At 41.8% G+C, this 63,975-nt stretch overlaps 2 protein-coding genes across 4 annotated transcripts; both read right to left on the minus strand.

The window, feature by feature from the left end:
* Positions 1-720: 720 nt before the first annotated feature.
* Positions 721-5,410, minus strand: ING2 (inhibitor of growth family member 2). Its single transcript, XM_054294843.1, has 2 exons — positions 5,221-5,410; positions 721-1,985 (listed from the first exon to the last, which is right to left on the minus strand). Exons 1-2 carry the CDS (start codon positions 5,408-5,410, stop codon positions 1,315-1,317), a joined length of 861 nt encoding a protein of 286 aa, XP_054150818.1. The 3' UTR covers positions 721-1,314.
* A 10,048-nt stretch (positions 5,411-15,458) lies between these two features.
* Positions 15,459-20,288, minus strand: CDKN2AIP (CDKN2A interacting protein). Of its 3 annotated transcripts, XM_054293046.1 has the most exons (4): positions 20,059-20,288; positions 19,833-19,963; positions 18,222-19,108; positions 15,459-18,038 (listed from the first exon to the last, which is right to left on the minus strand). In XM_054293046.1, the coding sequence occupies exons 1-4, from the start codon at positions 20,280-20,282 to the stop codon at positions 17,541-17,543; spliced, it is 1,740 nt and encodes a 579-aa protein (XP_054149021.1). In that variant the 5' UTR covers positions 20,283-20,288; the 3' UTR covers positions 15,459-17,540. The 3 variants fall into 3 exon arrangements, with proteins under 3 accessions (XP_054149021.1, XP_054149016.1, XP_054149029.1); XM_054293041.1 differs by having other exon boundaries at positions 15,459-19,108; XM_054293054.1 differs by having other exon boundaries at positions 15,459-19,108; positions 19,864-19,963; positions 20,059-20,142.
* Positions 20,289-63,975: the final 43,687 nt, after the last annotated feature.

Consider the following 63,975-nt stretch of genomic DNA (forward strand, 5'->3'; position numbering starts at 1 on the left):
GGCAGCCCTGCAGAGCTGCTGCCTGCCTTGCCAAGCCCACCCCAATTCCAGTCTCAAGAGCACTGCTGAGTAGGAACCCTAGGACTGAGCTTTGGTACCCACTCACCTCTCCATTAGCATCTCCCATTACAAAGGAGCAGCAACAGCTGTTCTCATCTTTTTTTCCACCTCCTTTAAGGCATGGGGGTGAGGAAGTTCACTTTTAACTACCACCCAAGTAGTGTTTAGATACTACCAGCATACTCCAGGACAAAGCTCTTACATCACCTGTCAGAAACCTGCTGGGATTTGTCTATTGGCTCTGTGCCATGCATGCTTATGTTTTGTTAGTTTGTATCTATCAACTTTTTATTGAAAGCTTCTGCCTTCAGGCTTTTAAGGTAGTTGCCCAAGTGCAAGAATTTTGGTGCTGTGCCTAAACCCAGGTCTGGCCACATGCACACACAAATCCTACTTGAGGAAGAGCAAAGTTTACACCCCAGAGAATACCAGTCATGATTCAGCTCTCAACAGATGGATTATAATGAAGATTCCATCACATTTCCAGTTGCTGTTCCCTGAAATGTTAATATGCCCTCCTCTCAAGGGATCCTGCCACTTCAAGGCTTATAGAGAGATCATGTTTAATGATAAAGACCACATCGGGATGCTTGACAAAACCTATTATGAAAAATTGAGTATACACCATAATTATATCATACCCAAAAACTGACTCCCAAGTATAGTCACAAAGACAAGAGTTTAATGTTGGCAAAAAAGAAAAGTTTAAGTTAGTGGTATTTTCTTCCTTGCAATAACATACTGTTCATATGAAAGTCACTGGAGAGGTCTGCTTATAGCTCGGAAGACTTTTACAGTTACAGCTGAATTTAAAACCCCTAACTCCAAACATGTGATGTTAACACAAAAACTGAAAATGTAAAACTTGGGATAAAGAACAAACTCAGTTGTTAAGATGCTAGCAGAGATATGAGGCCTTTCAACCCCTTTACCATAACATGAGAAGTTCTTCAGTATCTTTCCCACCACCATTATTTCAGGATTCACAAGGTTCTTTAAAATAGTAAAGCAAATTGGAACCAAGCGTCATCTGCTTGTAATGTCTTCTGTGAAAGGTCTGAAGCCACCCTGTTTCAATTATTTGGTTATTCAGTGCAGAAAGTTAAAGATCACAGAAGGTATAACAGTTTTTAATATTAATATTATAGATTAAAAATTATTGCATAGTCTTATGCATTTCCTAAAACAATGTTCTGTGGAAATGAAACATTTTAATATAAAAGGAGCAACTCTTTAAAACATAAATTGCTTTCACTACCTCGACCTCCTATCTTTTTTTGATTTGTCAGTACATTTGTCCATCGTTTTCTCATTGTCTCCTCTGCACTTGGGGCAATACCACTTCCCCTTCGGTTTGTACGTCAGTCCAACACAGGAAAAGTGGAACCACTCAATAGGGCACTGTTCATTGTCACACCCTATCATTTCGCCGTAAGACACTTGGCTGCATAAGCAGTAAGTTGGTTCATTGGGATCAATTACAAATTCTACAGGTGAAACCTCTCTCTCCTGTTTGGCTTTGGAGCGTTTTTTCTTCTTGGAAGATTTTGATCTTTTCTCTTTCGGCGGCTGGTCGTCGCAGTCGTCGATGCCGTTGGCTATGTGGCACAGGTCGCGGCTCTCGCTGGTGCGCTGCCGACGAGGCCTGCGCGAGGATCTCTCTGGCTGGCACGCCTCCATCTTGGCCTTTTCTAGAGGCTTTTCATTCTCAGCCAGCTCTTGGAAACACTGAGAGTGCGTCTCCATTTGACGGGCTCTGTTCTCTACCAGTTCTAGCATCTGAGTAACTATTTGAATTTTTTCATCTCCAAGTTCTTGACTGTTGATTAATGCACGCTGAAGATGCTGCTGCAAGCGTTTCTTCTGAACAGGATCGTTTTCTGACTTGTATTTTTCATAGACATCATCGATTTCTTTTAGCGCTTCTATAAAATAAAAATAATGATAGGAATAATTACACAAGATGGAACATGCTCAAGAAAACAAAAACATTCTCTAACTGATGAGAAATACTACAAATCTTAATTACAGTACACCCTAGATATCATTTAAGTGCATGTGGTCATCAAATCAGTGTTTAAAGTTACAATATGTTGCAAGAAAATATTCTCATGTTCTAAGAAAGAGCAAGCTTATTTTAGCCATTGGAAAAAGAAAGGATAATACAAGAGAGGGGACACAGTAGTTGTTGAGGCATGGATAATCCAGATCCTCCTTCCATTTGAAACAGGAGGAGTTTCTCCTAAGAGTCCTTACCACAATAATTCCAAACTCGTCCAGCAAACCAAAGCAATTGCTTATTTTATCACACGAAGAATCCTGAAATTCATAGAATTGTCATATATCATGATATATAACACTCCAGAATTAGTTCATCCAGGTCCTCTGCCCTCCCCTCTTACTCATCTCAAGGTTTGGCATTACATTTTCAAGTAGACACAGTTATAAAAGGAATATGACAACTGAAGTTACATAATAGCAAATTTACAATCAGAATGAAAATCAACTTACACCCCTCAAAATACTTTCCCTATTGCCAAAATGAATTATTTTAAATCGGGGTTGAACTTTTCAGAATAGGCGACCTTCTCTTTAGTGCACCATAGGGTATTTTTAAGCAACTAGTAAATGAGTGGCTCACAGTTTGATTTCCAAGCTTCCCCTCTTCCAAGTCACGCAAAATAACTGCATGAGTTGCTGTGAATCTTTCACTAAATTTAGTTATAAGAAGCAAGTTGAATGAACCCGAATATGAGATCAACGTTTTATAAATCAGTCTTCGTCTGTACTCTGCTGTTCTGTATTGCTGGATTTTAAAATTACTTTTTCCAAGGCAAATGTTACACTAGATCGACACATAAAGGACAGGGAAACTCCAAACGGGGAAGGAAATAATTAGAAGAGCTGGCAGTGAAACTTGATGTACAGTGTTAGGTACAGTACTGGTTCAGTCATCACACCACAACACGTCAGTAAGAACCCAGGATTTTATTTGAACAGGTAAGGGAGTTTATAAATGGTATTAAACTATTTACTTCTAAAGCAGAAGTTATGCAGTACAATCTACCTCTTCCTAAAGACCTGCATTTAAATAATTTGCTTTCATTTTAAAAGAATTTGTCTGCACTGTTGTGAATTGATTCAAGCTTGTTATCTCAACATCATTCCTAGTGATATTTCTTTCCCTGCTAATATCTTGGAACAGTAGCTTAAGCATGAAGAACTGCTTTTTGCTACAAATTCTGAAATGTGTATGACAACAGGAGCCAACTGCATTTTGTTCTGTTCCAGATTTTCACTATGGTAATATAAAAATCACTTCTCTGGCCTGTCCAGTAACTCAACTTGTATTTTCTGTATTTTAATATAAGCATTCCAGCTACCATTTAAACCATAAGCTTTATTTCACTACACCTTCAGCTGCATCACTTGCCTCTGGCAGTGACAAGAGAAATAAAATTTTTAAAAACCTTACTCTCAGCTCCTGAGAAGCATGGAGTAGGGTACTTTGTATGTTGAACAAGAACGGCATAAAACCAGAGTACAATATTGTACAACGACACAATCTCCCACCCAGACTTCTTTTTTTGGAGGCAGGAGTGTAGGTACAGATAGATGAGCTAGATTTCCCATATTGAGAATGCCCTATGGAGAGCCATTCACAAACAATAGCTGTTCACTCGTTCATACTGTGACACAGAACAACATTCATCCTACATCGGTTATTGCCTGGATGCAGCCTGTGAGGATATGCTGAACTTTACAGGGATCAACATCCACTACAGAACGCAAAGAAGTTTTGGACTGACAGAGATGGAAGTTTACCAAACTACTTGTAAATCCCCAAAGATTAGACAAAGCATTCATATACCCTAATAAACAGCTCTGAAACCTCTGTGAAAAAAAACAAAACAAAAACCCCAAGCCTAACCAGGGCCAAGTGTTCATTACAGATAATCTGATTAAGTTTGGTGGAGCTAATAAAAGCTAAAACGATTTGTTTTCTAAGCACAAGAGTGACTTTTTCCCTTCTCCACAGACCACTATTACCTTTTAAATTAGCTGAAATAATATAGCATTGCTGTTACATTTTTAGACTTAGGTATAAAATATTTTTATCCCATTTTTAGGGTTTTGAAGATGTTTTGTTGTTGTTGTTTTAAACCAGTTGAAGGCTTTGATTAAAACTAGCAACAAATTTATTATATGACCCAGTATTGGTGGCTGGATAAACAGTCAGTAATAAACAGTCTAAAGAAAATATTTAATCTATTAAAGTCTGAGGATTGCTGGCTAGTCACCATCGATCAGGAGGTAAAGAGCCAACCTTGACTAGGAATTCAAAATGCTGCAGGCAAGTCTATGCCATTTAAACTTTAAAATCCCAGGCAACTTACAAAAGCCTGTTCTTATGTGTTTGCTCGGGTAATTAGAAAGATAATTGAGAGAATCTCTTCACAACAGCTGCCTCCTGAGGTGGCCCTTCAGCGTTTGAGAGGCCTTGCCGGCCCCCATGGTCCCTCCTGCCCACGCCGAAGGAGGGAGATGCGGCTCCGGTGCCGCTGCCCGGGATCAAATTCCTGCCGCATGGCAGGGCCGGCTGGCAGCTGCCGTGCCCCGCAAACTCCGCGGGGCGCAAGGACTTCCATCGGCACTGAACCTGCCTCCCGCAGGAGCCTTCGGGTGAGGTTCAGGGCAACTTCCCGCTCCGCATCCTCCCTCCACGACCCAAGGGAACGCGGCTGGCGCTCTATGTATCCCCGCCCCCACCGTGCCTGCGGTCTACCGTGGGACGGGCGCTGGGCTCCGCCGGGACGCCGCCCCCCGGCTCCGCACGGCGGGAGGAGCTGCGGGGAGGCCGATTTCCGGACCGCACCTCCAGCGGCAGCGCCGCCGGTTCGGGCAGCAGGGCAGCCCGGCGGGGCGGAAGCGACCCCAAACGGCGGAGCCGGGGCCTAGCGCCGGGCAGCGCGGCCCCGAGGCGGGGCGGCCTTCCCCGGGACCCGCCGGGAGCCCCGCGCCCCCGCAGGCTCAGCCCCGCGGGGCCCCAGCAGGTCTCACCCCGGCCCCGGCTCCTCCGCGCCGGGCGCATGTGCGGCGGGTGGAGGCCGTCCCCTTTCCCCTTTTCCCCGCCGCCCGGTGCCCCGCGGCGGCGCCCACCTTGGCACTGCGTGTCCATCTCCCGCAGCAGCGAGGCGTTGCGCTGGATGTCCAGCGGCAGGGACTCCACGCACTCCAGGTAGTCCTGCACGTAGAGCGAGAGCAGCCGGGCCCGCTCCCCGCCCGGCGCCGCCGGCCCCGCCACCAGCTGTGGCCCCGCCAGCATCATCCCCCCGCGCCAGCAGCACATCCGCCGCCGCCGCCGCGCCGCCCGCACCGGGAGCGGGGTCCTTGCGGCGGCCCCGCTCCCTTCTCCGTCTTCTCCTCCTCCTCCTCCTCCTGCCGCCGCCCCGTTGCCCTGGGGCGGCCGCGCCCGGGGGGCGGTGAGCGCTCGCCGGGCCGGGCCGGGCCGGGCCGGGCGGCTACGGCCGCCCCTCCGCGGGGTCCCGCGGGTCGCGCTCCCCTTCCCGCGGTGCCGCCGCCGGAGCAAAACCCCCGCTCGGCGCCCCCGCCCCTGCCCGGAGCGCGCATGCGCGAGGCCCTGCCCTTATAAGGCGCGGCCGGCGGCGCTGCCAGGGGTTCGCATTCTCCCGCCTTCCCCGGGCGCGCGCTCCCATTGGCCCGGCGTGCGGCGAGGGGCGGGAGCGCGCGCGGGGGGCGGGGCCTACCATAAAGGCGCCCGGAGGCTCCGGCGCTTCCGCGCCCGGCGGGGCCGCCCCGCGCCGCGATCCCGGTCCTGCCGCAGCGAGAGCCGCCTCATCTGTCTTCAACGGAGAGCAAAGAGGATTCGGGATGAGCTAGTATTTAGGGAAGCTGAGTGACAGTTTTATCCTGAGAAATAATTTCAAGAGTATTTTAAATAAGGTATCAACGAACTTTGGCCTTTTCAACGCCGCTCGCCGAACAGCAAATCTCGAAAATTTGACAGAGTATCCTGTCTTTCCCATGCCAGTTGTAGAATTTGTATCAAATCTTGGCCACAACAATTATAGTAGGAAACAAAAGCTAAATTATGCTTTTTGACTATATACTAAAATGTCGAGATTTCATCTCCATTTCTCTTTGAGGCATTTTTCAGGTCTTTACTACATGAATAATAATTGGTAAGCATCAGGAAAAAAAATTCATTTTGCTGAGTCTTCAAACACCCCGAGGAGACCTGTATATTTTGCATTGTTTCATTTATACTTTAGGCATCCAAAAAGATATCAGGGGAAAATGCACATGGTAAATGTAGCAAAAAACAACCAAACAAAAAAACAATCAGAGATGATTGAATTCAGTAATAAAATTGAAAAGAAGCAAATTCAAATCCCCAGACTCTCTTCTGTCTTACATTCCTACCTCTAGTTGAGTAGCCAGCACTAAAAGAGTACCCATAGTAATCTTGTAGATAGCATTTCAGGATGGCAAGATCTGGAGTACTGGTGAAGCTGCAGCACAGGTTGCACAGAGAAGTTTCATAATCTCCATCCTTGGATATTTTTCAAGCCTGGATGAGGCCTTACACAACCTGATCTGGCTGTGAAGCTGGCTCTGCTTTGGTGGCCTCCCAAGGATCCCATCTACCCTCTTTTTTCCTGGGATTCTCTCTTTGTTTGGTTTGTGCCAAATAGCTCCATGGCTACTCCTACAAGAAAATTAATATCTCACATGATGGCAGTCTGCAAGTGTTATTTTCTTAAGACCCTAGTTCACAGAACTATTTAAACATTCCTAACTTCCAAGTCTCACAGCTGTAGGCAGATGTTCTACATGGCAGGGATTTTCATATGTCTATGTCCAAGCTGTTGAGTAATTGTAGCTGCAGTCAGTCAGCTTTGCCCAAGTCAGCAATGTGTTGGCAAGGTCATAAAAATGAATGAAAAAGTTGTAGACAGTACTTTCAAAACATCCTTCACTACACTGATGTCACTCTGGCCAAAAACCAGGAAGTCTGTAATTTTGAGTGTTCATGTTCTTAAGAGGGCGCCTTCAGCTTAAAATGAACAGTTGAACAGTTTTAATTTACAGTGTAACACCTGTAAAACCAACTGTTTGGGGGTTTTTTTGGTTTTTTTTTTTTTTTTTGTGCACTGTTACAGCTCAGGTTAATGAGGCCTCAGATAATTTTTTGCTACTTGTCTCATTTTTGCACAAATAGATTCAGCAAATGGCAATAACGTGGTTACCTTGGCTTCCATCGGCACTAACTCACTGAAACTTTCCTGTGTAGTGGTCATTGCTGTCACTTCTGAGTGACTGAAGACTGAATTTCTTGATATAATATTAACAGATAACACTTATGCCAGTGAAAATTACCTGGATTGATATAATTGATACAATGTTCTTGAGAAAGGTGTTGGCTCTTTTGAGGGGTTGTGTTTCTGCTTATAGTCAGTTTGAATAGGTGTAACATTCTGCCATCTCATGAAGAAATAAAGTTAAGAAACAGGAAATTCCCCTACAGAGCAGAAAAAACAAAGCAAAAATGTTAATTCAAAATTAACAATATTTAAAATTAAATAATAATTATTATTAAATATTAATTTAAACCAAACATTTTGGCATAACTTTTTTTTTTCTCACAAGAAACTGTGCATGCACTGTCCATAAAGAAATAGCCAAGAAAATAATGCATAACATTTGTTACAGGTGGTTTCTGTGCTAAAAGCTTGCTGTTTGTCACTATGGGGGAAACAGTAGCTAAGGTACAGCAGAAAATAGCTAATGAGTTCTGAATTTAAGTGTTATCTGCTGCTTTCAAACACTAAAATAAAAATTTTAATTTTGGGGAACCTCAAGAATGCAGCAGTGGCAGTGAACCAGACTTCCCTAGGAAAAAGAAGCCTTAGCTTGCTGCATGTTTGAAGCCTCAGGGGAAAGGAAAGCAAGAAGAGCTGATTGAATTCCCTGCTTTGCTCATGGCTCAAAATGGCTAGGAGCAAGCACAGGAGAATTTTGATGTATTGGGCTCAAGTTTGCAGGTTGATTGATAGCTCTGAGAACCAATTGTGTCCCTTCTTTCACTGTCTGTATGTGAGAATAATCAGGAGATAGGAACAGGCATGGTAGACCAAAACCTTGCTAATTGTAGAGATGGACAGGCAGAATGATCATATATTTGCACCAACCCTCTCTGCTAAGTGGGAAGCTGTCAGCTTGAGGTTGACATACACAGAGATGTGATATTAGGGTGTATTGCATCACATATATCTCAGTAGTTGTCCACCAATGGTAAGTAATACAGAGAACTATATCCAGTTTATCTAGATTTATTTATATATCTCTAAGCTATTCACAGCTTTCAGGAAGAATAGATCCCAACAGGTTTTGTTTCTTTAAAAATTACCAGTACAGGTTTTTAAAGTCCAAACCAGAGTATTCCCCTTCTTTTTGTGAAAGATTTCATTATATTACAGATTTTACTATGATAAAAATATTTCCAGAAATTTAATCCAACAGTTATTTTCCCCAATTAAACTTTTGCCTCTCATCTTTCATAATCCTGATTTTAAATCCTCAAACCACCGATGACTCCTATCCTGTTTCACATAATAATGCATAAGTTGGTTAGGTTGGTTTGGTTTTTTTTTTTTTTTAGTTTTGGTTTGGGTTTTTGTTTGTTGTTTGTTTGTTTTACTTTGGTAAGGGTTTTTTGATTTTATTGTGTTGGGGGGGGTTGGTTTGTTTGTTGGATTCGGTTTGGATTGGTTTGGTTTTGGTTTTATTTGGTTTATTTGGTTTTGTTTGGGATTGCTTTTTTTTCCCCCTTGCTTTTTATTGATAACCCAGGAAGCTGTGGAAAAAGAAAAGCAGCATTATTGATGAGGACAAGTCCATAGGGGGCTGTAATTGTGGAAGACCTTCTTAGCATTTAGTAGGAATGCTCAAAGGATGACAACAAGGTCCTTCTTTTAAGCAAAAGAACTGATTTTTGATGATAGATATTTCTTGTCAGAAATGCTTCTCTGTCTTCCATGGGATGAAAAGCATGAAGAATTATCTGAGATACCATAAAAATAAATAGATTTTAAACAGAATGAGTACAAGCCAGATGGGCTTCTTAAGAGTCAGCTGAAAGAAGCAATAGGCCATAGCAGAGTGTTGTACAGCTGATATTTGGGGAAGAGCCTATCCTTGCCAGAAGTACTGCTGTGTTTGACCAGGCAAGCTATTCTCAAAAGCTTCTCTGACATCAGGTCATCCAAAAAAGATACATCCCTGTAATGCCAGACATTGCTGTTTGCTTTCTTAAAATATTAGGCTTGATTTTTCTGGTGGAATACAAATCATATGAATTCATCCCCCCACGTCATTATTACTATTTTTCTCTTTCATTTACACAAGTGTAGAATACTTAAAAATAAGACATGGGCTGACAACAGATAATTTCAATCAGATGATAAACTAAACAGTAGATTTCCTGAAAATACTGGGATGTGCTTTTTCCCCTGTTAGCTTTATCCTCAACTGTACCAAAGAGCTTTCTAGTACCAAGTGACAAATATCCTGCATTCATCAGGAGATGTATGTTCTTCCTTATCCACAACATTTACTCTGTTTTCTGCCAATATGCTCTAATAGAAAATCTCTTCCTGAATCTTAGTAACCAGTTGACTTGTATTAACAAGTTGACAGGAAAGAGGGCAACCACAATATCCTGCTCAATTTTTCTTTAAGCAGATAGGTTCTACTAATTTCACCATGAGCAGACTGAAAAGGGGACTAAAAAGTGCAGACTAAGTATACTCCATGCTTTGTTTTGTAATAACTATTTATTTATTTATTATGGTTCTTCACATTTAGTTTCCATACTCTAATGCCACAGCAAAACGTGTTTTGAGAAATTGGTAGGTCCAAGGCAAGACATGTTAAGAAATTCACTTATATATGATTTCATTGCTTTCATGAGGGCACACTCATACACTGTCACTTTGTTTTGAGTAGAACCACACTGCTCCTTTTAGAGGCTATCAGCTCTGTTTGGAATACCCTCCGGAAACCAGCAGGGGCTGGACACCACCAGCTTCTCACAGGTGCTATGGAGCATGCTTGGCTGGCATAGGAAGTGCAGTTCCTCAGAGGAGGGGGACAGTGCTGATCAGCTGAGCACATGTGAAAAACACATTCTTACTTCTTCCTTTTGTGAAGAACATATTTGCACAAGTGCACCTTTGTAATCAAGATTATTAAATGAGGGCAGACAGTACACCTGCAGAAACTTTCAGTAGGTGAAGGTTTAAGACATTCATAATACTCTGCTATTTGCAGATGTTAATTTTTCTTTCCAGCTCAGGAAATAAAGGTGGGAGTCACCCATCTAAATATGTGGAATGAGAGAAAATCTTAGTATAAACAGGTATTGCTCCAAAAATGTCTCTGTTGACTGTAAGGGTAGCCCAGGTCTCTTGTCACAGGAGTCAGTGGAATGAATTCCCCTCTGTGTGCAAAAAAGGGGAAATTACATGCCTATGATTACTATTTATGAATTTCAGAGTTCCCCGAAAACATGGACAGAGTTTTGGCATATGTCATTAAAACTCTGCAACAAACAGGAGGAAGCCTCATTTTATTTCCCTCCTAGTGTGGATTTTTTTTTTCTTCTTTGGAATCTGCTTATCCTCATCTAGTAAAAATTATTAATTTCTAGTGCAACTGAAAAGTCACCACAAACTCCAGAGAGTAATTTCATAGTAATTTCCAAGCTCCAGAGAGTAATTTCATATCTTCAAAATAACCCTATAGCACCAAATCACCCACATTACGGGTTTTCCAGCAGTGCTTCTGCTAAGCAAATTTTTCAGTGCCATCACTTACTCCCAGTTACCAAAAAGTGGTATTATCCTTTACTACTAGGATATGACCAATGAATAGGGTTTTCTTCCCAAGAGCACACAGTTTATATTTTCTGTGTTATTCAGTTGTAATTGTGAGAAAAATTAATGGTTAAACAAGATGAATAGATTCCCGCCCCTCAAACATCCTCTTCCCCAAAATAATGAGAAATGTGGCATTTACTCCAGTGTAAAGGAGGCTTTAGGCTGGAAGACTGCTGTCAAAATATAGGCAGCATCTGACTGAACATAGAACTTAGCTGCAGTTAAAATCACAGAATAACAGAACAGGAGAGGCTGGAAGAGACCACAGTGAGTCATCTGGTCCAATTTCCCTGCTCAGGCTGGGTCCCCTAGAGCACATTGCACAGGTTGTGTCCAGACAGCTTTGAACCTCCCTGGAGATGGAGATTCCACAACTTGTCTGGGCAATCTGTTCCAGTGTTTGGTTGCCTGCACAGCAAAGAAGTTCTTCCTTGTATTCAGGTGGAACTTCCTGTATATCCATTTCTGCATGCTGCCTCTTGTCCTATTTCTTGGAACCACCTAGAAGAGCCTGGCTCCATCCTCTTGACACTCTTCCTTTGGATACTTATAGGCATTGGTAAGATCCTCTCTCAGCTGTCTTTTCTCTGGAAGATTTGAAATGTAAAATGTAAAACATCAGAGGATTTAGTAAATCCATTGGTTAGATCAGTTTTCTAACTAGTGACAAAATATCTTTTGCCCAATGTGATTAATCTCTACATTCATATTGAGAAGAAGTCCTTTTGCAGCCCACTTGGGCTTAACAGTTAATGTTACTTGACCACTAGTGGCCATGAAAACTTTAAAGGGCTTCAGGCTCAGATGCTGGAGCTGAGCAATGTTTTTTTATTTGCAGGAATGTTACTAGAGGAGGAAAATATATAGTTGGTAACCACTGTAACTCAATCTTCCATTACCTTAGGAACAGGCAGTAGTGCTCAGAAATTATCATGCACTATTTTCATGATTAGCCTACAATATATTTGAAACTGTTACCAGGTATCAACATAAAACCTGTTTTCCTAATTCCTCATCTGTGAGTGAGTGTTAATTAATCACAGACTAGAAACTGGTGCATCCTGACAGCAGATTTAATGACAGCATTTTTTAAAAAATTCTTAACCTACCTGACGGCAGTACCTTTGCTGTGGCAGTGGCAAATAACAGAACCATCTAGAAGCCACATACACAAACACAAGTTAATTGTTCTTACCTGAACAAAGAGTGTGGCATATTATAAGTTAGGCAAAAGTGAAAATCTAGCTGAAAGAAAAACTTTAAAAATACAGATATTGCTTTTATTTTCTCTGTATTTTGCAACTTACAAGCTTGGGGACAGATTTGCCTAGTGAGAGACAGCATCAAAATTCTTTCAATGTGTGCTTTTTTGCCTCAATCTCTGGACCACTAGACCATGTCATGTCACTTTAGTTTAACCTATAGGCTAGAGAAGTTTGATGTTTGGCATATTCTCTCCTAGTAACAAATTTGAAGACCAACATTTACCATAACCTACAAGTGAGACCATTTTGTTCACATGCACAGAACCAGTTCAAGTCATTAAGGTGCTATGGTGCAATTTTAGGGCCAAAAAAGAAAAACAAGGACACATCAGTCACTGCACAAGCTTCAGCTTGTCTCCACAAGCTTGACTGTGGTCTTTAGCCTGTACAGCAGGTGCTTCATACAGCTTTAGATATATCCTTTTTGTAGATGAAACTGGGACACTGAGATTTCATCACAGTTTCTCGGCCAAAAAAACAAGACTTCATAGAGCTGTGCCCCAGTTTAGTTGTTTCTTTGGGAATGGGTTCTTTGATAGTGTTTTAATTGAAAATCTCTTTTTTCCCACATAGGTGATCACATGCAGGATCACAGGAGAAAAGAAAGACATTCGAGTATATGACAGTAACCAAAACAACAGCTCAGGCCAGGTGGTTTCTTGTGAACCCTTCCAGGGCTCTCATGTGAGGCAGTCAGAGCTGACACCACCCACTCTGCAGAGGTGCTCCCCACTCTGCACACTGGTCTGACATGGCTGGAAAGAGGTCACCATGAGGATATTGCTGGAAGAGGAAGAGCAGGTGCAGGAAACTAACAGGGTTTACAAACTGTACTGTGCCTGCACCTAGGCCACATGTCTGAGGCTCAGCCAAAGAGAAAGACACTGTTTAGCAGACCTGGCCTCACCACAGGAACTTCAAAAATACCAAGACAGAATGAACCAGAAGGAAGCATTGTCTTTGGACCGCTTGGGAGCTTTTAGGGTAAAGTAATAAAGATAATTTGGGTAAGGTAATAAGCCATTTATTTTGGGTCTGAGATGCCCAAATTTTATGTCATTTTGGGGATCTCTGCCGGTGCTCTTCTGTCATTTTTTATACCCAGACATGACTGTAGTGCAGCAGAGGGCTTTATTCCACAGTGGGACATTATCATGTGCTATTTGCTTGACATACTAGAGGCAAAAGTGGCACTGCCTATGACATTAATTCAGTTTTTCAGCAGGCAGCAGCATCTTGCAGAGTTAGTCCCTGGGAGTTTAAGCATGAGAACCTAATTAAAGCGGGCAAATAACACTGGCGGCATGCGCTCCTTCTCTGAGAAGGTGGAGCAGGGGTTGCCGCGGGTAGGTGTGCCCCGCACAGCACAGCCTGGGTAAGTGGCCGCTGTGCTGGAAGAGCGTGGCCTGTGCTGGGTGCTGTGCCAGCCTTTGTGCTCAGCCAGCCGCCGAGCCCTCCTGTGCTGGGGCACCACGAACTTCTGCGGGGTGCGCGGACCCCGTCAGGGTACTGCCATCGGGCCTCTGGCTGCCTCCCGGAGCGGGGAAGGAGGGAGGGCACTTACAGGTAAGTGCTCTGCCCGAAGTGCTTCTCCAATAGTATGTGCTCAGGTTGGACAATGGGAGAAATTTCTTCACAGAAAGGACAGCCAAGCATTGGAGCAGGCTGCCCAGGGAGGTGGTGGAGTCACCGTCCCTAGAGGCGTTTAAGGAAAGACTGGACATGGCACTTAGTGCCGTGGTCTGCCTGACAAGGTGGTGTTCGGCCAAAGGCTGGACTCGATGATCTCAAAGGTCTTTTCCAACCTAAATAATTCTGCGGGCCAGGAGGCACCTGAAGCCCAGCGGGTGCGAGCAGCAGCGGGGCGCGGGCCGCTTGTCCTGCACGCCACTGTCGGGCAAGCAGCGGGTCCCCCCACACGCTTTGCTGCGCCCCGCAAGGCTGTGGGAGGCACCAGCCCGCTTTGGGGTGTTTCGTGCAGCCCTCGCCCGGCAAAAGAGGATGGCCTGAGAGTGAGCCCCGTTCTGTTAGCGCGCCTGCCGCGCTACCTGCGTCTCTGTGGCCGTGACGAGAGCCCGCCCCGCGCTCATCCGCTCGGCCCGCAGGCGTCTCGGCGGGAGGTGTGAGGCGGCGGCGGCGGGCGGGGGCGCGGCAGCGCCCGGCACTCTCTGCCTGCGGTCCGGGGACTTTCCCCTAGGCGGGCGCGGGGCCCGTGAGGAACGGCTGTCCTCCGTGCGTAGCCTAGCGAGCAGGTCTTCAGAACATCCCGGCATCCTTCGCTTTCTAGTGACGTTATATAAACCACGGCCGACAGGAGAACTTCTAAGGCAGGGTGAGTGTTTGTTTTTTTTGGCTTTTTTTTCTACATTGCGTTTGCCTCCCTGCTGGTCGCCGCAGGCGATGCACAGTGGGCAGGCGGCCTGGCCGCCCCCTGAGGGGCACCACGGCCCCGGACGGCCGCGGGAGGCGACCGTGGAGGAACGAAGGGGCGCCGGGAACACGCTATGCAAATAGAGCGCCTCTGCCCCGCCCCGAGCCGGGCGGGCGCGCCAGCCCCGCCGTGTGGCCGCCGCTGAGGCCGCCGCGCTGAGGCCGCCCCGCTAAAGCCGCCGCTGAGGCCGCCCCAGCGCCCGCAGGCTGCAACCGGGGCCGGCGGCGACAGACCCCGCACGGGTGCGCACCCGGTAGCGGCTAACAGCAGCCAGCGGGCGGCTGGCCGCAGGGACCCTGCCCTGCGTGCTTAGGCTGTGCTAGCAGAGGAAACGGGAGTCACTTTCTGATGGCTCCGATTTCCCGTACTTCCGTAGAAAAAACGGGGTCAGTTTTCCTTTCGGTTGGTTGGTTTGCTTTGTCCCCCCGAGACAACTCTGCACGCCGACAGTGTAAGTGCAGGTGCTCACCCTGGCCCTCGTCAGTGGCGTCCGACAGGTAAAGACCAGCATCTCAGTCACTAGAGACCAGGACAGTAGCTGGAGGAGGGACACAGGATTTTAGAACAAACACGTCTTGCCACAGCCAGTTCCTTCTATTTCTTTCTTCCTTTAGGGCTAACGAAATGTTAGTAGGTTCTCATTTGAAAACTCGACTAGTGCTTATTCACTTGTATGTGAATCGGTGTTTAGTTGCTTTCCATGCAGAATGTGAAATAAAAATAACACACTTCAGCTTTCAGTTTCTTTTAAGAGTAGCTACAGACTTGTTCTTTAATGATTCACAACCAAACATCAAAGAGGAATAACATTCAAAATTTTGAAAAAAGTAATTCTAAATCAGGTCTTTTAAAAAAGGCATCTAGCACCTCAGCCTTTTAACACAGTTGCCCTAACAGCCCCTTGAGGTCAGTGAATACTGAGAGCTTTGCTTTACAGACGAGAAACACAGGTTTTCACATTACAGCATGTGCTGCAATTCTGACCCAGAGATCTGGAGGTGACCGAACCAGCAGCAGAGAAAGCTGTACTACAGAGGGCACGGGATGCAACTCCTGCCTCACAAGCACAGTCCTTACATGTGTCTACTTGAAAACACATCTCACACTTCCCATCATGAATACCACAGCTCCTCAGCACGGCATGAAGCTCGCCCCGCGCTAGAAGCGGACACCAATTCTTGCACTAAGTCACAATTCAGCACACTGCATTCCGAACACCAGGTGGTGCTCCGGGAATGCCGGGGGGAACTCCTGAGAAATCTAACTAGGGCGAAGGGCGACCGAGGGCACAGAAGCACAGGGGTCAGGTGGAGGAGGTTCTCAAGCAGCCACCGGGAAGTGCGAGCGCCCTGCAGGCTTCTGGTGCTATGGACTGGACAGCCACTGCTGCTCAAAAGCACACAGGGTACAGTATAAACACCACTGTGGTTTAGTCCCAAAACATACAAAATAACCAAAAGTGGACGTATGTACTACTGAGATCCCAGAAATTCCTATTCATTCCTCTAGCACTTGATCAATGGATCTGTCAGTCAAGTGTAAGGACACCACTAAATGATGCTAACTACTGTAATAGGACAAGATTAATTCAAAATAGCACTGAAGACATTATGCTTTTACAATTACATGTCATTATCCAATATACCAAAACATGCAGTTTGTGCAGGTATTTCAGGAACATTGAAAATAAAAGGTAATCTCCCACTTTCTTTGCCTCAAACTATTCTGTACAGGGAGTAAAAATGTAGCAAAGAAGGGCTTGATTAGAATGAATGTTTTACAATACACTTGCTGCCTTCAGTAGATAGCAGCATTTTCATTTTGCTTACTTTGGTGTTACAAAAATTGAAATTCATATTCTACAGGTCCCCTCTATCAGTTTTATAGTATTTCAGCTACACACCTAAAGAAACCAACTAATTCTTGTGGGATTACACCTTGAAGCCACTCAACGTAAAGCTTTACTGAAGGTGTTGCAATATTATTGAAATGGCTGGAATATTTAGTAGCCAAAACCAAGATACTATAGATGCTTATCACAGAGGTTTTATTGTTTTAGTAGCAGTCAAAATATACTTAGTATAGAAATCCATGTTCATTTGGAAAAAAAAGTACCAAACAAAACTGTAAATGATACTTCACCATATAAATTAAATCAGCTTACAGTTTTGGTGGCCGAAATAGTTGTGACTTGACTGCTAATTGCTAATTTGCCAATGTGATATTAAAAGGGCTCTAACCTGATAGCATAATGTTAAATGGGATCAGGATGTCACTTATATTGCAAGTGTTATGAAAACATCCCATAAAAATAGTCAACCAACTACTTTCTCTCCTAGTATGTGCAACAGTGAACATTATGAGCAACAAGCCTGAAACATATAATTCAACTTTTTGATTGAAATTTTTAAACAACTTTCAATTATTCAAGTATTATGGTCCCTATGTACACACTTCTACAAGCCTAGAAAAGATATGGTAGACGATTGAGCACACTACCATCAAATTGTAAGAATTACAAAAACGTCAGGTTTTAAACAGCAAATTGTACCTTAATAGTTTAATTAAAAATAGAAGAGTTAGGTAGACTATTTTGCAAATACAACAGCACACTAGTGTGCTGTATATTAAGGCAATACCTTTAAATGCGCACTTGTCATCTCTAACAAGTTTTATACAATTGCTACCAAGTGAAAGAACTATCATTGTCTTGCAAAACTGAGAAAGAAATACAAAATATCTGGAAGCCTACATTTTTAAAGTACAAAATTAACCTGCAGTCCTTGTGTTGAAATACTATACACAGTACAAACAGTGTCTCCCCTACAAGATCTCGCGAGGATTTCTTAAAGCTGGAGGCAAATTTGAAGGTTTTGACTCTTCATCCAGAAGCACCAAATCTTCAATTTCACTACCTTTGTATTTTCTTTTACATATCTTCACAATAACTTTCTTCTTGAGGAATAATTTCAAAGCTTCTCTTGAAGCCACTGCTTTGGCATTTTCCATGCTTTTACCACAGCCAGTACCCAAGTAGACAGACTTGCACCTCAGTTCACAAACTATATTTTCTAGAGAGCTTTTATTTTGAGGCAAGTCTGCAAGCTCCTTCAGGGGAACGAAAGCAACATCTAACGTAGCTTTTACAGACTGAATAGATGAATTTAGAAGTTCTGCATGATTTACATTAGGACTGAAGCCTCCAACGGCAACCAGTTTCCAGGCTACAGCTTTGTAGAGTCTGTTGAAAAAAGGTTGTCTTTCCTTGGCATCTTCGCTGGTTAGCGGTTTGCACAAAGCCTTGGCGGGGCTCTCGCCTGCCTGCGCGCCGCTCTTGGAGGCCGGCAGGGAAGCGCCTGCCTGAGCCGCACCCCGCGAGGGCCCTTGCTGAGCTCCGCTGCGGGCGGCCAGCAGCGAGGCCGCCGCCTGGGCGCCGCTCTTGGCAGCCAGCAGCGAGGATCCCGGCTGCGCACCGCTGCGGGCGGCCAGCAGCGAGGCGGCCACCTCCGCGCTGCTCTTGGAGGCCAGCAGCGGGGAGCCCACCTTAGCCGGCCCTTTGGAAGCCAGCAGCAGCGAGGAGCCCACCTGAGTCCCGCTCTTGGGGGCCAGAAGCAGCGAGCTGCTCACCTGAGCGCCGTTCTTGGGCACTGACGCTGGGGCACCCACCTGGGTTTTGGAAGACAGCAATGCAGCACTTGTTTGAGGGGTGCTCTTGGAGGTGGGTGGCACTGCTGCTGCCACCGCTGCTGCCTGTGGGGTGCTCTTGGACGTTGATGGCACTGCTGCTGCCACCACTGCCGCCTGTGGGGTGCTCTTGGTGGTCACTGGCACTGCTCCTGCCACCGCTGCTGGCTGGGGGGTGCTCTTGGACGTTGGTGGCGCTGCTGCTGCCTGTGGGGTGCTCTTGGAGGTCACTGGCACTGCTGCTGCCACCGCTGCTGCCTGTGGGGTGCTCTTGGAGGTTGGTGGTATTGCTGCCTCCACTGCTGCTGCCTGAGGGGCGCTCTCGGCAGCCAGTGGCGCTACACTTACTGTAGTTTTCTTTTCAGGTGATGGCACATTTTCACACTTGCTTTCCTTAGGTGGGCTTGAGCAAGGCTTCTTTCCTGGCTCTTTTTCAGATGAAGGTGGCTTTTTCTCAGCAGTACTTTCAGCATTAGCAGGTTTTCCTTCTGTTTCTATGTCTGAGACTACAACCATTTCTTGATCTGAACTGCAAGTTGACTGGGAAGTTTCTGGATCTTTGCTAGTACCCTTTTCCTGCTTTTTGGGCAAGATGCTCTCAGTTTCCTTCACTCCTTCTGCCTTGGTTGTTTTCACATCCTTTCCAACATCCTTAGAGTCTCTGCTTTTCTCAACAGCTTGTCTCTTGCATGGCTCCTCTACCCCTTCTGCAAAACAGGTAAAATATGTGATCCTCTTTGATTTCTGCACTATCAAACAGCCACATAGAGAAAAATAATCTAAAACTTTCTAGCAATATTATCTGTGAATTTAAAGGGTATATACCTGAACCATTGTTTCAAGTATTAACCTACTATTTCAGAATTTTGGGTTTTTTTGACAAAATCCGGACAATACTCATGTGAGGTTTCAGATGTTGGTTTGGATCCAAGTATGTATTTCTATTCTCGAAATCCAAACCAAAACTGGCCAACATACATTAAAGGGGCTATCTGATCTAAAAATAAAGGAAGTGTATTTTGTCTACTAATACCGCAAAATATCTTTAAAACATTTGTCTGAGAATTACTTTAAGAAACTTGGTTTCTTACACAGCAACAATGCCTGACTGGCAACAAAGGCAAAGTAACAAGAACATATTTAAGCTGGAGCACAGCAGCCCATATCACAACGCACAAGTTAACAGTTTAAAGTGCACCAGCTGTAGAAATTCAAAACAACAGCTCTACATCACCAAATGACTATGTACACATTATGCGCATTTTAGAGACACTGTATTAGAAAACGAATAGCACAAAGAGAGGAAACTATTAGCGGGAGTTTAAAAAGTAAATTATTTTGACTACTTTCTAAGCCCGAGGCAAACCGAGAACATTCAGAAACAAGCATTTTCTAGACTCCTATGTATTGTCACAGCTATGATCTGCTAACCATTGCTACTTGATATGCCTCTTTTCTTCACCTTGGCAACCAGTTCGTCTCTCGTGGTGTGGACAGGCGCGTTGGTCACTTGGATGCCTTCGGCCATTTCCAGCGCCCTCTCCATGACCTGCGGCGGGTACCTGGAGGGGCGACAAGAGGAAAGGAGGGAAGGGGCCTCGTCAGGCGGCCGCGCAGCGCCGTCCCCCCGTCCCCCGGCGCGTCCCGCTGAACCCACCGGCATCCCAGGAAGACGTGGTTGGCCCACACCATGGAGAGGGACACCAGGCGCTGCAGCTGGGCGCTGCCCGCCGCCGGCAGCTCCCCCACGTTGCGCAGCAGGAACTCCCGGCGGTACCGCCAGTGGTGCTCAGGCTCGCAGGCCCCGCGCAGCGTCTCTGCCCAGGCCGCCTCTTCCGCCGTCCGCCCCAGGGGCTCGCCCGCCGCCGCCTTCCCCGCCATCGCCGCCGCCGCCGCGGAAACACCCGCCCCGCTGCTTCCGCCCGGCGCGCCGTGAGCTCACATCCGCATGGGCCGGGCCGGAGCGGGCGGGGCGGGAAGGGACGGGACGGGACGGGAAGGGAAGCGCCCCGGGCCGCTTGGGCCTTGACGCTCAGCCGGAACCGGCTGTGGCCTGTCCCACCCGCACACCTCGGGGTGCCGGGGGAAAAGAGGTGCTCTGGGCTCGGCTGCCAGCCCTGCGTTGTGACTGGCGAAAGCGTGAACAAAACTTCTGCTTTACGGGTTGTTTGTTCGGGATCAAGTGGTGTTTCACCTCAGAATCACAGAATCACCTAGGCTGGAAAAGCCCTCTGAAATCATGGACTCCAGCCTCCGACCGAACACCGCTTTGTCAGCTAGACCACTGCACTAAGTGCCACGTCGTGTCTTCCTCTAAACACCTCCAGGGATGGTGGCTCCACCACCTCCCTGAGCAGCCTGTTCCAATGCTTCACAACATTTCTGTGAAGAAATTCCTCCTAATGTTCAACCTAAGCCTCCCCTCGTGCAGCTTAAGACTGTGTCCTTTAATCCTGTCTCTGGTTGCTTGGGGGAAGAGGCCGATCCCCACCTCGGTACAGCCTCCTTTCAGGTAGTTCTAGAGAGACATAAGGTCTCCCCTAAGCTTCTGTTCTTCTAATAACCCCTGCTCCCTCAGCCACTCCTAATAACGCTTGTGCTCCAGACCCTTCGGTTTCATTTCACTTCTGTGGCCTTGCTCCACCAGCTCAATGTCCTTCCTGAATTAAGTGGCCATAACCGGACACAGCAGTTGAGGTGTGGCTGCACCAGTGCTGAGTACAAAGGGGCAATCCCTTCCCTGCTGGCTGCGCTATTTCTGATCCAGGCCAGGATGCCACTAGTCTTCTTGGCCACCTGGGCAAACTGTTGGCTCATGTATTGCTGACTGGTGTTCCACCAGCACCTCCAGATCATCTTCCACCAGTGAAAGGAAAAGGACCCTCAGGTCCTTTGCCCTTTTCCTCCTCGGTTTTGTCTATACAATCGGATTTGTTGCCTGGTGTGCAACAGGACAAAATTGCATACTCAAGAGAGACCATGATTATTTATTTCAGAATTGCACAAGCCTGGGTGCTCAGTGGTATTCCACAAATCAGGCGCACCCCTCCAGACTTTTCGTGCCATTATTGCTACGCAGAAGTTTGGAGTTAGCTACTTTCCGAGAGAAGCCCCTCTATTATGCTTGGTTAGTAATTTCCATGCAAGTTATGTAACCCTAGCTAACTTCTATCCAATGCTCTGGGGAGGGGTCTTCACCTGGGCAGGGGTCTTTTGTCCTATAGGCATGAATTCTACTATTATAAGAAGATAGTTCAGGTATAGGATATATGGACCTTGAGTACTTGGCAAGTTAGCAATGTGTACATAGATGTACATCAATGTCTTAATTTGCTCCATTCTTAAAGCCTGTTAGTTCCTAGGTGTCCTTGACTAAGGGATGCTGCCTGTTCTCTATTAGGTCTCCTTTCCTGATGGCTTGCACCAAAGACTTATCCAGACTTAAAATAATCTTGACATATTCCAGGTTTTACAACATTGGCATGTGACAGAAAGGTAGTGGCAAGGGCATGGGTTGTTGTAGCATTTTTGAGAACGTATTAAATGAGGACTGCTGGCTACAAAGGGTTCAGATTGCTCTTGCATCTCTGTAGGCTGTCTTTAGTTTGCAAAATATTACTCCAGAATTTGATTTAAGACCATTTGAACAATTCTCTGTGAAAAAGGGATAAGCACACTGTGAAAATACCACAAGCTTCAGTCTGAGTTAGGGCTTGCTGAATCAGTGCAAAAGAGGAAAGAATTCTGAATTCCAAAGGGCTGTCCCTGGAGAGTTGTATTGATTTTTCCTCCTGAATTAAAAGTCTGGGTTTGCTTAAGTTTTCACTTTTTAACACCTACATATCATCATGAACTGAACTACAGGATAGATTGCATTGAAGGAAGGAGTATTTTTCTCCTTAATGACTTAGATGTCTTATTTTGTGGAAATTGTTATGTAGTGGTTTAACTAAGAGTGCCTCTACAGAGCAAAAACTAAGGGATTAAGAAAATGAAGTCAGAAAAAAGAAGTCCAATGCACTTTTGCTCTTTATCCATTGATAGAATGGAAGTGCTTTTTCTTTGCTTTTCTGGTTAGGCCACGCAATGTTACCTTGTGCATTGGCAGAGAGCAAGGGAATAGTAATGAATGGGATGGGGCTGACAGGAAGAAAAGGACAGAAAGTTTGTACCCTCTCTGCTGTGGGTGTCTTGGAACAATGGGTTTGTTACAAAACAGTGTCAGAAAGTTTAGAAACTGTAGTCACCACATCTATTTTGAGGCATTAGTTGTATCAGTCCCATATGTAGTTATCTTGTAATGTAATTCCTCAAATACAGGAGAGGCATGGTCTATCACATTAGGGTTTCTGCTTAGAGGTGAGGTGAGCCTGTCTCCTAGACCTCTGAGTCTGTGATACCACAGTTCTTGACTTCATGGTCCATACAGATCTTGATGGGTGAATGAAATCCTTGGCAAACATAGGTTTGAGTTTGCACCTCAGCCAAGTTCATCCATTCTGCCAGCCTGTTTATGCTCTTCAATGAACTAGTTTGCTTTCTAATGAAAGGCTGGGACTTGACCCAGGCTTGAGATCTGCCCCTCAGAGAGAGCAGGAATTCAACCAAGCCTGAGTAGCTGCAGCAGAATTGTCTGTACTCTTGCAGAAGAAGAAGAGCAAGCAGTACAGACAAGGATGTCCTGTCCTCCTCCACAAGCATCTGAGTTGCCAAGTGGACTAAGGACTAGCCCACATTGAGCTGCTCAGATACCAGTTAAGGGTGGGAGCTGGGGAGGGTTAGATTCCACAGGATGGTGATAGGAATGTTTCATACACTCAGAGGGATCTCCAGAAATCCTCTGGGATTTCATACTCCAGAGAGGGTTCTCATATTCTGGTGTTGCTGGGTTAATGACAGCCAAACCACAGAGACAGGACTCCACACCTCAGGGCTTTGTGAGTGCTTCCAGTCACCCAGTGTGCATAAGATTATGTGGACTCACGTGTGAGTCCTGGGCTCCTGCAGAAGAATTGTTCCAGGGAGTGTTGGAGACTCAGCACATTATCCAGTCTTAGAGTGGCTAAAGGACTGATTAAAAGAACTTACTCTTGCACAGTTTTAGAGGACAAATTAACTGAGAACCATTTCACCTCTTTGCCTGCTGACTATACCTGTGGACACAAATATTGGTGACATCTGGAGAAAAATCAGGAGCAGTTTTGCATGCATGTAGAATGGCTCACAACAGTTTTTGGTTGTAGTGAGGAACTTCTCTAGTCTGATACCTTTCTGGAGCCCTATGCTTTAATTTTGGGTCAATTTTCTCTGGTGTTACTGCTGCTTCAATGTATTGTTGCTGGTACAAATATGACTTAAAATGAGCCTTTCATCTTCCCTAGTTGCTTTTTTCCAGTCATATTCTTTCTACTTTATTAATGTGTGCTTGAATCACACTGGAAACAGGATAAATCCTACTCCTGGAGTATGGGATGGTGAGCACAGACAAGCATAGGTGTATACCTGCAGTACTCTGTGAGCACTAAGAGATATACTGTGTCTCAGGTTGATAAGTATGTGTATTAGAAAAGAGAGAAAAACACTGCTGTTAATTTTGAAAAACAAAACAAGTACGATTTTCATTCTCACTAGGAAAGGCAATTTTGAGGTTAAACACCTCACTGATGGTGTTAATGCTGTGCATTTAATTTTCAACATTGGAAGAAAAGAGATGGTTTTGTTCCCATTAGGGAAGGAACTTCTAAATGCCATGTTGATAGTAGTGTTGTTAGGAGTCATTTGGGGTTTGATAATAGCTGCTTTTGGCAAGATACAACAAAAATCTCAAGGTGAATCATACCAGCGTCTATAAATCACAGTATTGCACCTGCACTTCTTGTATAAGAAGTTTATTTGTGCCTTTATGAACCAGTGAATTATTGTTTCTTCAAAGTCAAGTCCCACTGAAACATAGAGGGCAGTATCTCCCATGGAGTTCAATCATGTTCTGTGCAGTTACATTCCCTACTCAACATGAGAGCTGTGCCCTTAACATCATGCAATGCAAAGGGAGCTCAGAGTTGTTGCCACAGAAAGCAGTAACAGTGGAATCCTACTGGGCTGGCACAGTAAATCCCCTGAACACCATCTTTGGTTGGTCTCTGCTATATGTAATAAGTAAACTACTGGAGAGCTCTGGTTTGAGCTCATTAGAAATGCAGCTTGAAGAAGGATGCGGCAGAAACGTTTTGCTGTTTCCTGATGCCATGTTCTGTGTTCTGCTAGAGCAGATCATTGAAGTTCTCCTACCCAGGCAAGGGACAGCACTTCCACAGAGATGTGTCTGTATGTGCCAAAGTACCCAGTCATTACTGTTCAGTAAACTAATCCTTGGAATAAAAGAAATTATTTGCTAGAAGAGCATTAATTACTATCTAGGCTTGTCAATGGAAACTAGAGTAGATCTGTGTTTTTGTTTCACTACAGTTATGCAACTGTTCTTATGCTGCCATAAGCACTTCTGGATTACAAAATCATCCACTCTTCTGAGATTGCTCAGCTGAGGAAAATGTATTGTAATTACAGAGTATAAAAACTAAGGGAGGAAAGGAAGGTTAATTCAAAATAATTTTCCTTTACACTTACATGCTCTTATTATTAACTTAAACACTATTTTGCATTTAGTAATACATTATACTTTACATATATAACTGCCTACAATAGGGTTGTCAGTTGTTGTTCTTTAAATAAGTTTGTTAAACTTTAACTACAGCTAAAGGTAGCATATCAATTGCTAAATTTTTCTTGCTAAACTATGCCTTAGGTAACATGCCACTTGCCAGAAGTCCACTGCTTGGCATGAAATGTTCCATATTGAGGATAGAAGTTTAAGATGACTTTACTACTACCAAATATGATCTTAGCAAAAAGGGCTTTTTCTAGGGTAAATTATTGTGGAGAGCTTATGTTTGAGGTTCTTAAATGCCTTTATACTCTAGAGCAAACTTGGAATTTGTCAGAAGAAAGCTAAATTGAGGTGTCTGGTCTTCTGACTGCATGGAGCATAATCTATGAGCCTTGAAGAAATGCATTTTCCGTGTTCCTGAATTAGGATGTCTCCCTGCCATCCTTACTAGTATTGCAGTCATGTGTTCCCCTGGTGTGGGCCCAAAAGAGACCTCTGTTTGCCACTATGGGCTGGGGTGGGTCTGTGGACTGGGTGACACTATGGAAATCATCCCCCATGCTCCCCAAAAGCTGCTGTTTTCTCTTTTTCACGGGTTTTTGAGTGTGTCTTATTGGAATGGTGAGGGAACAAGGACCTGACGGAAGGGAAGGGAACAGTAAGTATGGAGGCAAGACTGAAACTGTTGGAAGTGGAAAACCTTAACATGAGAGCAATAGGGACAGGACACTGGGATTGGGTGAGGAAGGAAATGAAGTCCTCAAGGAGAAAAGTAGGAGAATGAGTTCAAGGCAATGGAACAAGAACATATAGACAAGGAATCTGTATGAGAGAATAGATGTGGAGGCCAGTGAGGAAACCAGAAGAATGAGAGCACATTGATAGAGCAGACAAAATCAAACAGAATCAAATCTTGACTCTGAGAAAAGGGACAAGCTGTGATGGGAAGGGGAGCATTGACAGAGGAACCACTGGGATTTGAGACTTAGAGAAAGGAAAGTTAAAACTCACAAGCACAGAGACATTAGCATTTCAATGACTTTTTTTTCTTCCATTTCCAATAGTTATATGCTAGGGTAAGTAAAACCAAGAAAATATTCTGACTTTTTAATTTAGAAAAAGATGTTTTCTTGTCTTTTCTGTGTCCTATAAAGGAAGAAAAAGAGGTAGAACTACATTTGGTTGCAGAAACCCATCTTGAAAGCCACCTTTAAAGAGATTTTAGGTAGGAAGCCTTAGGCCTTTGGCAGGCAGCTGTAACCTGGAGTTGGAAAAATCAAGAAAATGGCCTTAGGAATGTTAATGCAAATATTGGCATGAATTCATTGTAATTCGAGAGGATTCAGGGAAGTACTAAAAGGGCAAGGAGGCTTTATGTAAAAGAGAATCTATTGTGAGGCTGCAGCATACCTACACTTTATTTGTGTGTGTGCATATCCATGTATACAGCAGGTATGCATGTCTGCATGTGTAACACAATATACATGTGTGTGAATATATGTTAAAAATCCTGTATTACTGATAATGTGAGTGCCTGTAAATCCAGATATGCCTGATCTTTCAGTTAAGGTATTCATACCTCAGAGGAGAAGCAAAATTACAAATAATGTTTTGCTGGCTTGAGTTGTGGATAGGAGCATTACACAAACAGATGCTGTTAAATCATTATACCATGCTGTACCAGTATGACTTTTGTATGTCCTACATATTTTTCAGACACAAATAACTATTTTAGAAATTATATAAGGAGCTTTCCTGAAGATACAGGCAACAATGTCAGATCTAATTTGAATTATAGCTATTGGAAATCATGGTTCTGTTTTTCATTACTGTTCTACCAATATCCCTGACAACCTGCAATTTACCTGGTATGAACAGCAGCTCCTGAAAATGTAGAGTTGTTTTGTGTGCTCTGTGCTGTTGTATTTTTGTATATCCTCCCTGTGCATGAGTGATATTTCACATTAATTCCACTGGATGGCACTGAAGGAGACAAGATTGCCTGGAAATATCTCTAGAAGTTGGGTATAATTCCAAAAATTGAGAGTGGCTGACTTTTTCATTCCATTACTGAAACAGACAAATGTGGACCCATTTTCCATCCTGATGTAAAAATTTGTCATCAAAATCAGCTCTTAAACACTCCTAGCTGCAGTTCTATGTTTTGACAGCAGCAAAATTACAGTGGAGGCAGAGTTAAGGCTTCTGAATGTGAATACCCCTTCTTCCCCAACAAAGGTAAAGGCTGAGAGAAGTGACTTTGGCCCATTCTGGATTCTTAAGTAAAGATTTACAAAGCATCTGAAAAATTTTGACTCCTGTCCTCCATGGCAATGCTGTTCACTTCTATCCTTATGAGCAAGTGCAAGTATTTTTGTTTTCAAGCTAATTTGAAAAAAACTACTTAGGAAGGCATTCAGGATTAAAAGCTTCCACCTGTTGAGGAAATGGAGTATATTGTTTCAGAGAACCTCCTGAGTTGAAACTCCATCTGCAGTCCCTACACAAGGAGCACTGTTTTTTCCTGGATAAGGAGTTTGCAACTCTGTCTGGAAGGTGCACAATTATGCTCTGTCAGTCAGACCTGTAGGAGTCATGGGAGTCATCTTTGACTTCGCTCTTTTTTTGACCTGTTTATCTTGATGTATATGAATTTTATTTCCTTTTCTTCTCCAAAGTATCTTCTTATCTTTGTTCACATCACAGATATGCCTTTTAAGGCTTTTGTTATGTCTCATCCTGCTTATGACAGCTTTTTTTTTTTTTTTTTTTCCCAGGCCTGACCTGACCTGTCAAAAAGGTCCCTTGAAACACTATTCTTGCACTTATCTCCCTGGCCTATTTTTGTGGTTCCTTTTTGTACTTACCTCTTTAGTGTATCTCCATAGATTTCCCTCTCTCTGCAAACCCTGTAGCCCTCTGAGAATGCAGTTTGACAATTTTTTTGGCAGCTGTGCTGGCCTAAGACAGTTTTTGCTCCCAGCCATCCGTGCTTGTCTCTTTGATATGCCCGCTGGTTTGCTGGCACAGTTGTTTTGTTCAGCTGTGTGATAAACCAGATTAGGAACCTGATTTGGCTGAAAAATAGCATGGGGGAGGGAGGAGAGGAGCCTTTTACAACCAGCTTATTTCTCCAATATGAGGCAGTTGGGCCCGCAGCAGGGACAAGCGGTGAGAGATGCAGGGCTGCAGAGCAGCCATGGCTTGTGCTGGTTTGTGTAGGGCTGTTGCCGGCTGCTGGGCTGTGACCTGATTCTGATGTTAAGCCAAGCTCATGGCTGCCTGCTGCCAGCAGGGTGCTGCTGCTCCTTCCTCAGCCCCCAGCATGGGCTGGTTCCTGTCCCTTCCCTGGTGCCAGCACAGGTGCTTATCCCACCCAAGTGAGCCGGCTGTGGGAGCTAACCCAGCACAGAAGCACTCACTCCTTCTGAGGCCTTTCCTGGTTATTATTTCAGGAGCCCATGGAGCCCACCCACTCAGCAGCACCTGGGTGCTCTGTCAGCTCAGCTTGGGCCTCAGTTGCACCACAGCACTTCACAACTTTGTCTTTTCCTGTCGTTGCCTGTCCTCTCTCTGTCTCCATATCTACTCCATCTGCTTTTCTCGTTGCTGTGTTAATGATGTCCTTTTGGTCACCCTCAACATATGGAATACACTCCCTGGAGCAATTGCTGCATCTTTCAGATCTCTCAAGATTTTCTATTACCATGACATACTATAAACTGCCAGCAGATAATGCCCAGTTTAGTTGCTTGTAGGAATTTTGGATTTTGTTACTACACTTAATGTGTCCATGTGTTAACTTGAAACAGGCACAGTCTATCAGTTTATTTGATAAGCTAAAAGAGATTAAATAGAATATATATATATTTGGGGTTTTTAATTTTTTTAAGAGAAAAAATTCCCAAAGCTATGTCCTGGAGGAGATGTACTTCCCTAAGGTCATATATAAATATCAAAGGATTATTTTCTGTTGCTTTCACACCTTGGATCATCATTCATGCTTGTGCAAATGGACATAGCATTGCTACTAAGCAGTTTACAGTAACATCTTACAGAATTGTAAATTAGTGCCCCAGAGATATGATAGCAGAGAGTCAGCACTTACATGGGCAGCTGAGCATAGAGATTTAGGAATTTCTTTTCACCTAACTGTTTCTACTGTTTGGGTCCTTTATAGACACATGTAGAAGCATATCCTAAAAATATTTCATCCTAGTATCTTGGTGTGCTAAGCATTCTTTTTCCCATTCAGTTATATAGAAGAATAGAAAAACAGCAATTACCAAAGCAGCATATTGCCTTGGAAGCAATAAAATAAAATTATCTGTGTTTGCTATTTAAAAAAACAAGCAACACAAGCATGACAGGGGGCACCTCTGCACCATGCAACAGAGCACAGGACTTAGCATATATTCATCAAGTTACTTGTGGAATAGGAGACAGCAGCTGTAGACTTGTGTATGAGTGCTGTTGCACCCAAAGTACTTAACCCTGTGGTAGGTGGTGCTAATTAGGTTGGACATGGTGCTAATTAGGTCAGATACAACATTGTGGTCACATGCAAATACACAGTGCTGTGAGTCCAGCTCAGACCTGGCTGGAGGATTCTGCACAAACTGCTGCATGAGCCCATATGTGTGCAGCCAGAGAGAGATATGGTTTGCTCGTGGCCTCTTGTTCATCACCCCTGCAGGGTTTAGCTTCAGTAACAGATGCATTTGCCACATAGAGGTGTCAGATGTGGCTTTGTTCCAGGGTTTACCTCCCTCTTGGTAAAAACAGAAGATGCACTTTTAAGTGTGTTTTTCAGGCCCAGAGTTGTTGCTGTGGAATAATGGGCATCCAACATAGCTGCTTCTTAAAACCTGTTTTACTTTTCATTCTGTTTTACTTCCTAATTAAGGTTGTAAGTACTGAGAGGAGCAGGAAAGAAGGGGATGGTAATTTTTTCAGTCACCAGAAGTTTATAGAAATTGTGAATATCTGCTGCAAGGTCATGGAGGCAGACAGCAGTATGACAAAGAGCAAAGCACATTCTCCTCCAGTACATTTATCAGGAGACCTGCCTTCCCCCTTGAGTGAGACAAAGCAGTGTTTCAGATTGGAGATACAATCATGACTACAACATAAATTCTGTATCTATGTAACTGCATGGCAAATATATCCCCAAAGCACTGACTGCAGAATTGCTGTCTTTGAGTAACTGTTTAATATATGTATAAACATAGCATTCTTTCAAAATTTGAATATTCAAGTTGATGTTTGTAGGAAGGTTAGTGCTTATTTGTAAGAACAAGGTAAGCTGAAGAAGCATTGTTCAAGAGGCAGTGTTCAGAATGACCTGTGGGATAAAGGATATTACAAGATCTTTCTCCTTTTTTTGTATTTTTTAAAGGATCCCATGTAGTCGTTCTGGCAACTTCTCTCTGTTGTTTCATTTCCATTTGACAGATAGATGAGACAGAGGTTTGATTAGAATGTCCTGAGCTATCAGTAATAACTAGGAAAGACTAGTGAAAATGTGGGCCCTGTCTGCAAGGAAATGGGATGTGGTTATCTAGTGTATGGGGAAAGCTGAGGTAAGCAACAACTTTTTTGCCTCAGTCTTCACTGACAGGTTCTCCAGCCACAGTGCCCAAGTTACAGAGGGCAGAGACAGGGACTCAAAGAAAGAAGATCGAGTTCTGCTCTAGGAGATCAGGTTTTGAGAATCTGAAGGTGCCCAAGTTCATGGGACCAGATGAGATACATCCACAGGTCCTGAGGGAAGTGGCAGAGGAAGTGGCTAAGCCACTGTCCATTGTATTTGAGAAGCTGTGACAGTTTGGTGAAGTTTCCTCTGAATGGAAAAGGGGAAGTCCTCATTTTTAAAAATGGAGAAAAGGAAGATGTAGGGGACTAGGGGCCAGTCAGTCTCACCTTGGTATCTCGCAAGATCACAGAGCAGATCCACCTGGAAACTACCCTATGGCACGTGGAAAATAAGGAAATGATTGGTGACAGCCAGCATGACTTCACTAAGGGCAAATCTGACAAATTTGTTGGCCTTCTGCAATGGGATAACAGCATTGGTGGATAAGAGAAGAGCAACTGACATCATCTATCTGGTCTTGTGCAAAGCATTTGACACTGTCCTGTACAATAGCCCTGTTTGTAAACTGGAGGGATACAGGTTTGATGGATGGACCAGCTGGCAGATAAGGATATGGCTGGATAGTCTCACTCAAAAGAGTTGTGGTCAATGCCCAATGTCCAGATGGAGTGGTGCTCCTCAGAGGTCTGTATTGGGACAGGCACTGTTTAACACCTTGGCAAGGTGACATAGAGAGGGGTGTTGGGGGCACCCTTAGCAAGTTTGCTGACAGCACCGAACTCTGTGGTGCAGTTGGCACACTGCAGGGAAGGGATGCACTGGAGGACCTGGGCGGGCTCCAGACATGGGACTCTGCAAACCTCATGGAGTTCAACAAAGCCAAGTGCAACGCTGTGTGTGTGGGCAATCCCAGGCATGAATACAGGCTGGACAGGGATGGGATTGAGAGCAGCCCTGAAGAGAAGGACTTGGGGGCATAGGTGGATGAGAAGATTGACATGAGCCAACAAATGTGCACTTGCACCCCAAAAAGCCAAACGTGTCCTGGGCTGCACCAAAAGCTGTGGAGGGATAGAATGTAAGAGAATAGTGCAGAAGGTAATCTCATACGTGAGGAGTTGCAGCTGTACCAATCACCAAAGATTAGGAACAGGCCTGTCCTTAATAGGCCTTAACAGCTGTGTCCAATAAGAAGGTGAATGCTACAAAAGGGTGGGTTAGCTGAGTGAGGAGAGATGGAGTTTGTTGGCTGTGCTGTGAAGAAGGAGTCAGTGCTGTGAGGAGCTGTCCATGAGAAATCACTGAGAAGGTATGGGAGCTTTTACAATAAGGTGACAACAAAAAGCAGCATGGCTGGCAGGGTGAGAGAGGGGATTCTGCCTCCACTCTGCTGTCATGAGACACCACTTGGAATGCTACATCCAGCTCTGGGGTCCCCCACATAAGAAGGATGTGGGCCTGTTGGAATGAGTCCAGAGGAGAGCAGGATGTTTAGGAGGCTGAGCACCTCTCCTGTGAGGAAAGACCAAGGGAGTTGGGGTTGTTCAGCCTGGAGAACAGAAGGCTCTGGGGAGACCTGATTATTGCCTTTGAACATACAGGGGGGCTGCGAGAAAGCTGGGAGAGGCTTTTCACAAGGACATGTAGTGATAGGACAAGGAGGAATGGCTTTGAACTGAAAGGAGTTAGGTTTAGATTGGATATTAGGAAAAAGTTCATTATTGTAAGGGTGGTGAGGCACTGGAACAGGTTGCTTTGAGCAGTTGTGGATGCCCCATCCCTGGAAGTGTTCAGATCAGTTTGGATGAGGCTCTGAGAAATCTGGTCTAGTGAAAGGCATCTCTGTGCATGGCATGAGGGCTGGAACTGGCTGATCTTCAAGGTCCCTTCCAACCCAAACAGTGCTATAGTCTATGATAATTGACCTGTGGAAAGTCAGCAAGCAACTATGTTGCATAATATACTTGGACACAATGGATTAAGATATGACACCTGTGAAATGATGGAAATTATGAGAATTCATAGTTTTTTGATATTGGTATGGTTGCTCCTGGCACTTTTAAAATTGTTTAATGTCACAGAGAGTGATGCAGTTCCCTGAAGATTTGAGCAATTGTAAACTTCATAATGTCATCAACCTATTTTTTCTTATTCAAGGTGTGGCAGTGATAGTGACCATGTCATAACACGAACATAGTTTTAAAAAAATAATATTGCTTAGAAAAAGGCACACACAGAGTAAGTTATCAAAAGTTGGCTATTTTAAATTTTCTAAAATTCTTTTTGATGTTATCTTCAATTAGTTTTTTTTTTTTCCCCACTGTGCCTGCCAGAAAAATATATGCATGCACAGCTAGATATCTCTGACTTTTAAAGTCATGGCACTTGGCAAAATGCTTTTAAAGAGAGAAACACAAAAGCCAACATTATCCATGAAAACTACGTAAATATTTATAAGCAGTATATGTTTGATTTCTGTTCTTTTCAAAAATTATTTATTTATTTTAAAAATCCATCTGCTGCTACCAGATGATAAATATTTAAATCAAATTTGTGCCTGGGATACAAGGGCACTATTTCTTCCTGAAGGGACATAATAAATTTGATACTGTAGGCCCAGCCTCAGTTCCCCAGCTCAAACAGCATAGCAGGCACTTTGTTGGGGTACATTTATAGGCTTGTATGAAAAAGCTTCCTGTCTGGTAGGCTGTAAACAAGTGATCATTTTGCCTAATCTCTTTCAGGAGATTTCCTAGAGGCTGCACTGGAATATGTCTCCTGGGAAAATACCTCATTTTGCCTGAAAGACTCCAAGCAGTGGTGACTTACCACCTCCTCAGGTAAGTTGTTCCAATGTCTAGTTAGCCCCACTGCTAAGAAATCACATCATTTCAATCCTGAATTTGTCTGACTCCAGTTTCCATTCATTATGTCTTTTTATGTTTCTGTCTGCAAGACTGAAAAGCTCATCCTACAATCAAGTACCTTTTCTGTGTGTGTATTATCTGGGTGCAGTGATCCAGTCACCACTCTTCTCTGACAGATTTAATAGATGTCTTAAACCTTATACCTTAGGTGTTATTTTTCAACCTCTGGATCATTTTTTCTGCCCTCTGAATTTTTTTTCTAGTGCTTATATATCCATCTTGAATCATGGGCACTGCTTTTTCTGATGCTGTGTGTAGGGCAAGGTCATATCCTAATAGTTACTCCCTTTTTCATACAGAGGAAAATCAGTTATTGTGTATTACAGCTGACATTTGCTGATACATTGCATGTATCAATAGATTGGTTGATAAAGTGTCTGGAACTATGGAGGTCTGACACTTGCATTCTCAATGTGTGCTTGTACAGGTGTATGACTTTTAATTCCTGTGGTAGAGAATTATAAAATCACAGAAATGTTTGGGAAGGATATGTGCAAATCATCTAGTCCAGCTCTGTGCTTGATGCAGGCTGTTGCCAACATTCACTTAGGAATGGGCCTCCTTGGTAAATCTGAAAATTTTGTCCACAGCTCCTCCAACTCCTTATCTACCACACCTTTTTCTTATTGGACTATCAGACAGGCAAATCTTATTCAGCTCTAACATGAACTCAATCAGGGAACACCGCCATCAGCAAGAAAAAAACCTTTTACTTCTCCAGATTTCTTGAGTTTAATTAGGCATTGATCCTGTCTGACATAGGCTATATGACTGTGGATGCTGGGACACAAATGGTAAAAGGGGGATAGGAGCATTCAAGGGGAAGTGCTTATGCAGCACAGCTTTCTAATGTAACCACAATGCTTGCAGTTTGCCAGTACAAAAAAAGTGAGATCATTCTGATTCTCCCCCTCCTCCTTGGCCATGCATTTCCACTTTTTCTGGTGGCCATGGCAAGCTGAACTAGAAGAAAATATACATCACCATAAAGTAAGTAATTACTGAGTAGTTTATTGAATAGCAGTGCCAGTTGGGACAGACTTGTGTGGAGCTGCTCTTTTCAGTGGCAGCTAACTGTTTAGTTGGCTTTGCTGCAATGAGAGATTTCATCTCTGAAGTACAGTTCCATAGCAGTTTATCCTTATCTAAGTCAGAGCTATCGTGGTCTGTCCTGGTATTTTTACAGCTGAGCAGGAGGCTGGTCCAGGGAGCTTTGCAGCCAAGAACTAAGCTTGAACTAAACCCCAAAAAATCCTGCTGGTTCTCCACTGATTTCAGGGAGTTCATGTATCTGAAAATGAATTGCTCTTTTATACAGCAAGTTTTAAACTTGTGACCTGACCTGATGCTAGTGTGCTGGTACATGTGGTGGGAAGGGAGAAGGGCTGGATTGGGAATTTCTGTCCTCAGACATGGACAATGTCCATGATTACCTTTTTTGTTTCCTGAAGTGTATTATTGATATGAATTTTTGTGTTCACAGTAGGTCTTAAGATTATTGTAAAATGATGAAAGAGACCTGTCTTGCATGTAAACATGCAGGGTCAGTATTCTGTGGATCATTCTGGACTTGGTGATTATTGAATGACAGCTTGTGTTTGCAGGGTCTGACTCAGTGACTGAGATGGTCTCTTCCATTCTTACATTTTTAGCTGTACCTATGCTAAGAGTACTCTAGTGTTAAAACTGTTAAGAACTAATTTTTCTTAATTTGACATTAGTTAGCCACTTTCTAATTTGTTGCATTTGGTACTATTCCATCTTCACTGCTGTATTAGTTTAGCAGCAGAGTGAGAGAGAAAGAAAGAGCATTTTTGCTCTGAGTTGTGCTAAAGATTTTCCCCAAATGCAGCCATTAGAGACCAGCTGCAGACAAAACAGCGCAGGCAGTTGATTTTTCAACAATGTTAGATTTTGAGCTCCTGTCTGCAGTAATTAATTAGCTCCATTGCTGAGCTGGCTCCCTGCGGGACTGTGCGATCATTAGTGCCAAAGCCAGGAAGGGAGCATGAACTCCCAAACCCCTGAGAAACTACTGCAGCAACTCTTGTCATCTATAGAGCATTTCAAGAACATTTCAAGTGACACTGGTAGAAAAGATTCACTTTCTCATCTGTATGAAGGCCTTGCTCAGATTCAGTTAGACTGCTGGCTGGGACCAGGCAAATCTACTTCCTGGGCAAGATTTTGTCAAAGGCTATCCAAAACCCAAAGGGTTGCTCTCAGCTACTTCATCTTAATTTTGCGGATATGTAGAGAGAATTATAGAAGACTTGAGAGACATCAGGGTACAAATCAATGGTGATGTACAGTACTGGGGCTGCTGTGCCAAAAGCTAGCCCAGAACCAAGTATCTGTCAGCTAAAAGTCAAACTTGGATACAGCAGAGACACAGATGAATCCAAACATGCCAAGATGAAAGTGCTGGCATGAAATTACACAACTTCCTTCAGGTGCAGAAAACCAGCAGACACTGAGATTATTTACAAATCACTTTTATGAATTACTTTTTGTAGGCTTGGGATGCGGTGTAATATAGTTTAATCTCTTCTCTCATTCCCCATGCTTGTTTCAGAAGAGAACAAGAAATTTAATCCGAACAAAGGATTAAGAAATTTCAATAACTGGACTATTGCCATTATTGAAACAATGGACCAGCTCTTTAAATGCTTGTTCTTGATTGAATTGAAGTCAATGACTACATCAGAGGGAGCAGAGCTGGAATGCAGAAAAGAGGAAATGAAAAGTCTAGAAGTGATACACAATTATTTTACCTATTATGCACTTCTAGCAATGCATTGCGTAAACAAAGCAGCTCTGAGAAAGGATCTCTCCTCACTGGAGAATAAAGTTAGGGAAAACTTCTGAGAGATGGACAGAGGAAAGAGAAATGAGATTTAATATAGATAAATGTAAGGTAATACACCTGGGAAGAAATAATAATCATCCTGTATACAAAATCAGGAGCTGCTCTTTAGAAAACAGTAATAGAGAGGAAGGCCTGGGAGCAGTGGTTTATAATTAATTATTGCAGACAGGAACTCAAAACCTAACACTGGGGCAAAACCCAAATACATTCTTATTCTGGGCCAGCACCAGAGGTTTGTTTCTACAGTGAGTGCAGAGCGATCAGGGAGCTGGCAACAACACAAGCAAAATATTAAACTTATGGCTATGATGTTATTAATTCCATTTATAAGCTACAGACTTGACTGCTGATACCCAAGCTTGTGGTTTTCTATTTGCTGAATACAGTAAAACAATGAAACATGTCTAAGATAAACACTGCTGATGAGTTTGTAGAAGGGTACCTTTTTTTTTCTTGTCCTCATATTTAAATACAGAACTGTGGCTTAAAAATTATGAGATTTAGCCTAGACAAGATGGTGGAAGCAAACCCCCATTCCTAAAGAAACACATTACATTTGAAAACAGTATAGAAAGAATTAAAACAATGTAACAATTCCATTACTCAGTGGAAGGGAATCTGTTGGCAAGAAGCGAAGGCTGAATGTAGAGCTGTGCTATTACTTAGGTGAGAAATGTTGGTCATTAAATGCATTTAGCAGGTAGAAAAGAAAGCTATTACAAGTGTGTGTGTTCCACCAAAACCACATGAACATTGCTGTGCTGAGAAGACAGTGTCATGTGAAAGCCTGCCAGACAACCCAGACAGGGTCCCATGAAGAGCTGTCTGATTGCAAGACCTGATAACTGTGTATTTAGAAGTTCACAACTTGAGGATCACAATGAAACACAAATTGATTCTAGTCCTAGAAGAGGAAAGGAGGAAAACCCTAGCAAGATAGAGTATGTAGAATATTAAAGATTTACAGGATTATTTCCTTTTACTGGTGCTGTGAGCTAGTATCACAGGGTAATCCTGTCTTTGATTCCTTACAGGCCATGCTAGAAAGATGGCACCTCTCCCCACTATGAGGCAGCCTTGGAGTGGTATAATTTCTTCCCAGGCTGGATACAGCTTGGGCTGACACCACCAGGCTGTATGCAAGCACCGAAAGAGGAATTCATTATCCCACAGACAACTTTTCCTCCTCCTGGGAAAATAATGGTGGATCATTTCTAGCCCTATATGTAAAAGCTTTTTTTTCTTTAATAAGTGTAAAAACAAGTAACTATTTTTTAAATATGAAAAAGAAAAAAAATCCCAAAATATAAATGCTCTCAAAACTGACTTTTCATCTTCTATCTGAGAAGGCAGATAATGCTACATAATTAGTCAGGGAAGGATCATTCCATTTCTCCCCACAGCCTCCAGAGGATAAACTCCAGATAAGCCTTTCGGAGACTGCAGAGCTTGAACTGCAGAGGGTTTTAGTCTGTGAAAGACATTTGGAGCACACAATAATTAGCAGCTCACAGCTGAATTTCGCTAGCTGTCATAGTATTTGTTGCTATCACTGCATGAAAGTACTCCTGTAAGTCTCCTGAGTCTTCCTAAATGTGTGCTGTAGTCTGATTTGTCCACATGGAACTTTTTAATAGAATATTTTGTCAGACTACAACACTTAAAGGCTTACAGCAAATCCCTTTTCCATGGCACAACACCACCTGGACAGAATGAGAAAATAAAAGTTCTTTTCTTGGACAAAGCAGGAACTCCTTTACTCTTTATACTATATCCAGGCCCTTGCAATCCAGGGGGATTCAGTATGCTGGGAGAATCAATGGGTAGCCTGCTAATCCAAATCCACATCTTTGTATCCCCAAATCAGTGCTCAAGAGTTCTGGCAGAAGACAGGCCCTTTCTTAAGACTTGCCCTTCATCTCTGCTTGCTCACAGTTTTTAAGTCCCAGTGGGCAATCTGTAGAGACACTGGGAAAAAAAACCAGGAAATATATTGTAATTCTTTTAAACTCAATTGAGATTCCCCTCTGTTTTAAGAAAGCAAACGCCAAGAACTGTCTGGGTTACCTTGAATCCAGTTGTGATTAAGTGTTTCAGGACTGATACTGTTTTTGATATAGTCTTCATTACTGCTGCTTTCCAGACTGCAGTCTCAGATTTGTATAAGTTTCTTACCAGTATTTCTAACCTTTAATTACAGTTCACTTAATGGTAGATACACTTGTGCTGCCTCTTTTCACATCCAAAACAGCTGTTCAAGTTTTAATCTGTGGGCTGTGCTTTGTTTTCAGCAGTTGATATCTGTCCTGTTACTGCTTTTTATCTTTTTCAGGTGTGCTTGGCTTACCTTCTCTTCTCAGCTCCCATGGTCTCTCCCCACCTCCCCCCAGGAAACCAGCTGCCAGGAGCTATATGCATAACATATATGCACTTAACAACACTTTCATTGTCTTTCTGTCCAATTGCAAAGGTCATTTTCTCAGCTCCTGAGAAAATGTCACCCCTTTTTTTTTTTTTTTTTTGCACAGTGCCATTGGCTGCCTTTCTTCACTGCATGAAATACAAATGACTTCTCTCTACTTTTCAAGCCATGTCTAATCTACGTCACCAACAAGTATCCTCATTGCCATTATACAAATGATACCGGTATTTTAAGGCAGTCTTGTACATTCACTTTCATGCTTTCACCCATGTTGCTGATAATGCATAGCACAAAATCTATGTAATAGCCCTAAACCCTTCTTTCTCTTCTTTTTCAAGCATCAAGTCTCTGCCGTGAGCTTTGTCAGAGTCTGAGCATAGCTACGTAACTCTTTTGCTGGAGATGCTTTTTCATAGGAACCAATTATAACCTCTTCCTGCTCATCTTCTCTCTATAAGGCACTTCAAAGGCAAAACAGTTTGTTGGTTTTATGTCTGTTCAGTGCAAGCTGCAGTGAGGATGGGTTTAGGTTTGGTTTAGGTGTAATTTTAAGAGTGGTATTAACAATAAAAATACAGTAAACCCAGTTACTTGTCTTGTTTCTAAGTCTGTAAGATACTTGGAGGAAGTAGTTCCAACATAGGCTGTTTAATTTGTCATACCAAAGCTGCTTAAGTCTGTGGATTCCAGGCATAAATGTGCTGCAGGGACTGAGAGAAAGAGGGGGACTGGAACTGTGCCTTTTCTGACAGATGACTGTTACTGGCTTAGTAGAATTACCAGCATGCACCCTGAGGGGCTGTAGTCACTCTGTTTGATTCACTCAGTGAGAACCATGCTCAGCGTGGAGCAATGGGAGCATGGGGTTGTGTTTTACAGGTCCCTTACCAGGATCATAGCCAAATTCACCCACAGTGCTGACTGGACAAACATCTGGCCACATTTCTTTTAGCATGGAACTAGGAGTGGTTCTGTAAAATTCTGTTTTATGGAGAGCTAATATAAAATGGCATTTCACCCCCTGTTTCTGTTCCTTTTGGAAATTCTGTTGTTTTATTACCTCATGTGTAGGTAGAGTAAAATAAAGAATATGGAGTAAAGAATATTCTATTGTAAGTTATGCTTTTCAAAAACCAATTAAAAGGGTTAAGACAGGAGCAGAAATTAGAGTAGTAGTCAGGGTATGCAATTCAAGATTCTTAGAGACTTAAAATATCACTGAGAAGTGGGCAAAAAGCTAGAGAAATGAGATGTACATGCTTTCAATATTTAGCAGCTAGAAGATGGCATTTTCATTCATGACCACAAAGTGTCTGTTTTACTCAAGAAAAATGAGTCTTGTCAAATAGCTTTCATATTGTTCTTTGGCAGGATTACAAGTACATTTGATAAAGATGACTCTATTGACATAATGCACTAGTTTATGTAGGGCATTTGTTTTATTCTGTGTGGCAGCCTACATTAAAGAGATGTATGGGAAGCAAAAAATTTTAAAAGTGTTTTTCTATATGGTTGTTTGCCATGTCACAGCTCCCTGCAATATGCCTGGCTCCTTTCTGTGTTTTATTGCCTTATAATGCCTCTAGTTTGAAAATGCCCAGTCTTTGCATAATGTCTAGCATCTTGAAGTATTCAGAATACCAAACAATGGGTACAGGAACCAAACCAGTTTGTCAAAGATGTGTCCTTTTCTAGTTACACCTCAAAGCTCTAAGGTAGTCACATATTCTGTATTTTATGAAATAAGTATTATCAGGTTTCTAATTGAATGAATCAGTGATGCAACCATGCAATAAAGCTCATCAACTGCTGAGCCCAGTGCAGGGCATGACTCCATCCAGTGCAGACTGGATAAATATACCTTTAAAAATATCCTGCTATCATTTTCATGCTGTTGGACTAATCACAAGAGAATCTGTGGGCTGAATAGAGAAAGGGTGAAAACTACTCTCAAAGCCCCCAGTGAGAGTGAGCCCTCAGCAGTGTGAACACATATGCCAGATGAGAAGAGAGCTTCAGTTCCTCTGTGGTCTTGAGGAATCCCTGATGTCATTCACTGATACTAAGTTATACAAAGTTTAATCTCAGTGATGTCAGTACACTTCTCAGTGCAATTCTCAGCAGATGTCTTAGTAATTTCTCCATGCAAGCAATGAAAGGTGAAACCATTTTTTCCCTAGCACTGATAATAAAATGTCTCTTTACTTGTCTAGTAGTCTGGCTAATTAAGGTGATGGGCCATGAAGTTTCAGAGTATTTATACTTTTAAAAAGTGGAGTATACACCCAGTAATCACCTATAGATAGCTGACTCTGGTATTCAGGAGGACCTGATTCCCAAGCTGCAAAGCCTATTATTCATCTGGGTATTAAGTGTTGATTCTACCAGGTACATGGTGAAAAGGTCTTTGACTTAAGTAATTCAATTGACATACACACTCTGAGTAAATCACATAGACAAAATCTCTGACTACAGGTGAGGAAGGGTCTCTCCTTTGTCTGAAAAAGTCTCAAAGACTACACATAGTCTTTTTAGTCATGAATGTGTAAAGAATTGGGGCCCTGAATATTTGGTTGGTGAGTGTAGGAAAAAGCCAGTACAGAAATTACTTTTTGGTAGATCTGTTAATTTGATAGCAGTCAAAACATTTCATTCTCTTCAAAAGTATATTTTGATTGAGACAATACCATAAGAATAGACATTGTGTATTTAATTTTATTAAACTTAAAATGGGGCTATTTGCTATGAGAGACATAAAATTAAATACACCTTTTAGTGGCTTGTAATCATCTGATATCTCCTAAAGTAACAAAGTGCAACCTGAATTGTGTTAAAGAAAGTTTCTTGGGATTGTGAATATGTCTGTAACAAGTAACTAGTGTTATCAACAGAGCTTTTAAGTGAAGGCTTTACTGTTATAGGCTTGTCTGACTCGGATAACAAACTCTTTTAGTATTTCAGCCCATAAATCCTGAACGGAAAGATACTATTCTCTTGTGTCTCTGACAAACTAAAAGGGAATCTTTGTTTGCAGAGCTCCCCAGAGTTAGCATAGTACTAGTTAATGATTTCACCATGGTAATTACTTTCTAAGGTCTGTCAGTGAGGCAGTTTTAATGTATGCAGAATGGGTTGCATCAATTTTGTGCAACATTACTGTTTTACCTGGTTTCATGCTACTTGTCTATCAACCTGCCCATAACAAGTTCTGAATATATGGACCAATTTATCATAGAATCCTAGAATGGTTTGGGTTGAAAGGGACCTTAAATATCATGTCGTTCCAGCCCCCCCCCGGCATGGGCAGTGACACCTTCCACTAGACCAGGTTGCTCAAACTTCACCCAATTTGACCTTGAACGCTTCCAGGAATGAGGCATCTACAGTTGCTCAGCACAACCTGTTCCGGTGTATCACCACCCTCACTGTAAAGATTTTTTTTCCTAATATCTAATCTAAACCTACTGTCTCTCAGTTTAAAGCCATTCCCCCTTGTCTTATCATTACATGTCCATATAAAAGGTCTCTGGCTTTCCTGTAGGCCTCCTTCAGGTACTGGAAGGCTACAAGTAGGTGTCCCCAGAGCCTTCTTTTCTCCAAAAAGGCAGAGCAATCTCAATTCTCTCAGTCTTTCCTTATAGCTCCATTCCTGTAATCATCTTGGCATCTGTCTTCTGGACTCACTCCAACAGGTTTATGTGCTCCCTATGCTGGGGACTCCAGAGCTGGATGCAGCATTCCAGGTGGAGTCTTGGCATCTCACCGGAGCAGAGGAGAGGGTCAGAATCACCTCCCTTGCTCTGCTGGCCATGCTGCTTTTAGTGCAGCCCAAGACAGGTTTGGCTTTCTGGGCTATGAGAGTACAATGCCAGCTCATATCCATCTTCTTATCCACCACCATCCCCAAGTCCTTGGCAGGGCTGCTCTTGATCCCTTTGTCCTCCAGCCTGTTTTGATATCAGGGATCGCCCCAACCCAAGTGCAGCACCTTGCACTGGTCTTGTAAACATTATGACATTCCTATGTCCCAGCTTCTGGAGCTTGTCCAGGTCCCTCTGGAAAGGGCTCAGCTGTTGCCATTTTCCTTAGATACACTAGGTCACCAGTTGGTATAGGTCTAACTCAGCAATTGCACATCATGTGCTGTCTTGCTATGCTCATGGCTAGGGTTCATGGTGGACTAAAATGTACATGAAATGATAGCTGTCTATTTTTAAAATAGTGCTTTTATCCACTTTGCACTTGATTTAGTCCAGTCCTAAATTAGCAGTTCATGAGATTTATACCATGGTTGCATCACTGGTTCCTATGAGCTTTATTCCAACAATATAATCTAATAATACTTCTTTTATAAAATAAGGATAAAGGAGGTCTAATCTTGCAGTTTTGAGGTGTAATTACAAAGGGACAGATCCTTGATTAAATTCTGTGGTTCCTATACCTGTTCTTTATGTATTCTGAATAGCATGAGACATGAGAATTTATGCAAAGATTGAACTTTTTCAAAACATGAGTTTATTGAGTATGCTTGCCAATGTTTGTAAAGGACTCTGGCACTCAGTTGGAGTGCTGACATTGGTTTCAATTAGTGTGTGATGAGTCCCTTTGTCGTTGAAATCATCACATTTAAAGGTATAAATAGGCAAAGCAACTGGCTAATAAAATTTAAAGTGAAAAAAATCAGTTTTAATATGTTTGTATGTAACTCTTAATAGGAGCTAGGTCATGACTTTTTTCAGCACAACAGTTGGAGTCACAGCTTGGAGAAACTTGAGAACATCTGTTATTTCTGTTGAAAAATACAAGTACATTGAGTAACTCGCACCTTTGTAATTCCTTTGTGGGGGTTGAAGACAACTCCTCCCCAACACAAAGATGATTTGCTCAGGATTTGGAAAACATTTGACTAGTTCATCCTTTAGGTCTCTCATAATTCAGACACAAGTGTTCTTTGGAGGGAAGCTTCGAAAAGGTTTTTCCTGTGAGGTTTGTTGATTCCAGAAGGAAGGGCTAAAATGACTTACATATTTCAGTACACAGAAGTTAATTTTACATGCAGGCTTCTTTAGTTTGTAAAATACGTGAAGTTGCTGTCATAAAGAAAACAAAACAGAAGTAATCTAGTTACAATTGATCTATGATCCAACACAATTTCTTTTGTACATGCTATATTTTTTGTAATAGATTTTTGGAAATCTGTTTACATCTGTAGCAAGTCCTAGGGACAAGGAAAAAATCAGTGGCAGCCGTAAGCATTTCTTATCATCAGCATATATGTTACATTCCTGGGTATATACATCACAACACATCACTGAAAAAATTTATTTCTTTTTTAAACCCTATGAATATGTATGCTCTTTGCCAGCACACACCAAGGACGTAATGGTTTACTCACATATTCTACCGACCCTTTAACTAGCATCAGCCAAGAGGCTTGTTTTATGGGCTCATGAAAAGGGGTCTGAGTGGCAGCCATTTGAGAATTAAGAATCCTGGACAGGCTGGTGTGCCCAAAATGCCAAGGAGAGAATATTACTTTTCATTGCAGACATACTAGGCTGTCTAGCAGGCAGTGTCTAGTAAATGAAGGAGGGAACAGAGAGAAGGTGGCAGAAATTTGGAAAGATGTGTAGAGCATGGAGCCTAGAAAAGTATCTTTGGGTGTGAAAGGATGTGAGAGTAGGAAACAGAAAACCATTATAAGGCTGTGGACTGGAAGCAAATAATAACCACAAATGGGAATGGGGACATCTCTGAAGGTGTTCTGTGGCCTATTCCCATTTTCATCTCCAGACTAGGTGTCTGTTTAGGAGCTGTGTCCCATGACATATGGATTTTCTTGCAAGTACTGTATAATGTAACAGTTTTGGCAGATGGAAAGCTGCAATTCTCCTTGGGAAAGCTAATCCATTGAATAGAATGTGGTAGTTGAACAATAACTCCCCAGAAGCTCTGCAACAATTCACCCAGGAGAAGTTTAGTTATAGATTAACCCCAGACAAGGGGATTGATTGGTTAGGCAAACTAAACATCAATTCAGTTTAACTCAGCATAATAGATTTTGTTCTACTTTTCCTAACAGAATAGAAGTAGTTAAGGAAAATTGTGATTTGGACACTTTTTTTTCCAGGGAAATGCAAATCAAAACATTTTGTAGAACCTTCCCGCCTTCCTCTAAATCAAACAATATTCTGTGTAATTTAGATTAGGTTTAGTACAAATGAGAAAAGGACAGATAACTTATGGTTTTCTTTGTTTTTCATGTTGTTTTTTTCCTTTTCTGGCTTGTTTCTTTAGTGTTGCTTAGTAAGTTTTCCTGGTTATTCTATTTTCTTCTGCATGTGCAGTATCTGGTTATCTGTCTCATGCAACAATCCATGTTTCTCTCTCACATCTTCTTGATGCTTTTTCCTTACTATCTTCCTATACCTCCGTGTGATGCCTTGTTAGTTTTCCTCACTTCTCCATTTTTTTTTCTCTTCATGTCTCTGCATTTCTCTTTCCTTTTTATCAAATCAACCAAAAGCACTCTCTCATGCATTTTTCTAATGTTATTTAAAACTGCAATTCCAGCCTGATGTGAACTTCTCATTTTCTATCTGAGAATCACATACTGAGTCTTCTCTCACATTATTAGAAAGCAGGTCCTTCAGTTTCCTTCCCTCTTCACTCAGCATAGCCATGATTTTAGTTTTCTAGATCAGGACTTCTGCGGGGCTTTTCCTCAGTTATTTCTCTTCCAGCTTCAACTTAGCCCCTAGGAGGAAGAACAAGATAGTAGTTTTGCCTCTTGGATGGCATTCCTCTCTACATGAATAAGGTTATTTCTGTTCTTGATGGTGTTTAGTCATTAACAGACAGTTTGCCTTGCAAATATTTGTCAATAATTTGGTTAAATAGTAACAAAAAGTAAGCTGTGTGATTGCAAATCGAAAATTCCTTCTCCTGCAGTGGTTCAAGTGGTTAGGCCATACATAAAAGGGAATTTGAGGTTACAGAGTAAAATATTTATAAAAGGGCTTTTTAGCATGAGCATGTGTATATGCTGCAAGACCAATCACAAAAAATATTCCTATTAGGAAGTACATATAAAAACTAGAATATAAAAGTAACAAGTTATCTAATTAATACTTTAAAATACATTAAAATAAACTGAAAGAATGCACACATTAAACTTTAGACAGTACAAAGCTTATTTTTCCCCAGAGAAAGAGAAATCATGGCCAGAGTACAAGAGTAGAGATAATTAGAGATTTGTTTCTTTTCTACCTCCCAAGGTAAGGCTTAATCCTACAATAATCTCTTTATTGAGAGCCAAGTGTTAGTCAAGGAGCCTGCCGCACAGATTTCAAAGTAGCATTTAGTTAGATGTTTTCAGTATCTGGGAAGCAGCTATCCTATGAATTTCTAGTCTGCATTGTTTTTTATTTTGTCCTTCACTGTAATGCACTGGCATGGATTCATTACAGATTTGCTAGTTTATATCGTGATATATCGTGATACAGTCATGAGCAGTAACCTCCAGAGCCTTGCTGTCCTTTAGCAGGGCAGGGAGTTTGTGCTGGGCACACAATGACTGGCACACTCTGGCAATGAGCATAAACTGATTATCTCAGAACAATTCTGCCTTTGAGCATTTCAGCCTCGTGCTCCCCCATTGTCAAGCTTGCTTTAAGGATAAATGCCAGAGAAATTTGGAGTTCATTCATGGGGTAGATGTTAGGCGAATTGGTCTTCTGTCTTTTTAATTTCCAAACTTTGGTTTGCAGCCCTGTTGTAAATTTGTTGGCTCTTTTAATTCCCAGGTAAGATGGGAAAGTGAAACATAGCAAAAAAGAGAAATATACATGCTGAAGTTAAGTTTTGGGGTTTTTGTTAAAGGTCCAAAGGTTAGATCTACCAATGGATTTAAGTGGTATTTATGTATGTGATGTTAAATTTTGCACTGAAGGATCAGTAACCCAGAGGTGCTGCTTCTCTGATAATAAAGTTTCAACAGACCATGTGCCATGCCCTTGGGTGTTTCAGGCTTGGTGGTGCTGGAGAGCTCTCTCATCTATGGTATTTTTGGGGTCCCCTGATGGAGGAAATTATGAATCTGACTCCATGTTCTTAGAAGGCTGATTTATTATTTTATGTCACTATATTATATTAAAGAATACTATACTAAAACTGTACTAAAGAATAGAAAAAAGATACAGACAGAAGGCTTAACAAATGAAAAACTCATGACTCTCTCCAGAGCCTTGATGCAGCTGACTGTGATTGGTCATTAAGTAAAAACAATTCACATGTTGGACAAACAATCTCCAACCACATTCCAAAGCAGCAAAACACAGGAGAAGAAAATGAGGTAATATTGTTTTCTCTTTTCTCTGAGGCTTCTCAGCTTCCCAGGAGAGAAATCCTGGGCAAAGAGGTTTTTTCAGAAAATATGATGGTGACAAGGTCCCAGTGATGTTCAACAATGAGAACTCCTTCATAACTGGAAATTAATCCTGTCACCATTTTGGACTTAATGAGCTCAGGGTCCATGTAAAACACAGTAGCTCAGGAACAGTGGTACTTTTTAGTGGAGGAAATATGGAGCAAAGGGTATTCTATAGGCTTGGGAGAACAGCCACAATACTTAATAAACTAATCTGTGGATATCTGATTCATACTTAACTGTGTAATTTTGATACCAGTCTAGAAAGAGAAGTGGGTGGTCTAAAGACAAGTGTCTCTGGAAGGGATGGATGTTCAGAGGGTGTGGATATCCAGGTGACCCTATGTGACACAGTTGCATTTCTACACAGTGGTCTGAAGGGTCAGGTAGAGAAAGGGTAGAAAAAGTATTTTCCTGCTTGCTGGGTTGACTTGCTTCACATATTTTTTGTTTGTTTTAAAATGAAGTTTACATAGAAAAAAATTATTTATTGGAGTAGTGAAAGTGGAAGAGTGGCCTGTACCCTCTCCTTGTTTATCCAAGGACTTAATGATTAGAGCATTAATGTACACAATAGGTGCACAAAGTCCATTTAATTTACTGCCTGCAGGAATTCCAAATGCAATGCCTTAATTGTGAGACTATAAAATGTTCAAGTATTCTGCTTACTGAATTCCTTTTACTGAAGTTTTGCATGAAATGATTAAATATGGTTTGGATCAGGAAGAGTGAATGTGTCACTTGCTGGTGAGAGGACTCCCAAAGAAAAGGGAAGGTGAGGGAGCTTGGTTCTTCCAAATAGTTGACATAGGATAGTTGCCAAAAGAAGGACTGAAATCCATGTGCTCCCTCTTGAGCAGATCTAACCACCAGGCTGTAGAGGTTACTTCCTTTGCATGCAAGAATTAAGAACTGGGCCATTCAATTGTGTACTTCCATACTGGGTTAAGGAGCAGCTCCTCACTGCTGTTTCTGAACTTGGTGACATGTGGTGGCAAGAGTACTTTGTGTTCAGTTTTGCAGTATTTAAGACAAAAATCTCATGTTTTATTGGGGAGGGGAGTGGTTTTGTTTGCTGTTGGGAGGGCTAGTATGGTAACTCAGCAGTATCTACAAGAACACACCTGTTCACTGGAAACTTCTCCAGTGTAAATGACATTCAATGACATAGTGAAAAGTGAGTACATGTCATGTGTGTAAGCATACACAAACAGCTGGGACACTCAGTTGAAATCTAAGGGACGGAGGTCAAAATCAGTTTGAATAGAGTCTCTTGTATCTCAGCTGAACAACTAAAACTGTTTATTCTTCTGGAATTAACAGGTCTATCTGATTTTATTCCTGTAGGGTTTTAAAGCATAAGGATCTATCTCAAAGCAAAAAACCTTGTATTTCTGAAACCACTGCAAATCTTGGCAGTGACAGAAAGCAGTCTGTTTCCTGCCTTCTTCCATGTAAAATGCAACCTAAAAATTCCTTAATGTCTTCTGTACACATTACAGAAGTCTGCCCTCTTTTCACAATAGGGATGGAAAATTGTTGTGGGGTTGGCTCACTGCAGAGGTATAACCTTAATTAGCAGGAAGGAGGCTCAATGGAGCCTGAGGACCTAGTTAGCTCTCAGCTGTGCCTGGGGGTTTGAGGAGCCTGTGGAGGCAGCTGAGGAGGTGGGCAGGAAAGACCTATGATGGAAGAAAACCCATGTAGTGGAGTTAGTGATAGTGCTTGGCTGCAAGAAAATCACAGTCCACGTGAACTGAGAGGAAACAGGGAGCTGGAGGAACCAAAATGAGAGCTGGAATTTTATGGTTTGTGCTTTGAGTAAGGAAAGACTGGGCTCAAATGGGAGGTCTGCAGAGAACTGTGCCATGAGAGGGGCAGACCTACTTGATCTGCAGTGGTGTTTGGCAAGGGATGTGAGAGTTGAGAAGCCTCTACTCCCCTGTGAGAAGTGTTGCTGCAAGGCCTTAGTGGGCTCCCAGAAGGAGGCTCACTTTTTTTTGTGATGCTTGCACTTAAATCCTGACTGAGGCTCCAGTTTGCACAGTCCAGCAGGATTTGTATGGCAGCACTGGTGTGGAAAGTTGTTGTTTGCACGTAGAGATTAGATTGAACAAAGGGAAAAGTTGAGTGGTTTCTTGGAGAGAGGTTGATACCTTTGATCACTTGCCCCACAAATAGCATTAAGCTTTTTTCCTTCCTGAAAAAAAAGGTGTAGCAAGGTCCTTGCATGCCTATGGCAGGGCAGAGGATGCTACATAGCTTTGGTATTCATGCTTCTAAGACAGTTCTGTTTTGCTTTTTTCTTGGCATTCATAAGCAGTGTCCTCTCTGTCCCCACTCAGGTATGCAGAATGAATGCTTATGGATTTCTTTCTAATGCCTGAGATAGAGGCTTTTGAAACTCTGCTTTCCAGAAAAGATACAAGAAGCAGAGTTGACAGACTGGTCAAGACCACTGGGAACTTTTGACTTTTTTGCTTCATAGGCCTAACTGCACCTGGAATTTGTGACTTAAAAGATCTGTTGGTATATTCCCCGTGTACCTCGCCAGACAGTGCAAATAAGGGAGCTGGGCTTTTTTTGTCCACACACTTCTAACTAGCTTCAACTCTCAAAAAGAGACAAAAATTATGTAAGGTTTTCTCTTCTAAGCTAGTGAATTGCTTCTATAGTGGCATTGTGAGGAAGTCTGTTGGTTACCTGGGGCCCTTCTGTAGCTGTAGAGTTTATTGCCCATGACACTGTGTGTGTCTTTCATCATACTTTTGTGGTGTAAGGGCTGGACCTTGTCACAAAACTCTTGCATGGGACTGGTCTAAATTTAGGCAATGTAGGTAATTGCAGAAACAACTGTTTTGAGCTTTCATGTTATCAGGTGGAACTTTGCCAGATTGTTATGGTTCCATTTAGAAGTAACTTAAAAAGGAAACATTTAATTTACTTAGAGAAGATCTATTCCACTCTTGTCCAGAACAATTATCTCTTCTGCAAAGACAAAATGGTCTCCTTTACAACTAGGATACATATTTTGTCTTACCATATAAAGTTATTCAGCTGCTTTTCCCCTACTAATTTATAGATGTAAATTTTCTTCTTTCTTCGCTCTCAATGCTTTTAAGTGGCATATATTAGAAAAGGTGCTTGATTTCTCTCACAGAACATAGCTGAACAAAGAATCATTGCTGTTTGTCTTCTAACCATTTGTCTTCTACCATGGCAGATACCGAAATATTAGCTTCTGCTAATTTGCAGAACTGACATGTTCTAATAAGGAATCCTAATAAAACTGGCTCATTACTTCTATTCTTTTAAACATTAAATTTAAATTACATGCTGGAAACAATTGTATTAGAAACACTTTTATAATTAAGAAGTTATTAAGAGTTACTAAAATCCTCCTTATGCATACTTATGTTATCTTATACTTTTATCCGTGTGTCTTAAGGCTCTAATGGCACTAGAAATAGTATCTCACAATGCATCTCTCTATAATTCCCTGGTATGCTGAAAGATAGTATTAAGAAGATCATTAAGAGCATAGTCTCTTTATGTTCCCATAAGCTTTCCATTAGTTTGCATTTAGCTGTCTAAACTGCAGCAAAGTTAATATTTACAGCAAGTTAATACCTGGCTAATAGAAATGTGAAGCACACTTATTCCTCCTGGTTATTAGTACCCCTGTCTGGGCACAGATGTGTTTTCATAGCATGTGTTTGGTTGCTAGATATATGCTGATGACAAGTGCACCCAGAATGGGCACAGTCAATTCATAAGAGCATTCTGTCCTGAAAGCTCGACTGTACACCAAGCTGTGAAGCCCTTCTATGCTTCCAAATGCCCCTGTAGAATGGTGTTTGGAGCAGTAGCCAGCAGGCTTTACTGTAGATAAACCAAATGCATGGATTGAAGAGCAACAGTGTTGGTTGAGCCCTGGGATGTGTACAGCTCCGTTTTGGAAGGCATGTGTGTGGTCTAGTAGCTCCGTTTTGGAAGGCATTCCTGTGGGTCTAGCAGTGGGCCTGAGGTTACAGCCCAGGCATGGAGAAGAGAGGTGTTTGTTAAAGCAATTAAATTAGGCTGTCTGCATGCTTGGGCATGCATTGCTGTGTTTGGTGATCAAAAACTGGAAGCACAGATTTGAATGAAATTGCAGGATTCCATAAGCTTGTACCCCAGGCATGAATCTTCTCTGCCTGTACTACCAGGCTGCTGCTTTTATTTGCTGGTAAGGAAAGGAGCAATGCTGTAATCTTTCCAGATGTGATGAAACAAATATTTTGCTAGAATAAAACATATTTGCATGTATTTGCTACAGTCTGAAGAAATGTGTTTTCTTCCATCAGATGGCAAGGCAGTAAATTTCATCAATTCAACTTGTTTCTCACTGCCAGCAACCTTCTGTGCCTTACAGATCTGTTTTTGCTGAGACCATTTCTAATGTTCAAAAGTTGGAAGCACTTTTAATCTGCTTGTTTAAAAGCTGTCAGAAAGCTGACAAGAGTGAATGTTTTCTTTAAGTAGCCCCAGGCTTCCCATCTGATTGTGGGCTGTGCTCCTGGTAGGGGGACCCAGCTTAAGACCAGAGAAAGTTGAGGCAAATATTGTTACTTAGCACAAGATCTACTTTTATTGTACGCTGGATGGAGCCCCAGTGAACTTTGGCAGTAATATTAAATGTGACTTTTTCATCAGGCCCTTGGGGAAACTCTTACAGAAGATTTTAATCCTTATTTTTTGAAAGTTCTGAGGATCAGGCAGTAACGCTTTGTATGTTGTCATAGCATGTCTCAAAGCACTGCTGCATTTGTGTGAAGGATCACTGACAAGTCGTATCCTGAAAGGGAAAACAAACTCAATTGCTTTTGATTGTGCCAACTGCAATGAGGTATTTGTTTAAGTGAAATGTTTTAGCATAAATAGCTATGCATACAGAAACTAATTCAAGTTTTGAGAGTTCTACCTAAAATTTCTGTTTGCTTCCATAACAGCTGTAAAGATGAAATAAACGGAATAATGTGACAGGAGCCATATGCCCCTTCTCATGTTTGGGCTATAACCATCAGCTTATGGCACACTATTGCACTAGCAATAAAATGTAAACTACATAATAAAGGTGTTCAGATGTTGGTCTCTCAGATGCTGAAGAAGTCAAGCTGCATTTAATTGAAAGTCTTTGAAAACACTCAGCTCAGGTCATGACATAAGAGAAATTGTAATGTAGGAGAAGTATAGTGTTAATATCAGTTGTAACTTTCTCTGAGGTAACCATTTGGTTTTGTTTATGAATACACATAAACTGTAGCTGGAAATAACCTCCTAACTGTCTCTTGTTGAAGTGGAGAGGAAACTTATTTTTGGGCAAACCACCTGGAATGGTTGTTCATCACTTTACTACTGATTGATCATTGTTATGCAGAAATATGCCTTTACACTTTGCTTATTCAAATATGTAGCAACAGAGGACATTGTGTATGTGGATGATGTTTTTACGTGATTTGTTTAAAAGAACAAGCTCTACTTGAGAAGAAGTAAATCTAGCAAGTCAGAGCTAGTTCATGGTACAGTAAATTATTGCAGCCTTCCTGAAATTGAATACCTGGATACGATAACATTAGCATAATCCCCAAACACTACAGTTATAATAAGCTCAAAGATGTTACCACAACCCTTTACAACACAAACTTTTTATTTTTTAACTTCTAACATAATTTAGATGACTGTCAGTTCTGACTTTTAGAAATTTAGGTAATGGCAAGTATAACAAATTCTAACTTCCACTGCCATATATGTAAGCAGAACAGGGTTCTACTACAGCTTTACAGAAGCAAGAAGAAATAGAGGCTTAGCAGGAGGTGGTTTAATTTTGCTTCACTTGCATTTAGTTCTTCAGGCTTATGTTTCTCATTTTATCTGGCTTCTGAGTTATGCCTTACATTGTAGCATAAGGAAGGTTTATACAATTCTCAGAGCTTGTTCCTAAGTAATCTCTTAGAGACATGGATTTTCTTAATTGATTTTTTTTTCACAATCCTGTTAGGATAATAAAATGGAGGCAGATATTCTTTACCTGAAGACATATCAACCTTGTGGCATTTGCCTTCAGATTAGGTATATAAAGTAGTAGGAGATTGATTAAAGCAAAATCTTGTATACTTGCAAATGTTGCCACTGTCATGTCCTTCTAAGTTCTGGTTTGTGTTGATATTGACCTTGGGTGCTTCAGTGGTACCTGAGTCAGAAAGAAAGATGGCTATTATTACTATTAATCAATACCTACAGAGGAGCATCTGGGACCAATTATGATGTATTCTAAAGGGACAATCAGGACTGTCTGGAATAGAATAAATATTAGCATTATTACTTTGTGGGAAGGGAGGAAGCACACAGTGCTTAGCCTTCTATATCTAGTTGAGATGTTGCTGCTGTAATAGGAGATCCTGAGGTTGTTTTTTTTTTCTTTATTTTCCTTTTTTTCCCCCTACCTGGAGGTCTTGTTTACAGAGAGTGATGTTTGATAACAGGGTTACAGTTGAAGTTGACACCAAAAGGTGTAATTTAATTCAGAATTGCTTATTTTGGCACAAAAATAAAATAAAAATAGCTAATGCAATTTAAAAAAAATCTTTAGGATTCAAAGATAGGGTAAAAATGACTGATTATGGGGCTTGAGATTCATAGCTCACTTGTTATTTACTCTCTAGGATGCTAGTGGGATCCCAGAGCTATGTATTATTGGAATTTATGGGCAAATGGCAATGTAGGAACATGCTGAGTTGTTGAAAATGTACATACTTGCAGTGTTTTGATGGAAGACTCTGTGGTAATTAATTTCCTAATTTGGTTTGGTTTCTTTGATGCTCACAGATTCCTTGTGAGGTTATGCAAAATAATTTTGTAGTTCCTGCTAGAAAGTACAGAATGGCTAGGTATGTTGGAATGTAAGAGTTTAGTATTTTTAATCATCTGTGTGTGAAAATAAACACAGGCAGCATGAGGGGAAAATGAATTGTCCTTGGAGGTGTGTTCACCAGAGATTCTAGAAATCCAATCCTGTTATGCAGCATGTTCTTTTTGAGACTTAGGAGCAATAAAGCAACGTATTTTTCTACAAAGTAAAGGTATATCCCCTTTTTGGGTTGAATCCTGTTGAATCATGTTCTTGAAATTTGTGCACAACATAGTTTTGATTTATTAATAGGCATTGGATACCTATCTGAGCTGCCAGTGCTTGGTCAGAGATGAGTGAAAAAGATATAAAAAACAAAAAACATACCCCTTGTTTTTCCTTTTTATGTTTGCCTCACCTGGAATCTTGAAAAAAAATCTGGCATCAATAGGTGATCAAAAAAACGAGACCATTGTATTTTCCTTAACAGACATATCATTGTATGTCTGTTAAGGAAAATATTGGAGCTGCTGTGTACTTTTCATCTATTCACTCTCACAGTTACAACAGGGGCACTGTTTAGATCCATCTTGGTTTATACCCCAGATAACTTAATTTGCTAGGGTTAAGTAGTGAATTATATGCTGCCTAAATTACTGATACTTGCTGTCCTTGTGTAGGTTTGATTTTTATTCATTACTGAATTGTACTTGTGGCATGTTCTTACTCTTTCCTGATTTATAATGGATCTTTTTATTGAATTATTGAGCAAAACTTTTAAATAAAACATCAAAGAAGTCTCTTCTACTATCAGTTCTCCTATAGTCATTAGATGTATCTACCCTTAGGACCATTTTCCTCACCAGAATACTGACACTGCTACACTTATTGCCAAATGTACTGTGCACTAAAATGTTCATCCAATAAAGCCTTTTTTTTTTTTGAAAGTGAAATGATTTGCCTTATAAACATGCATAATTAGTTTGCTTGTTGTACACGTATTTTCCACAGTTGTTTTGTTCTTTCTGGCCACCTTAAATGTGGAATAGTTTTTATAGGTGAAGGAAAACAGTACTTGCAGAAAATGTAGTTAAATTGCTTCTTAAAAGTATGTCTGTTATCAGAATTAAGAAAAAGGTTGGAGTTTGTCTTCCAGCCATTGGTCATCTTCCATGTTCTGTGTGTTACATACTGCTTTCCTTGGTCTGTAGAGACACTGAATCCAGACTGTGAATTGTGATGATTTCTTAGTGGTCCAGTTTGTGTGGAGGTTCAGACTTAAGCTCAGGACTTCTCATTGCCAATTGTATAAACTCTCCTAGTTCATGCTTTATTTGTGTATTTACCCATACATATTTTTATGTATTTTTCCCATGGATCAAGACTGATGTGGCTTTATGGTTCTGATTTCTATTAGACAATAACTTTAGGCTATCTTTGAGTTTCTTGTCACTTCATTAGAAGCAGTAAGTCTTTTTTGCCTGGAGGGGGATTAGTGTTTACTTTGCACAAAACAAAACAAAGAGAAGGCACAAAGCACTGTTCAGAACACCAAGAAATAGTTTGTAGTGTAAGTTATATGCTTCAAGGATAGATGAGGCTAGTGGAAACAGCATTCAGTTTCTGAAAGTAAAGCAGATGCCTAGATTCACCAAAAAAAGAAAGAAAAAGAAAAACAAGAAGGAAATGTGTAACAGCTTTGCTTTTTTTTTTTTTTAAATAAATGAAATACTAGAAGGAATATACTTGTTTATATGTAAATATTTCATTTCTATGGGCATTATTTAAATATATTTAAATATATATTTCTGTCATCTGCCTATTTTTGTGAAAGCTTGAATAGTCTTGCTAGGATATCTGAACTAGAAAGTCCTCCTATTGTGTCTTACTGTCTATTTTAGTCCCTCAAATGGAAATAAGCAGAAAAACTTACTTAGGTGCTGATTTTAAAAGAGGAGGAAGGGACCATCTTTCACTGTTCACTAACACTTCTACAGGCAAGAGTTTTTTGTAGTGTTGGCCTGAGAAGGTTTTTTGTAGTTAAAAATAATTTCAGTAAGTGCTTGGACAATTGATGAGCAAGCCATTAAATACAAAGACACAACCTGTAGACTTAGGAAGCCCCTGACTGCATTTATGTGAAAGCTGGAAAAGGTATTGAGGGTATGATCCAGCATGATGTCCTTACCCTGTTGTTCTGCCAGTCCCTGACAGAAATAGGATGCTGGCTAAGCAGTGCTTTGGTGTATGGCTGTAATGTGTGCTCTTAGTGCTCCTTCTTGGATTTGGCCACACCTGCACGTGTCTGGGTAACAGAAGACTTTTCTTAATACTTGGGGCTGTCAGTATGTTTTCAGTTGAAACCCTTTGAGCTCTTGGTTCTCCAACCCACACCCTTGGCCACCATTTAAAACCAAAGTAAAACAAGGTAGTCAAAGGCAGTTCAGGATGTATGTAGATACAAACTGCATTATGAGTCCTGTGACAACCCCCTTCCTTAACTGCTTATCATACCAAATTCTAACACCAGTGTTTCTTTGCTTTATGATCTAAATTATTCTATTTTGTGCCTCCAGGGCCCTAGATATGTCTCTATAAATTAGGTTTTTATCTGTTTCAGATGCTCATGGCATTGCAGAGTCTGAAGTTTTCTGTATTAATTGTCTAATGCTTCACATACATAGCATTTCAAAGATGTTTTTTATGCTTCAGTTTGCAGCATTTCTGTGAGGCACATTCCCAAAGACAGTTTCTTGTCCCAGTTTGCCCAGCTGACTGTAAATCTTCCTTTACTGATGAAATGTTAGGCTGCTCTCAGCAGCCCTTAGCTTTCTATCAGTTATTGCTTCTTCCCTGAGCAGTTGGGAACTCCCAAATTATGCATTTGTCGCTTCTGTTTCATTTGCAAGAGTCATTCATTTCTGCCTTTAATTCCTGTTCCAACTGGCTGTGGGGATTGTGGCAGTCCCAGGCTGTGCTGCAGTGCCCGACACTGTAGATTCATCTATTGAAACTTGAGTATCTTCAATCACACTCAAAGATCTTTTCCTGTTGCTGGTTGTTTAGGTCACTTAGCAGGCTCTATCGGTGTGTTTTCAGTCCTGCTGTTCTCTGATAGAAAGCTAAATCATACAGAAGACAAAGGAGACCTTTGTTTTTGTTATCTCTTTGCCATGGGAACATGAAAACTTTTCCATGGCCCGCTTCTGGCCTTGCACAAAACATGTAGCTTTGTAGTCAGCAGTGTGTCTGTAACAACCATTGCCTGTTACATTGGGAGTTCAGGGCTGTGTCCAGCACCATTGCTGTACTCTGATAAAAGCGGTTCCCTCCTCTGACTAGTTTCATTGCAGCTGCTCTCGTCAGCCCTGTAAGGATTGCTGGCTTTGCAGCTTGGGCTGCCCCACATCAGCTGGAGGTAAAACCATGTTTTCCTGTACAAGCCCAAGAAGTTGATTTGCTGTATTTTGTGGTACACAATGTGACCACATCGAAGCTAAATGTTCTGTGTGGTACCTGGGAGGTCATTTGAGCACATTAAGGTTTTCTGTGCTCTAGAAAACAATCAAAGAGATGTGACTGCTCTTTTATTAAGTGGGAAAAAGTGCCACAGCTACATGCTGACACATCTTTTCTTCACATATGCACTGTGCCTCACATGGGCACAGTATTTAGGAACTGAGCTCCAGATCTTTAATCAGATGTTCCCAGGCTATATCTTTTCCCAGCCCTTTCCTCAAGCCACCTCATTTCCAGCTTTTCACAACTTGGACATAGCTTAATTCTGATTCAGAAATCTCAGAAAGGCTGGCATTTATGGAGATGAAATAAGAGCTCAACAGGGAGCTCAGTGAACATTTCTACAAGCAGGACCGCTTGCAGAGGTGAGAGACAAAGGCTTTTCTGTCATGGTGCATGGAGGGATACTAGCAGGGAGTAGAGGAAGGGTAATGATTGTCAGTCCCCATCTTCCATGCATCTGCTAGGAGCTGGGGAAGGGCTTTATCTTATCAACATCATCAGAGGATGTATGTGTGCTGCAAGAAATGTGGATATTAGACCAGAATTTAAAATAACAGCAAATCAAAAACTGAATATGATTCAATGATGACAACAACCAAAAAATGCTACTTCCTTTAAGGTTTTGCAACAAGAGGAAAGTTTGTAAGAGTGCAGACAGTGCCCATCCTTCTGACAGTGTACATCCTCTGATTCTCAGTGTTGCTTATAAAGGGAGGACCAAATGTGAGAACATGAACATGGCCTTAGGAAATACAATCCATAATCCAGTGCTTCATTAGAACAGGTTTATTAGGAATGCTGTGTTTATTCTGTCAGCTGAGATTTTTTTAAAAGGAAAGCTAAGTAACTGTCTATTAGTTGTTGTTTGATTCATTTTGTCTTGTAAGACAGAGATGGACAAAAGTGACTTTTACTGATTGTTTGAATTTGTATGGAAGCTAGATGTGATTTAATTTACCTTTTTGGGGAAACTCCCCTGGTTAAAAGCATTTCAGCAACCTGCTGCCAGTGGTGTTCCTGTGGGTTACAGTCTATACAGCTGGACATATAGGTCAGATAGTGAAATTCACTTGCACTCTTGGAGGGCTATAATGCACCATTTTTCCATTTACCACAATAGCAGAAAATTCTGTGATCATTGTCCTGTGGAGAAGTGATAATTAGATAAAGAGAAGCATGATAATATACTGTAGTATAAAGGGGTTTTAAATGAGTACAGATGTATTGCTCCTAACCACTGAACCTGTACTTTATGAAAATCATCACACACTTGATACAAGGAGCACTTTTCTCATCTCATGCCATCTGTGCATCTGGCAGAATATTACTGGAAACTCATTTGTACATTCACTGGAGAGTGTATCCTTCCCATTAAGAAAAAAAAAAACGAAATGATTTTTAGATCAGATCTTACAGTGAAAGATACTGGATTTCAAGCAGACCACTGTTGAGATGATTCACTTTTTTCCATTTTATTTCTAGGGCTAGAGTCTTGTTGCCAAAATGTAGATGCCAAAATGCAGATGCCAATATACCAACAAGATGGTGTTGTTCACAATATTTTCAACTTCAGGGAAGATTTAAACAAAACTTCTGTCCTAAAGTTAGGTTTAAATTCCAGACTCAGAGATTTTTACACTGGAGCATGGAGACAACAGCAATCTATCCTCACTATGTTTTTATATTCTTTTCCTGCTGGGCTGGAAAAAGTTTTGGCTTGTCCTTGCATACTACTGCTGTTCCTGTATGAGTGAATGTAGCTTTGCAGGTGTATGCCAAGCTCAGTAACATGTCTTTGTACAGTCCTTTAACTCATGCAGCTACTTCCTTTTTGTGCATGGAATTTTGTACAAATAATACAAAAACTTGAGTATATTTCAAAATAGTCACTTTCTCAGTATCTCTTCCAGGGTACCATATAAGTTAAAAGCAGACTCTTGCAATAGGCCAAAGAATAAAAAGCAATGCCTGCTCAAGTGAAGGCAGGTTATCTTCATATTGGGGAATACCAATTTCAATCATCTTCATAATTGTAGTCCTGCAGTTGGAACCTGAGCTCCTTCACTGACTTTCATTTAGGATGGAGCATTCTCTGTTTAAATGTTTGAGTTGCTGGATGGAAGGGACCGTCACCTCTATGCAAACATGTTTGAAAGGGTCTGATACTTTGCAGCAGATGCTTAGTACCTTTCCAAGATAAAGTCATCATCAATTAGTAAAAGTAGAAATAACTATCCCGTAACCATTGCAGAGGTGTGATATTAGAAGTCTCCAGGATTTCTCTCTCTCTGGGCTGACATGAAACGTGGGCAGACATTGTCTCAGTCTCCCCAGCAGCATTCATTGGAGCTCCTGCACTCTTGCTTGTCTCAGCTATATCAAGTTTTGCAGCACATGGGGCATTACATGGGCTGGTGGATTCTGTGCATCACCCCTTTCACCTCTGTGGGCAGTGTTTGACTGAGGCTGCTGCTGGGTGGCTGCAGTTGGTGAAGGGAGGAAAATGCTGTCCTGCCTTCCCTCCTTCCATGTGTCCATTCTTTCCACCAGAGCAGCCATGGGCACCTTGCTTTGACTCCCTCCTCTCTGCCCTGCTGAAGGAACCTGAAGAGATGGTGACCTTTCAACTTTTCTTGATGAAAAGTAGGGAAGGTGGGAGGGAGTAGAAAGAAGGGGGTGAGGATGAATGTGGCAGAGGACAACAGTAAAGTGTATATTTCAGCTTTAACTAATACTGAAAATGTTAATGCTTTAATTTGTTAATGACACGATGTCGTGAACTCTTTGAACAATAGGTTTGCTTAGATAGATTTCATTACTGAGGGGATACTTAAATTCTAATGAAATCCTGTGAGGGAAGAAAGGGAAGAAAAGCTGGTTTGGGGTTTTGTGTGTGTAGGGGTTTTTTTGTTTGGTTACATTTTTTGGTGTTACTTGTTTTTTGGTGTTCTTTTTAATTGAAAAGATATTGTAGTGTCAGAGAGAACAATTGCTTCTGAGGAAAGATCTTCCCTTTTTGCATTTCCTAGCTCTCTGAACCTTAAAAGGTAAAGGGAAAAACCTATTTAATCCACTAGAATCTAAGGAACAATCATATTTCAAACAACCATAAATTTGTTCAGGTTTTTTTCCTCCCTTTCCCTCAAATCTCAATATGGCAAATGAGCAAAATGCCCTAGGTGCCCCACACTTCCTTGACTTACAGTTTGTGTTACATTCTGGCTAGATTGCTGTTACAAGGTGTGTGCAGTCTTCTAATTTATGGTTAGCAAGTCTCTATCACCTTTGCAATCCCAACTTGTGCAGTAACAATTCCTATGTAGGTTCAGCTGGCAACTATAAGTAATTTCTCATAAGTTTACTGATAATAAGAAACATATCTTAAAGAATGAGAGAGAGCTTATTATAATAATTGTCTGCAGATGTGAAATGAAAAGCATTATATAAATATATATCTGTAACACTCTATTAAACCAGAATCTCCCAACGAGGGATCCATGGTGATAAATAAGCCCATACATTTCACAGCTCAGAAATTAGTTTCTTAGACTTCCATCATTCAAGGAAATCACATTCCAATCACTGCTCAACTGACATGAGTTTTCATACTTACAGTAATCTCCTGTATTGACATTATATCAAAAATAATTCCCTGAAGAAAAAGGCTAATTTTCTAACCCAGTCAATCCTCACTTTGAAGTCTGCATTGGGATGGTGATGGAAAAGTTTTGCAAAGGTTGAAGTACTGAGCCTTAAAGCATCCTTTATTCTTCCAGTGAACTGATGGCAAATCTACCCTCTCTCATTTCAATGCTTTGAATAAGTCCCTAAAGCAGAAATTGGCAGTTTCATGTTGCTGTGCTTGACTCTTTCAGTGCCTTTCCCTTCTAGATTTTGTGCAACTACCATTAGTTCTACATGACATCCTATTTCAAGCTTTTGATTGATCTTACGGAAGTGAAACTGTTAGCAAGGTCTTTCAATCACAGAAGTACATTTTTTTTGCATGCCTAACAGGCTCTTGCTAAAGTTGCTTAATGAATTACAACCAATGTTTGAAGAGGGAAGGTATGCGGGCTTGGGAAGTCCCTGCAATACTGAAAAGCAGGGAATATGCCCTTTTGAGATCAGGACAGTGATGGCTGTACCCTTTTCCCACTTGAGAGGGTTCTGCAGCCCCTTCGGGGCTCTCCTGAAGGTGCTAAATCCTCACCTTCTCCTGCTGTGCCCAGCCCTGCCTGGCTGTGTCTGTGCTGGCCCCGGCAGTGTGGAACCATCTGCAGGGGCTGCGCTGCTGGGGTGTCCTCACTGCCTACACTGGGGGGGTGGATCAGAAGAGGTGTTGTGGCCTTTGTGATGATTTTCTTTGTCTCTGCTGGACTGTTCCATTCTGCTCCAAATTCTCCACAAAATATTCAGTTGTTTGGGTTTGTGACTTTGCTCTAGCAGCATCCCGCCATTCACTGAGTGGCAGTGTCTTCAGATGTAATGCAGAAACAAATAATGTGGTCTTACAAATCATCGCCTCTAAATATTGAGTTCAGTTTTTAGTGAAAGTGTAATGACACCGTGAGCTCACTCTGTGTGTTTAAAGTTACTCTTTTTCCTTTTCAAGATGGAAATTGTCATTATCTTCATAACTGGCATACCCCTCTCCGTATTGCCCCTTACCTGCTTTCACAATGGTTTCCAAGTGCCCATAATTAAAGGCTGCTGTTGTGGATTGCACTAGGGTTCAAGAAGAAGTATAACAAGTGCCACTCATACATTGGAGTGGGCAATACTAGTGGACATTGTGTTGCTTTCACTGAACTTCTCACATTATGACATTTACCCTTCCAGCTCTGTGTGAGGCTATGTCTAACCTGGTACTGTAATTCCAATGAGGGACACAGAGGAACTCAAGCAGAAGAACCACCATACTAACTTTAGGAATAAATAAATAAAATTTAGATTGCTCCATATCATTGGGAGGTCAAAAGGTACCTGCTGTCACTCTCTTGGGAAGTTTATGACTCTCAAGATTTGGAGATATGCAGATAGATACTCGGGGAGAAGTTGACTTCTGTACTGTGATGCTCTCTGAAGCACCCTGAAACCTTAAGCTCTACCAATACAAACAATAATTTTTGTCATATCTCACTTAACTGCAGACTAGAGGAAGTCAGTATGGATAGCAGTAAGGGTTGTGTTTCTATGGTTTCACTGAAGAGCACATTGGCTGTGCAAACCCAAAAGATGCTCCAGCTTCACTGAGAAATGGATTCCTAGTTGGGTAGGGAAATGTTAACTCTCATGACTTCCAGCTCAAGCAATAAGTTGAAAAGCAAAAGACTGCCAAGCTGAATGAATTAAGTCACTCATAGTAAGATGCTGAAGACACTTCCTTGCCAGCTTCTGACAGCAGCTGTTTTACTGACTGTAACTGAGATTTTGCCATAGAGAATCTATCCACTAGCTCTTATTTGCACATTTTGTACATATGTCTGTAAGAGGGGAATCTAAAATTGAACGATCTGGGAATGATTCATGAAAATACCCAATATTTAAATGAGCAACAACAGCAAATTAGGGAACTCCAGGACTATCTTCAAATACACAAAACAAGAGCAGTGTCTGGGCAATGGTACTGGGGACAATCGTACTTCAGATGAACACACTTTTTGGACCACTAGAGCAGAATAAACAAGCCCACAACATGAACATCCTTTACAAAGGAACTGAAAGTGTAGGAAAGAGCCAGTCTCATAATTCTGCTTTTGGGGGCTTAAATTGCCTAATCAGATTACAAAGTGGTAAACTTAGTATTTCTTTTCACTTACACTGACCATTAAACATTGAGATAATTGTGTGGGCTCCAGAGCTGTGTAAAGACAACAATTCTCTAGCTTCCTTTGCAGGGAATAAAGTATTAGTGTATCTATCCCTGGCTGTGGAGGTTTCCAGAAGGATTAGTGTAGCTTTTAAAGAGAATATGTATCACTTGCAGTGAGATTCAGAATCCTTGTGTTCAGCCTGAAATCATTTTATGGGGAGTAAAAATTTAATGCACTTAACTACATAAGATGATATGCAAACTGACCACTCTGATTCTGCTTTAGTCTAGTCAAAATCAATTTGCAAAAGGATGCTTGAAGCTAGTTTGAATGAATGATGTGATCTCCAGTACTTGAAAAGTATTACTGAACCTGTATGAACCTGATCATGACCTGTGCTGCATTCTTCAAAGGCATTATTTTACCTGCGTAGGCCTCTGT

The sequence above is a fragment of the Melozone crissalis genome, unplaced genomic scaffold (genome assembly GCF_028551555.1).
Source record: "Melozone crissalis strain CALT ecotype California unplaced genomic scaffold, PUWL_Pcris_2 ptg000006l_1, whole genome shotgun sequence".
NCBI lineage: Eukaryota > Metazoa > Chordata > Aves > Passeriformes > Passerellidae > Melozone > Melozone crissalis.

Bases quoted from the DNA above. Each gene is read 5' to 3' on its own strand.
- CDKN2AIP (XM_054293041.1), bottom strand. From the start codon at position 20,282: ATGGCGGGGAAGGCGGCGGCGGGCGAGCCCCTGGGGCGGACGGCGGAA. The intron at 19,964-20,058 runs GTGGGTTCAGCG...TCGCCCCTCCAG, and splicing joins CACGTCTTCCTGGGATGCCG to GTACCCGCCGCAGGTCATGG. The intron at 19,109-19,832 runs GTTAGCAGATCA...CCTGTTTTGCAG, and splicing joins AGGCATATCAAGTAGCAATG to AAGGGGTAGAGGAGCCATGC.
- ING2 (XM_054294843.1), bottom strand. From the start codon at position 5,410: ATGTGCTGCTGGCGCGGGGGGATGATGCTGGCGGGGCCACAGCTGGTG. The intron at 1,986-5,220 runs GTGGGCGCCGCC...TTTATTTTATAG, and splicing joins GATGGACACGCAGTGCCAAG to AAGCGCTAAAAGAAATCGAT.